The 72089-nt window shown below is 33.4% G+C and overlaps 4 protein-coding genes, 1 long non-coding RNA gene and 1 pseudogene across 7 annotated transcripts in view; 3 read left to right on the forward strand and 3 right to left on the reverse strand.

The window, feature by feature from the left end:
• Positions 1 to 3838: 3838 nt before the first annotated feature.
• On the forward strand, positions 3839 to 5135 carry LOC120144293 (annotated as a pseudogene).
• Positions 5136 to 5599: 464 nt separating this feature from the next.
• On the reverse strand, positions 5600 to 7738 carry LOC120144311 (transmembrane protein 245-like). Its single transcript, XM_039158408.1, has 2 exons — positions 5780 to 7738; positions 5600 to 5696 (listed from the first exon to the last, which is right to left on the reverse strand). Exons 1-2 carry the CDS (start codon positions 7736 to 7738, stop codon positions 5616 to 5618), a joined length of 2040 nt encoding a protein of 679 aa, XP_039014339.1. The 3' UTR covers positions 5600 to 5615.
• Positions 7739 to 11972: 4234 nt separating this feature from the next.
• On the forward strand, positions 11973 to 13105 carry LOC120144312. The gene is made up of 2 exons (XM_039158409.1): positions 11973 to 12230; positions 12563 to 13105. The coding sequence occupies exons 1-2, from the start codon at positions 11979 to 11981 to the stop codon at positions 13034 to 13036; spliced, it is 726 nt and encodes a 241-aa protein (XP_039014340.1). The 5' UTR covers positions 11973 to 11978; the 3' UTR covers positions 13037 to 13105.
• Positions 13106 to 13361: 256 nt separating this feature from the next.
• Positions 13362 to 15442, reverse strand: LOC120144313 (the record flags this gene model as incomplete). Its single annotated transcript, XM_039158410.1, has 4 exons — positions 13362 to 13644; positions 14471 to 14510; positions 15124 to 15223; positions 15352 to 15442. Coding segments are annotated over 4 exons (411 nt in total), but the record flags the coding sequence as incomplete, so codon positions are not given.
• Positions 15443 to 27451: 12009 nt separating this feature from the next.
• Positions 27452 to 54760, forward strand: LOC120144292 (F-box/LRR-repeat protein 3-like). 3 transcript variants are annotated; one of them, XM_039158394.1, is made up of 3 exons: positions 27452 to 27483; positions 44868 to 44880; positions 53089 to 54760. In XM_039158394.1, exon 3 carries the CDS (start codon positions 53131 to 53133, stop codon positions 54562 to 54564), a length of 1434 nt encoding a protein of 477 aa, XP_039014325.1. In that variant the 5' UTR covers positions 27452 to 27483; positions 44868 to 44880; positions 53089 to 53130; the 3' UTR covers positions 54565 to 54760. The 3 variants fall into 3 exon arrangements, with proteins under 3 accessions (XP_039014325.1, XP_039014327.1, XP_039014326.1); XM_039158395.1 differs by lacking the exon at positions 44868 to 44880 and adding an exon at positions 44154 to 44159 and having other exon boundaries at positions 27466 to 27484; XM_039158396.1 differs by lacking the exon at positions 44868 to 44880 and having other exon boundaries at positions 27455 to 27489; positions 53092 to 54760.
• Positions 54761 to 72014: 17254 nt separating this feature from the next.
• Positions 72015 to 72089, reverse strand: part of LOC120144295 — a 1649-nt gene continuing 1574 nt past the window's right edge. Inside the window, exon 5 of the long non-coding RNA XR_005518022.1 lies at positions 72015 to 72029. This is a non-coding gene — a long non-coding RNA (uncharacterized LOC120144295). The remainder of the gene's footprint in view (positions 72030 to 72089) is intronic.

The raw sequence follows: 72089 nt of genomic DNA on the forward strand, positions 1-72089 counted from the left end.
ATTAAAGTTCTAAATAATAAAACTTAAATAATAAATACTAAAATGAGCATTACAAATGTAAGTAAAGAAATTAAAGTGCTTAAGTTAAAAAAGCAGAAAATTGTACATTCACCTAAATTATAAATATTAAAAGATAAAACATATGCATCACATAAAATACATACTACATATTTACATGCAAAAGATAATGTACAATACATTACACCACAACTAGGGACTAAAATAGAACATTGTAATAATTAGAATACTGAAAAATACAAAGCTGAAAATGCATGACAATAAACAAAGAGGTGTTAAAATGTAAATAAATAAAGTAAAGATTCTGAAATACAAATACTAGAAATTCAAAAGGCTAAGAACAAAATACCAATGGGACTAAAACGAAAAAAACAAAACTAGAGTGCAATAATTAAAGGACTAGAATTAAATTCTGAAAAATAAGAGACCAAAATGTAAATAAAAAATTAGCCAAATCAGAAATAAAAATAATGACTAAAATGCATAAAATAAAAGAGCAGTAGCCAAATCAGAAATAAATAGTGACTGAAATGCAAAGACTGAAACTATAAAATCAGATTCATAAATAAGATAAAGGAGGAACTAATTAGTGACAAAAATGAAATAAAACAAAAATCAGTGACTAATTTCAAATAAATAGCATGGCAATATAATGACTAAATTAAAACAAAATCAAATCAAATGTCAGAATCAGAAAAATAAATTAAACAAGGCTCCTAGAGACTATAATGTAAAACACGCCTAAGGTTCAGGGAAAAACATAAAATTAAACCAAAAATATAACATGCATCAAATGGGTAAACTATAAAAACGGTCCATGCAGGTGACCATTTTACAAAACACACCAAACTTAGGGGATTTAAGGTGTAATTTCCCTCTTTCATTTCCTATAAATATCAATCTTTTCCCCTTTTTATTTTTATTTCATTTTAAATTATTTTTAGAGCCCTCTCTATAGAAAATCGGCTCCTCTATCTGTAGAAAACTGACCTGTCATCGGTGGTTACCTTCGTCGGTGGCCGATGGTCACCAAATTTTACCAGGAGGTTCGCCTTGATATCTTGTCACTGATCTGACCTCTGTTTCGCGAGACTCGGCACCGTTCGTCACAAAAAGGTCGAAAACAACTTGGTCTTCCCGAGCTCCGATCGCCACCGTCCGCGTCTATCGTCCTCAAAGTTGAGTATATTGTTCTACGACTCCCCTTCTCCACCTTGACCGTTCGGATCTTCGAACAGAGGTCCCAATCGCCGTGAAATGCCATCGTCCGAGTGGGTATTCCTTTCTCTTTTTTGTTTGTATTTTTTTTGTTTATTTGTGATTTGTTACGTAAGAAAGAAAAGAAAAGAAATTCTCAACTGTTTTTTATTGTTGATCAAATTCCTTTTTTGTTACATTATTTTCGGTTGGGTTATATAACCCATTTACATAAAAAAATTACTACTAATGGTTGATGCATTTAGTGATGAAATGATGTTGTTGTAGGGTATGGAACTGCTTCACGTGGGAGTCTACTTGAGTGTTTGGTGAGGTAGAGAAGCAGTATGGTATTGGTTGTTGGTGACAGAGAAGTATGGCACGAGTATGGCAACATCAGAATCGGGTTTGGACCGGGTCAGGTCCTAGGTGGATCCGGGTCGGGACTGCTGATTATATGGGCCTCGGGTTGCGTTGAATTACTTGTAATTTTAATATGAAAATTGGTGATTACAGTGATTCATACAAGTTACATCAAACGATATTCAATTTCTCAGTAGGATCTTGTCGTAAGATTCATGTACATGAATCGTGAATAAAACAAACACAATTAATAACATGAAAAATATTCAATTAAATAATCTGAATATAAAACCATAAATATATGAATAGAAATAAGCTGAGGCATGCAATTACGCAGTTTCTTAAGACATATTTTCGGCCACTCCTTGGTGTTTGAGATCTTTGGTAGTTTGTCTCTCGGTATACAACAACGAGATGATTAGCGCACAATAACACAACTGACGATATCACAAACTATTTCTTATCTTCACCTATCACAAAAAACTATAGAAAAGACTTACTTTGAATTGATTTTTGAGTTGTTTTTTTAAATGTATTTAATATAGTAGGTTAACACGATATTTATAGGGATTTCACATTGTGAACAATTGTAAATTTTTGACCTAATGAAGCATTAACGAGAATCGAACAATTAAGCAATTTCTAAAATTATTTTTTTGATTAAAGGGACCTTTTAATATTTATCCTTTTAATTCCAAAATAAATTTTGAAAAAATATTCTTTATTTGAGGAAATTATCTCACATTTGAGTTAAAATATCCGCAAGCCCACAAAAAGTTTGACCGGTTCGAACATTAACGTTACCCACACTGTGCACGTCTGCACATGTATGAACCAACAATTGGTTTCACATTTTCCTCAACAACGTTTGGATCAATTTCTCATTCAAAGCTCGAAAATTATCAAATTTTTCCAACAATAATATACAAACAAGATTTAAACTTGGGTTTACATAGTGACAGGCACATGCCTGAACCATTGAGCTAACCAATTTACTTGATTGAAAATCACAATATATTTTATATAACTTATTCTAGTTAATGACCAAAAAAAAAGTGAAAATGTACAATGGGAGGCTTAGATCGGGATTCAAAACAAGGATAAATTTACTTTAACCATTAATCCAATCATATATTTTAATATAATTTACAATATTTTATATATTTTAACTTTTTGTTAATGGAATAAATAATTTTTTATTAACTATAATTTATAACATTTTTGTATATTTTTATTTTTGTTAATGAAAGGAACAATTTCTATTTTTATTTATTAACTATACTTTATAAAATATTTTACCATATTTTTCATTTTTGTTAATGAAATAAATAGTTGTTAATTTTTATTTATCAATTATAATATATAATATTTTTATATATTTTATTTTTTAATGAAAGAAATAATTTGTAATTTTATTTATTAATTATAATTTAATAATTTTATATAATATTGAATTGTAGTCAATGAAAGAAATAGTTTTTAATATTATATATAATTATTAAATTATAATTAATTAATAAATTAAAAATTATTTCTTTCATTACAAACATTAAAAATATATAAAAATTCTTATAAATTACAGTTGATAAATAAAAATTAAAAAGTACTTCTTCCATTAACAAAATTTTAAAACATATAAAAAGGTTATAAATTATATTCAAATACGTTATTGAATTTAATGGTTAAAGTAATCTCATCCTTGTTTTGAATCTCGTCTTAGTCCAATTTACATTTCACTTTTTTTCCCTATCATTAACTGGAATAAAATATATAAAATATATTGTAAATTGAAACCAAATGAATTTGTTAACTTAGGGATCAAGCCATGTGCTTGTCGCTTTGTTGACCCAAGTTCAAATATTGCTAGGTGTATTATTTCACCCTTCATTTTGTAGCTCAATAAGGTGATGATACGTGTCATCATCTAATTAGAGATTAAATTTTATTTTAATCAAATTAATTTATGACTAAATTAATAGAATATATAAATATTGAAGATTAAATATGTAATTATACCAAATTTTTAACTGTGTCACCTCTTCCATTAAAAGTTAATTGACGGTGGTTTGATTGAAATATTTAAATAGTTTAGTGGTGTGGTTGATTAAATATAAACACTTATGGTCAAAATCAAATATAGCAATAGTTAGATGATCACCAATGTAGTTTACCCTAAAATTTAAGTGGATTGGGTGAAGCTTTCATATCCGATTGACTGATAAATTTCCAACAAACTTCCCCTCCCTCTTTAAGGCTTGTAGTTGCCAATTAAATGCGTTTCTTGTCTCCTCTTCCCATCCATGGTTTCTTTCTATATTAATAAACCCCTGGGTTCTCTCCAGAATTTCCAACCAACAATAACATCAACCAGCTTCACTGTTTTCGAGTTTCAGCAATGGCGACCTCTGCTGAGAATGCGATCGCCAAAGCTGCCGAACAAGTAACCGATGGGATGGAAACAAATGGAAGTGAGGCGACAAAGAAAGAAGAGGAAGTTGCAGTTGAAGTTGAACCGAAGACTGGGGTTTCATTCCCACTTAAATTGGATGATGGCAAACAACTCAACTGCGTTGGTGTCAGGAAGAAATCTATGCTTGGATTGGGCATCAAGATTTATGCCTTTGGTGAGACAAGAATTCGTCGGCCTTTTTTTATTTTTTTTGTCAACCATGTGTTTGATTAAAAGTCCCAACTGAGTATTGAACTGAATATTCAATGAATTGATCAATGATTTTACAGGGGTGTATACAGACAATGAGAAACTTAAAGATGTGTTGAAGTCGAAGATTGGGACAGCCCCGGAAAAGCCCGACAATGAGCTCTATCAGTTGGTCATCAACAGTGATGTAGAAATGGTGGTAAGATTGGTGATTGTCTTTTCCAGCCTTACCATTACCATGAGCATGGCAAGAAAGAAATTTGGTGATGGTCTTGGAGAATCCATCAAGAAACTAAACGGTGGAAAGAAGAACGACGAGCTAGCCCACAAGTAATAACCACCCTTCACTTTTCATTATGACCTTTGAGCACAACTCAGTTAAAATCCCTTGTTTTTGTTGATGACAGGCTCATGGGAGAAGCATCGGATAGCATCAAGCTAACAGGGGTCCGTTATCGAGGTTTCTCGGCTTCCGGGCTATGTTCTGGAAATGAAGGGTGAGTGTTTTTATGGTGAAATAGTATTAGCCTGATATGTAAAGTATTATAATGTATAACTATATGCAGAAATGTCACAAAGAAAAGTTGTGTTTTGCAGTGATGGGAGAAGTGATATCCAGGGTTGAGAGTGAACTTCTCTGCAGGGCTTATATCAATTTGTATTTGGGAGATGATCCACTTGACAAGGATGCCAAAGATAAGTTTGGGATGTCCTTGATTTCTCTGTTCTAGATATCCAGGTTCTTGGAATAAGGCTGCTGACAATGGAAATGCAGCTGGTTAAAAAATTATGTAGTTTTCATTGTAAATTTAAGCCTTCAAGTCGGCAGAACCTTTCTGCAGAACTTGATCACTGAACTTAAAGATCTAATACAAGGTTCCAATCCTAATTTATCGAATTTCGGAACTCATTTCTTTTAATTCTGATATATCTTACAGTGTGGTGTGAGACCTGTGTTTGACATGACAACATATAGACTCGGGCTGTTCATCTTGCTTGATGCAATCAAATGAGAGTAAAAGATTGGAAACTTGTAGATTTTCTTAGGAACCAAACAAGAAGTAATACACACAATCTGGCTTTATTTTAGTTCACAAATTGGCTAAAAATAGCCCGAATATCACAAACACAGATGCAGTTAAGACTTGATATGAATATAGATATAAAATCATTGGGATATCCAATTACATTGAAAAAGTGAAACAAATTAAACTCATTCTACTTAGATTCAAAGCTAGTTGATCTGATTGTTAACCGGCTCAGTTCATGTGAAAAAAAGTGCAATTTAGATGAAGAGTTTTCTAAAGAGTAACAGAGATTAAAATTTATAAAAGGAAAATGGTTTGCAAATTATACAAATCAATGACTGTTTTCAGCATCAAAAGGCGAGAACAAATTCCACATAAAGATTCTTCAAAGCAATGATCACTGTCATCACTAAAGGTCCCATAATTGCTCCCTGCAAGTTAAAACATCACCAAAATTATGATACTATAAAACACAATCCAAAACATTTAGTTATATAATCAAAAGGAATAGTACTTCTAAAATGGATGGGAAAAAAGCAATGCCGCCAAAGATGCTTAGGCCGGTCAAGTAAGCATTATGTCCCGGAATCTCATGTTGGATAGCTGTCGTTCCATAATCCAAAAATATCATATGAACCGTTGTAAGTAAGATAGCTTCGATATATCTCGACTCCATCGCCAATTGAGTCGTCGCCGGTATCGACGAGATCCAAGCCGGTGTTATTGGCAACAGAGCATTGAAAATAGCTAGAAATGTCGACATATATAGGAAATGGATCCTGTAAAATCTGCACAATAGATAAGTAAAACACCCTTGGAACAATGTGAGCTTCACAGTGGCTAATAATACACTGCTGACGGCGTGATCGAGAACTTGAGCACATCGGTTTCGGGTCGATTTCGAAACCGGTAACATTCCTAGAACGTGATCCATTACCCCTCCTGAATCCGAAGTTATCAGATAATACAAAAGCCACAGAAACACCATTAGTTCGAATATGAAGTTCACCAATCCAGCTGCGCCTGAAACGATGAGGATTAACACGAAGAACAAGAGATTTACACCGGTTGCCAACACCGTTGAACAGCTTGAAAGAATCTTCTTCGTTGAATCCAAGCTTCGGAGCAGAAACTCTTTGATTTTGGCTAACAAATCCTTATTAGCTATCAAAGACCTGAGTTTCGTATACACGCCATTGATGTCTCCATAAATGGATTTCCAGTCTCTTTTTTTCACTTTTGATTGAATGCTATGAAGGGTCTCGTATACAGGCCTTTTGCAGCAGACTTTTTCATTATTTATTGCTATAACTGTTGATGTCGACACGAAATACTGCTTGAAACCATCGACAATCTCTGTCACATTGTGTTGAACAGCTAAAGAATCAATGTTTTGTGAAAAAGTTTCATAAAACTTAGACATATAGCTATCGATTAACTCTGGGATTTGATTCTCATCAATCCATTTGTTAATCCCAATTATCTCACTGTAATTGTTCTCTTCCAAGTGAATCTTCAATGAAATGACCGCTTCTTTTCCTTCAATGGCAATCTTATAAGAAAAGATAAGAAACCCCAACAATGACCCTAGGATCAAAAACAAAATCAGTCCAATTCCCACTATTGTATTCAATCTATTGAACAAAATTGAAGTAATCTTTTGATCTAACTTGCCAAAGAATGAGACACTTCTATGATTCTGAATAGTATAATTTAATTTTCTCCTTTTTCGAGCCGATGAGATTCTTGAGAGAGTCGAAGCAAGGCCAGGCTTAATAATGACCGCAAAACCAGATATATAGGCTAAAAGGCAAGGAACTGTAATAGCAGGGATAGAGAAGAACCCTATTTTCTCATAAACAATAACGAAAAGGCCAAAAGTGACAAGCCATTGCATAAGCTTGGAGAAACCAATTACACGTGCTTTTTTACGACCGGATGCCGCCCGCCGCGGGGAGGAGGAGGAGCGGTAACTGATGAGGTGGAGGAATGCGGCATGCGAGTCGAGGATAGAGGCGGTGGTGGCGCTTAGAATGGCGATCGGGATGGCGATTAGGGTTTCGAAAAGGCCTAGGCAAAGAGGGTGTTCCCAAAATGCGACCATTAACGTTTGAAGCTCGCGTAAAGGCATGGAACAAAGGATCGCCCATTGGATCGGCCGCCAGTAGTTTTGAAGGAGCTTGGTGAGGCCGAAGAGGAGAATTAAGGTTAAAACGAGGCCTGCATGGGCCATGGCGACGTACATTGCCATACGTACCGAAGGATCGTCCGATGAAAACGGCGATTTTTTGCATTTTCGTCTTCTTCTTGGTTTTTTCTTTCGTCTTCTTGGGGTTGAATTAGAGAAGCTTTGATAATCTGATGACGTGGGATCTTGAAAAACATCTTCATCTGCTTCTGATGAACACTGGTGGTCATCATCGCCACATTTTGAAGGATTTTGGGGAGTGTTTTGATTAATTGCTTTTGACATAATTTTGTAATTTTTTCATGTTTTTTGATATAAAGATTAGGTCATGGTTGAAGACAGAGATAATTAATGGTTAAGATCCGATAATCAATGAAGAATTAATCTCCTCTTTTTTCTGAGGGTAAACTACACAAATGTTTGAGTAAGTTTTCGATTTTACTTTCAAACGTAACAAGTCGGTCACTAACATTAGTGATTTGTTACAAATTGATCACTAATATTATCAAATTATTACAAAACGGTCACCGAACATTAACAACCGTTAACATGCATGACGTCCGAAAAGCACAGCTGGAGCATTAACTGCTTACCAAAACTATTGTTAATCAATGTGGGGCCAACTTTATTAGTGTCAAATTCCAGAGTTACTTACAATGTGATTTGGAGAGAGTGAGAATAAGGTCCATGAAATTTTTGACAAGACACGACAGTTTGTACCTTGTACCCTTTTCTTCGATGAACTTGACTCGATTGCTACTCAGGTAACCTCACAGCCTTCAAATTCTATCTTTACAGATTAAGTAGTGTTGTAGCAATATGGGTTTCAATGCATGGATTGTTTCTATCAAGGAAAACAAGCTTGCCTTTGTATCCACTTGGGGTTATTTACCCTTGGCGCCCTTCCATCTTACGAATGTTTTGAGAATTTTTAAACAAAAGAGATAAAGATGAAAATAGGGTAAATTAGATTTAGGAACTGAGTTTTTATTTAAAGATGAAGAGGTGATCGTTGAAGACATTTGACTCTCCATCGTGGCAATTCAAGTAAGCAGTTAACGCTCCAGTTGTGCTTTCTGTCATTGCATGTTTGGTTGTTAACGTTGGGTGAACAATTTGCAACAAATCCATAATGTTAGTAACCAATTTGTAGCAAATCGATAATGCTAGTGACCGATTTGTTACTTTCGAAACTTCACTGAAAAAACAAAAACTTACTTAAACATTAATGACCATTTGTTTAATTTATCCTTTTTCTAATTACCAAAAAGAAACATATAAAGGAAATAAAAATAATCATATAAAGAAATATAATTTAAAATGAGACATGCTCTTTAGGGGCATTTCTCATGAAGTATTTTTAAAAGTGGTGTGAAAAAATAATTTTTGAAAGCATTTTTTAAATGTGTAGTTTAAAATTTAACTATTTGAAATTATTATTAAAATGATTTTAAAAAAATAAAATATCTATTTTGAACATTATTTTATAAATTAAAAATATAATATTTAAATTATATTAACACTTATTATTAATACTATGATATATAAAATATATCAACTTACATTGTAATAAAAATATAAAAAAGTATTTAAACATAAATCAATAATAATATTTTTATATGTGAAATATTTATTAAAAGAAATATATTATCAATACTTTTTTATTATTTGAATATTAAAATAATATTTAAATTATTATAATTTAACCACAAACATTCATTTAAAATTTAAAATAAAATAATTTAAATGATATATTTATCTTTTTAGCCATTCAAAAATAAAAATAAAAAGATATAAATCATAAATAAATTTAAAATAAATTATTATTATATATGAAATATATCAATTTCAATTATAATAATAATATACAAAATAAAAAATATAACTATAGTAAAAATATATTTGATAATAAATTACTATTAAAATTTTTATGTATGAATCATAAATTGTTTTACTTCTAAGTAATTAAAATAAATTTTTAAATAATAAATTATTTTTTAAAGATGTTAATATTAAATTATTGAAATAAAATATGAATACATAATTAATAAAGGAAATTGAATTTTAAAGTTCTTTTCCAAGGCAAATGAGTGGAGCTCATACGTTAATAAAGGTAAAAATATAAATTTGATTCTAAACGTAAAGTTGAAAATAAAAAAAATTAGAAATCTCAACTTTTATGGTTGGTTTGAAACCACTGTTTTCATAACATTTTTTTTCAATCTTTACCCGTTTAATATTGGTTTTGCCGTCAAAACGAACATTTAAACTAAAAGTATTTTTAGTTAATAATCATATATATGAACTCATTTAGTTAATATTTGTTTAATTTTTTAATTATTGATAGTGTAGATACATTTTATATTACACATGTAACTTTTAGAAGCCAATACATATATAAATAATAACATTTTCTTTAACCATCAATGTTATTTAGTAAGTTTGATTATAATTCTTAATTTAATGGGTAATTAAACGTTGTTTATGAACTCATCAAGTGATTTTAGTGGTAAAAATGATATTTTTTTTAATATTTTGGTTTCAGGTAACTGTGTTTACAGATTGTATACACATTATCAATAAATTAATAAAATTTTAAACAGACACTACCTTATAATCACTCTAAACTATTAAAAATGTTATTTTATCAAGCAATTAACTCTTTCATTTGTTTCGAAGGGGTTTAACTATATAAGCTTGTATTTTGTGCGTTAATATATAATACATTACGAGTTTAGGAAAATGAGGGAGGAAGAGCAATTATTATTTTGTAAATACAAAGTTTCGAAAGATGAACCATCATCAAATTTTGAGAAATATTTTCCGTAAAGGCAATGCCGCCGAACAGCGGCGACAGTAAAGCTAAAAATAACGCAATGGTCTCACATCCCATGCATTTCCCCATTTTTTTAAAAATATATTTTTATTTAATTATTATGAATAGTTTTAACCATTATTTTGAAAATTATGAACATTATCCTTTAGGGATACGAAAACTGAAGTTTCCAATAAGCCCTATAATCCTACTACTTTTTCTTGTTAACGTGGCATGGATTAATGATTTAATCAAGTGGATTATAATCATAAGTAGATAAATATAGAGAGAATTAAGTGGGATTAAATTAAAATAATAAAATTCAATAGTATCATAACATGGTTTTAATCATTATACATAACATAATACAAAGAGTACAGAAGTTAGGTGGCAAAAAGACCTCAGCATTGGGTCATAAAAACTATGGGTAGTTTGTTCTAGGAATTTCTCACCCAAATAATTAAAGGAAATCAAAGGAGTAATTAAAGTTGCATGCAATGCATAACACATGTTATTTTCATAATAAAAGTATATATTAGTCAATGATGAAATCACTCTTATAAAAGAGGACTCAATGGACCACCTAAAAAATTAGTAAATATCTTTATAAAATTTACATTAAAAAATATTAAAATAAAATTAATATCAACACTGAGTTTTAAAAAAAGTGATTATTAAAAAAAACCCGTAATTTATTTATATACTGTTAACAAATTTAAATTTTCTAAATCCGTCTTTAATATTAATTACTAATTAAAACGCGAATATAAAATCTTTAGAGATTTCCCAAAATGAATTCCCTAACCAACCATTAGGCACTCTTTGTTCATAAATTAAAGCCCCAAGAAATCTCTAACATATAATCACTACTACTTTTGACCTTGCTAAGCAATCCCCCATACACAATATACTTCTCCAACCATAAATGCCAAAGGGGAAAAAAAGATGTTTATTTGATTTTCAAATAATAAAATATTCAATTCGAAATCAGTAATATCATTTAGTGTATACAAGGAAGAATTATTTAATTTAAAAGCAATGGGTGTTTGCTTCTATACAAGGAATAAGATTCATGCTTGGGAATCATTTAATTGTGTATGACTGATTCGTATTATTTTCCAAAGGAATAGCAAGCTTGCTTCAAGTTGAAACAATGGATGCCCACAAAAGCCAAAGATCACTTGTTGAAGCAACCAGCACCTAATAACCTTTTGTATGCTCCCAAAATGAATACCCTAACCAACCATTAGGCACTCTTTGTTCATAAATTAAAGCCCCAAGAAATCTAACATATAATCACTACTTTTGACCTTGCTAAGCAATCCCCCATACACAATATACTTCTCCAACCATAAATGCCAAAGGGGAAAAAAAGATGTTTATTTGATTTTCAAATAATAAAATATTCAATTCGAAATCAGTAATATCATTTAGTGTATACAAGGAAGAAATTATTTAATTTAAAAGCAATGGGTGTTTGCTTCTATACAAGGAAAGTTAAAGATTCATGCTTGGGAATCATTTAATTGTGTATGACTGATTCGTATTATTTTCCAAAGGGAATAGCAAGCTTGCTTCAAGTTGAACAATGGATGCCCACAAAAGCCAAAGATCACTTGTTGAAGCAACCAGCACCTAATAACCTATTTGTATGCCCTCAGTATTTCCCCCCATTGGCACCGAAGTTTTTCTTTTTAATTTCTATTGTCAATGGAGGATTGGGTGGTGGAAAACCTCTGCAATGGCAACAGAGAATCGCAGATTGAAGCGGCGACTCAACTCAGTAAACTGAGTAGCAAACAAAGGCATAGATTGGCTGAAACCGGGATCATTCCACCCTTGATTTCAATGCTCCAATCCCAGGATTTTGAAGCCATCGAAGCTTCTTTGTTATCCCTTCTTGGCCTTGCATTTGGCAGTGAAAGGTCTGTCTGTCTGTCACTCCGACTCCATTTTTCTTTTGTTTGCAGAATCCAATGAAATTTATCAATAATTTGGTCAAGTTTTGTACAAGGTCCCTGTATTATGCATTTATATGTATTTAGTCCCTCAACTATAATCAGTTTGATCCTCTCTTATAACGAGAACTTTCTTTCTTTCTTTTAATGCTAATTCTATCTGTCTAATAAGACAAAAAAATCTATTTTTTCACATATACAGTAATATTAAAGTGTATATGCTACGTAATCACATGCTTTTACTTAGAGAACTAACGGGGAAAAGTTGGGCTCATGACTAAAAAATACACATTTCAAAGAGGGACTAAATCTGTAAAAAAAAAATACATAGAACAGGAATTTTATAAAGAAGAGAAATCCTCGGACTTGACGGAAAAGGCGATTTCATTACTCAAGAGCATCGTCTTTTCATCGGAGGACGCGGTTTCTGAGACAACCACGATTGCCGGTGCAATACGGATTATAGTCGAGGCGATGGAAGATGGTTCACCGCAGTGCAAAGAACATGCCGTTGGGATCCTTCTTCATATATGCCAAAGCTGTAGGGATAAATACAGAGGGTTGATATTAATGGAGGGTGTAATGCCTGGACTGCTTCAACTCAGTGTTGATGGAACTTGGGGAGCCAAGAACATGGCTAGGGATCTGTTGTTTCTTCTCCGGGATTGCACGGATTATGCTTCAACAAGTAAACAGTCGAGACACGAACTGATGGAGCAGATTATGCAGGCAATCGATGCCGATGGAGAGAAGGTTGATGGAACTACACTGAGATTGGTTCAAGAGATGATAAACAAGCTTAATATATAAATCTTTGTAGGCATTATTTATTTTGTTTTAGGATGCTTGCAGTTTAGCCTTTAGAATTATAGGATTACTCAGGGCAATTGAAATGAAATCTCTGTAAATAATATCGGAAGCTGTTTCCTTTTGCATTGCTTGATGATTATCTAACATTAACAAAAATGACAATGGCAAGAAATTGCATAATTTAGCACCAAAACTGAAAACAGAACCTTCAAGTGAATCTGGTGCTCGGCTCGGATGGGCTTGCGCAACTCATTTTAAGAGATGGCATCAATCGCAATATCCGCAACCCCTTTCGTTAATCTGGCTGAACATATTGATTTGATGCAAAGATAATGAGATAATGATTTCATACAGATGATAATCAAGCATTATCCAACCACAGGATTCATCTACGTTAGTTAAACATTAAAATGTAAGAAAACTACGCATCAAGACTGTTCTAGCAAGCTTTCAAGATATAAGTTTAAGATGTATCTCCCTGTCGACAGAACATCGAGTCGCTTTTCGCTTGGTTCGTACTTTCCTTTACGAAGCTGGTACCGGTGTGTTACAGCTGAGATCATATATGTTTGGCCTTCAATTGTCACGCTCTCCCCACACTGCAAATTCTGATGCACAGGAAACAATTAATCGTCAGAACTAACAGAGACGGAACATAAATATCCCAACAGCAATTTGATGATATGTAGGTTTTTTGAGTTTGAGTTTCACAACTGTATCGGACCTATCAGTCCCCGTTGAAACACATAACGAATGGCCATTGGCATTTACAAACTCATTAAACTCGAACATCAGTATAAGAGAGATCAATAGTCCGAGCCTTCATATTTTTCTACGGATGGAACGGGTCTGATGCAAGAAAAAACTCATTAAACTTATCTAAAAGCGATTACAAGTTCTTGATGTCTTGGTATCATCATGCCGTTGATATCATTATGGGCCTGAATTAGGGGAAGGGAGGAAAACAACGAACGAGAGATCATCAAAAGCTGAAAATCTGATGACCACTACTTCAATCCAATCTCATAAACTATCCAGCATTTCCATTTCTCATACAGTTTTCAGACAGCTTCCATTGCATAAACCCACTAACCATTAATCGATTTCACTTGCATAGACTAAAACACTTGGAAAAGATCGAATCTGTACTTTTCACTTTCGACTTCACTTTACCACATCCTCAACAACAAAGTTTTGACACCGAAGCCCAAAGTGCCATCCCTTACAGGTATATAACTATACCTTGCTTCACAGTTGGGTAAAACAAGTAAAATACTTTGCTTTCATGGGGGAAACATCATTTCCATCATGTATCTTCCATTAGATATCTTACTTTTAAACCCCATGACCCAGAGTTATCCGATCACCTTTCTCCAGGCAAGAGGCAAAACATAAAAAACAATTGCCATCACATTACATACATACATATACTACTTTAAGACCATAATCCGGAATTGTTCGATTGCCTTTCTCCCTGTAAGAGGCAAAATGTAATCAACTTTTTTCTATCACATATCTTCTTCCATCATATGTCTTACTTTAGAATTAGATCAGGAATCATTTGATTGTTTTTCTCTAAGAAATAGGCAAAACATATTCAACTTGACCTCAAGACAACTAATTCAAAATCTTACAGAGATTGTCTGATCACCTTTATCCGACGTAATATGAAACATAATCAACTTGAATTTGGGAAAGCTATTCAATATCTTAGCGTAAGAGGTAAGACTAAACTTGTTATCTCATGCTTGATTTTCATAAAAAAAATAATACTATGTAAAATAATCAAGAATGCCATCAAAATAAGCTACTACAAACACATTATTCAAAAACCAACATTATATTTTGCAAAGAAGCATGCCATAGGCAATTTTGTAGTCATAAATTTAACCTAAATTCAAATGCTTTACTACCATTTTTCCCATAAAAATATAGAGATACAGATCCAAATGACTAATTTCCCGACCAAATCAATAAATAAAGAAAAACAAAAGAAATTAAAACAACAAAATGACATTAAATTACAACTTTACAAGACAGAAACTGGGACTTGTGATTCCAAAGGAAAGAAAAAAAACGGGACTTACGGGAGGGAAGGAACGAACGCCAAGGGACTTGGGCGGGGGAGTAATTTCGACGACTTTGTAGGGGTAATTACTGTGATTTTCTCTTCCTTTTTCTTTCCTTCTGCAAATTACATGGAATCCATGACTCTGTCAACAAAGTAATTTAATCCCCGATTTAGTTTTTACTTTTTAAAAAAAATCAAAAACAAACAGGAAAATATATTAAGAAAAAAGGAAAAAAACATTCACCTTTTGGAATGAAACTAAATTGGATACAGTCACCATTGCCATTTTCTTTCTGGGTTTTCCTTTCTTTCTGCAAATTTCCTTTTTTTTTTTTGAAAAATTATGATTTTTAGTTTTTAATTTGAGTACAAATTTTGTCTGTCCTTCCTCACGTATACAGTGTTTTGAAGACAAATGTATGGTGTTGAAACATGGCAGTTGGTGGTGACTAATGTGATATTTTAGGAAATTGTCTGGTGTTAAAATTAAAGCATGTTTGAAATTTTATCACACTTGGCTTTTAAGTTCTTTTATTCAAATATATTCTTTTTAAAAATAATATTTTTATTTGATATTAATTTTAAATTATTTTATTGATTAATATTCTATTTTAGGAAATAGTTTTTATTTTTTATTAAACTACGGTGATTATAAAGTGATATCAGTTTTAACACTCTTAATCATTCTACAATGAACATTCAATCACTTTGTTGTAACCGTTGGTGCTCGAACTCATAATCTCTATAAATAACAACAATTACTTTAATCATTGAGATAAGTTGGCCCGCTAAGAAATTGTATTTGAAATTGTTGTTAATCGATATATCAATATCAAAATGATTAATGTTTGATATTATTAATTAAAAAATTAAATTGATTTTTATCATTTTAATGGTATATTGAGTGGAAAAAAATTCAGGATCATATGTTAACATTATATATGCGATGCATGAATTTGAGGAGTTAATAAATAACAATTTCTTAATTATTGAAATCATTTGATTCATACATAATTATCTGATACACTGTTAATAAATAAAATTTTTAACTACATGAATAATTATATGATCATTAATTATTTTCTTTTGATTATTGGATTATTAAAAATTATAAAATATCATTGGAGATATCAGATTTATTTTTTATCATCAATAACAAAAGGTTGATGCGAATTTTATAAAATTAATATAATAGTAAGTTTAGCCAATAACGTGACACTTTGTGTTGATTTAATTTTATTTCCTTAAAAAATAACTCTTATTATTTATATTTTATATCAATTGATCTTAATTTTATAAAATAAATGAAAAGTAAGTTTCAAATTATAGAAATAAATGAAAATGCCATTGGTTGTGGAGAATGAGGCTTTATGTTCTGGTTCGGCGATCTTTTAAATTTACACTCATAATTTCCTTTTTCGTAGAAGTCAATAATTTTATTAAAAATCTCGAATTACAATTATAATTATAAATTAAACATATAATTAAGATATTTCCTAAAATTATTGATTTGAAATTAACAATTTAAGATCATATAAGGACCATACAAGGAATGATTAAAAAATCTAATTAAAACTCGAACAATAATAAATACAAACATATCTGATCGTATCAACAAATGAACCACAAAAAGAAATCAATTTATTGAAAGGCCGTTAACAAAATCGTAAATCAGAGTCGAACAATGTGAAAAACTATCAATGAATGCACATCAAGTATCGACCCTTAAAAAAGATAAATAAAAATACAACGACCAAATGACAGAAAATATGTGTTGTAAAAACAGACTTATTAAAAATTTAAAATAAGGAAATCTAAATATACGATATAAAAATAATAAAATAATAAAAACTACCACAGTCACAACCAACATCACCGTTAGTATGGCCGCTCATCAATAAAAATAGAAAGGAGTGTGAATGATACACTGCAAATACATCCTAATTCTTAAATAGTTGTTAAAACATTCGAAATTAATTTTGACTATAATTGAGATTAGCCTCCCATTATCAACAACCTGTGATAAAGATAGAATTTGATAAGTGGAGTGATCATTTAATATTCTTAATAATCAAATGATTATTTGTATAATTTACTAAAAATTTGACAAACAATCATAAAAAAAGTTTTTAAATAAATTTATCTTCAATATACCTAACAAAATTTATAGGATAAACTACACAAATAGTCATTAATGTTTGAGTAAGTTTTTGTTTTTTGACTAAAGTTTCAAAAGTGACAAATTGATCACTAACATTACTGATTTATCACAAATCAATCACTCTTCGTTAACAACCGTTACTATAGTAACGAAATATTGACGTGGTGCGTCAAACCAGTTGACTCAACACGTTTGACCAAACTTTTTCTTCATCATCATCTTCTTCTTGTTTTCTTCTTCTTCTTCCACCACCCATCAACCCGAGCAAGCAAGTCTGAGGTGTAAAGATTAGCAAATGATATCTAAACTATGAGAGCAAGAACGATAAACAAAACTAAAGAGAGAAATCATTCTGAACTTTATTATCTTCAAGAGGTGAATTTTACAAGTCTTAAAGGAGTGTAATTATAGTGAGAACTATAGCTGTAACTAATGATGTAACTAACTTCAACAAACTAACTGCTTCAACTGATTTGCTGCAATGTATCAGATGTAGGCGCAACCATCATGCACAACAGTAGTATGTGTGCTCATGTCCCATGCACAACAACTTCATTCATTCATTTACACTAGCATTCCCCTTGTAACCTTCAACTTCAAACCTCCTTGAAAACTCAAGTTGATATGTTTTTATGTTGTACCACCAGCAGCCGTTGTCTGTGTTTGAAAAATAAAAGCGTTGATAAAGGCTTGGTCAGCACATCAGCAACTTGCTCGACTGCAGGCACTTCATGTACTTGTAGTTGCCCCATAGCCACCATTTCTCGAACGAAAAACAAGTCTAGCGCAACCATCATGCACAGCAGTAGTACGTGTGCTCATGTCCCATGCACAACAACTTCATTCATTCATTTACACTAACATGAGGAAGCTTAGTTAGAAACTTTGGCATCTCATCCGTATATGCAACACTCTGTTAACTGGTTGACCTTCAGCACGTAATTTGGCAATGTTCCATCCTGCAAAATTCCACCACCCATAAACCTGAACAAACGTCTAAGGAAGCTTAGTTAGAGGTTTTGACATATAATCTGCATATGTAACACTCTGTTAATCGGTTGGCCTTCAGCATATAATTTGGCAATGTTCCAACCTGCAAAACTTCACCACTCATAAACCTGAGCAAGCAAGTCCGAAAAAGCTTAGTTAGAAGCTTTGGCATCTCATCCGCATATGCATCACTCTGTCGACCAATTGACCTTCAACACATAATTTGGTAATGTTCCAACCTGAAAAATTAGGTACAACTCATTCATAGATCACAACAATATTTTATAACCTCAAGATGAAAGCAACATTCTTGGTTAACTCATCCTAAAGAAGGAGGAGGAGATTTACTCATCTTTAATGACCATTTGTGTAGTTTACCCTAATTTTTAAAGAAGTCCTTAAAAAATTTAATTCTAACTTACATAATTTGACTTTCCAGATAAATAAAAAAATAAGGGAGTTCTAGTCAAAATTGATGGAAAACACAACGTAATATATTTAGCAAAAAATAAGGGAAACAGCAGAAAATCTCAATTTTGCTTTTACTATTGGGATAAAAATATAAAATAAAATAAAATAAATGAGAAATTCATGTTCATCATAATAAATCTATGATGGTATTTTAGAAAATAAAGGATAAATTACATCAGATACTCCTGAACTTTAAGCGCTAACTCGTTTATACCCCATGAATTTTATAATTTAAGTCAATGAACTGAGTTTAGTTTAATTGGGTCGGTTCCAATTAGCCCAAAAGGGGGTTTTAATGTTGGAATTAAAGGACCAAAGGTGCAATTATTTTATTTTCAAAAGATGAGCTTCGAGATGTAGTCCTCAACTGCATCATGATGTCTACTTCAGTTTGTGTGTTGTATAGTAGTATAGGTAGGTTAGAGGGATGTGTGAGCTTCGAGATGTATCCCTCTTCATGATGCATACCTCAGCTTATGTGTTTATGTTTATGTGTTGCATAGTAGAGTCAGGGTCGTATTCAGATAATGCACATCAGAGTTAGTATTACTTTTAGATAATGCATAGTAGTCATAATTATTAGGGTTAGAGACTCTTTACAGGGGTACTCATGGAAAGGCCCCTAACAGAGGATTAAGGGAAGCATGAGACTCATAATTCAGTAATAGAACAGTTAACCCTCAAGTAGGTAGCACTTGATTAGGATCATGCATGTAACTGTCGCTTAATACCATATCTTTAGCGCACTTATGTTTATAAATTCTTATGTTTCTCTATATTAGCGATTATATTGCTGAGTGAACCAACCCCATCATTTTGAATATACTTCTCATACCTTGGACATTTGTGTAACACCCCTAACCTGTACCCGACCCAGATACGAATCCGAGGTATCAAATTGACTTTTCAAAACATTTACTCTTAAAAGTAGGGAAAAATTTAAGCTTTTATTTGTACTAAAATTGTGGAACCCTTCAATCAAAGTAAATAATAAAAACTCGCATTCATACTTAAATAAATCCTTAATAATTTACATAAATACAAAAAGTATAAGTTTACAAAATAGATCAGAGCATTTCAATTTAAACTTGTAGTACAAGCCAACAATTTACAAATTTACAAGAAACCTACATTTAAATTGTCTTGATCTAATCTTTACACGAGTATGTTATCCTTGGCTATCTTCAACCTTCTGTTTTCTTTAAACCTATGTGTGAAACAATCACATGCTAAGTTGTTAACTTAGCGAGGCAAATACGAGTCAAATACAACTTTATAAACAAAATTTCTTATTCATGTCATAAAACATTTCATAAGGGATTCAAATTACTTTTCATAACACGAATAGATTCTTTTATTCATTGATCGGTTCATATAACTTTGTTTTTAATGGACCAATGTATATTACTGAGAACTCTAGGTATTTGAGTACATTGAGGTTGTGCACTAATGTTGTCACCACAACTCACATAATTTGCACCGAAGTGCCACATATTTGTCCTGAAGGACCACATAATTTTGTCTCGAAGGACCACATAGAACCATCGAATCTTGGCATACCAACTATACCTCTAATCCTCATACATATACATTGGGCTTTTAAAAACATAATTATTTATCATTTCGTTATTCAAAGTATATCTTGTTAACATAGGCACTTTCACATCGAGTAATTTCATATACACATATTCACATGTCACATTTTCATAATCATGTACATATAAACATCAAAACATAGCTTAAGTATAATAACTTGAATAAAACATTGTAAAAATAAAACATAAAAGAAATATAAATTTTTTCGATCGAAAACTCTGAGGTTGGTTTATCACAAGCCACCCTCAAATCTAATATAAAACAAATGAGTTGCACTCACCTTTGCCTCACGTAAGTTCTAGCAAAATCCTTATCAATCTTGATCGATAACTTATAACGTCGAGTTGTTCGGAATTTGTCTTTGTTCAATGTCTACACAAGAACAATCGAAAATGAATATCGTAGTTCATTTTGCTTATAACCAATCATAACAACTTAAGTTGAAAGAACCCCTTAATTCATCATTTCTGGCGCATTAGTATCGGTACTTCTCCTACAGTACCGATACTTTCCTTCTATGGTATCGATACCCACTTCGGTACTGATACCATTTTGGCATTATGGAATTTCAACTTAATAATAGTATCGATACCTTACTCTTGGTATCGATACTCCCCTTTCAGTATCGGTACCTCCTTCAATCAGTACCTTCTTCAATCAGTACCGATACTGATCCTCGAACTCAAACTAATTTTGCCTTGAAGTTTCGGTATTGTTCTTCCAGTACCGATACCCTTGCCCAGAAATTACCATTTTTATTTAAAAAAATTAACCAAAACTTACCTAAATATCCTACTTTTATCTCCTTTTATCCCTTTACTCTCAACTTCATTCATCAAAACCAACTTATCTCAATTTAATACTCATAAATATCCAAAATCTCACTAGAACACTTGAATCTAAAAATCATACCATATTTTTCAAACATGTTCTTAATCATTCCTAATACTCATAACTCCTTAGTTAGCCCGTTGACAAGTCAAATTTATCAATAGAAATCCAAAAACTAAATCATATCAACAATTCCCTTAAAAACCCATTATACATATTCATCATTATTTCACTCCACTTTTAGTTTTAATCAACTATAACCTTTCCTTAAGCTTATATAACCCCAAAATATTCAAAACCAAACCAAAATTTGAACAAACAAACAACTTGAAATCACTTACCTTTGAAATGGAGCTCACAGGAACGAGGAAGAAGATAACAATGGTTTCTGACTTTTCTTTTTCGTTTCTCCAATTAATCCATGTGTTTATATCCCTTAAAAAGGGAAGATAAAATCCTTCTTTTGAAAAGACCATAATGCCCTTCCAATATTCTAACTTTGATATCAAGTCCTAAAAAATTTCCAAAATAAATCTGTGAACTTTTCAATTTATTTCAAATAAACCACTAAATTTTGAATTCTTACATTTTGGTCACTGACCCAATATTTGGGGTGTTACAGTTTGCCATAAAGGATTCTAATGGAGTTTCTTCCTTACTTACTTTACTTTATATCCTTATACATTCTATTGGTTTATACCTTTTTATTCATATCATATTATATGCTTAGAATATTATATCATTCATATCATACACATATATGCCATGATTGTATTTCATTTCTTAGGATATTAACCATTCATCATTTATGAATACCATATTCATCATAATTTGTTATACCATACATTCATTATATGTTTAGCTTAGTCATGATATGCTATAGTCCTTATACTAAGTCCATCATATACTTTTATTAACACAATGCATTCATATATATATTTATTTAGCTTATGATATGTTCATGCATCATTACCTAGCTCATTATATGCATAACATTCATTGCATTTATTAAGTGTGCTGATCATTAAAGCATGATTACATTTAAGTTTCTAGTTCATTTAGGGAAGTAGTTCATTTATCATTTAGATCATTTAGTAAGCTACTTCATTTATGAATCTAATTCATCCAATAAAGTTAGTTCATTCATATAACTAGTTCATTAATCTAACTAACCCTTTAATTTTTTCATGCATATTTCATTTAAAGTTTGAATAAAGTCTAATTGTGTGTCTAGATGGATGGGACGTGTGGATAGATTTAAGCCAAGTGAGAGACCTTTCATCTTCCACCAAGAGACAAGCCAATGAAGATCATCTTAACTAACTCATTCAAGACAATTCAAGGCTGATTTCTTTTCATTTTTCAAGGGCTATTCATACTCCACCAAAGGCAATGCATTTAAGTCTTCTTAATTTACCTATTCAAGGTCGAATTTATATCTTTGGAGGCCATTCACGTGTTGGTATGAGGACAAGCAATTACAAGCATTCAAAGCATGTATTTAAGGCCATTATTATCATATTTTGAAGGCTTTTCAAGTGCCCCAAGAAGACATTCAATGAAGGATAAATTATTTCACTTATTAGCACAATTAAGTGATATAAATCAACATGAATGAGAAGAGACTCTCCAAAGTGGATGACAAGAGCATTATAATCATTTAAAGCCTTTATTCAACTCATTTTATCTCATAATCACGCAAAGCAAGATAGTCCAAGAGTCACCTCTCATTTTGGAAGAAAATGAGGCTAAATACATTCATAATTCAACTCAAATTCATCTAATTTCAATTAATATGGTCGACCACTTCAAGAGGTAAAAAAGGACAAAGCATATAACACCCTAAACCCGATTGGGCCTAAAGTGCCACACTGGGCTACCGAGGCAACCCTTGATTTTCAAACATGTACATTTACTTTTCAAGCATGCTAAATAGTATCATAAATTAATCATAAATATTGTTATAAACTCATTTTACAAAATCGGAGCTCTGTGACACATAATTTAAAATCAAAATGATACAAACTCTGAGTTTAGTAAACTGAATACATAAGTAAAGTTGTATGAATACATATGCCCACTAAGCTATGGTGCAGTATTCTGATGGGGATGTTGGAAGCCCTACTGTGACGGTGCTCCACGAACTACTCATGCTAGTAACCTGCCAATGGAAAACATCTGAAGGCTGAGCTTACAAAACCCAACAGTATAATCGCTAATCTAGAGCAGCATAAGAATTCATAAACACTAGCATGCCAAAAAACTTGGTACTAAGCTAGAGGTACATACATGATGTGTTACTTGCTTAAGGCTTGACTGTTTTATCTATGATGTAGGGGTCTCTGATCTTAATGTTTGAATATGATACACATTATCTAAATACATTACTGGCTATACTGTGCATTATTTGAATGACATTAACTCTACTGTGCATTATTTGAATGACATTAACTCTACTGTGCATTATCTGAATGCAATATTAACTTTTTTGTGACTCATACACTAGCTGTGGTAGGCATCATGGTGCGACTGAGGGGCTATATATTGAGCTCACCCACCCCTCTATAATGTCGGAATACCCTCGGGTACTTGAGGTGAGATATGGAACTGCATTGAAAATGTACACATAGCCCCTCGGATATATTGGGTGAGATCTAGAGCTGCATCGAAAACATACACCCCGCCAACTTATTCCATCAAGTCTTAGGGCATCTATGCCCAGCTGGCAAGAGAAGTGCCTCGGCACTAATTGGTATATACTAGGATATACTGACAAACAAGAAAATCGCCCTACTAAAGTAACTTGGGTGTCCTGGCTATTTCTCGAGTGTCACACAAAGGCTAGTTCTATGACATCCTAGTTGTTGCTATTTTTAGTTGTTATTGCTATTGTTTTTAACTGTTACTATTATTGTTTATGTTTTTAATTGTTACTGTTATTGTTTATGTTTTTATATGTGTTGAGTTATTACTAATCTCGTTCACTATTTTTTTCCTAACTGTCTCTCTTATTCTCTCATCTAAAATGTTATGTGAGGGTTAATTAAGATATTACTATTGATAATTTATTATTTGTAACACCCCAACCCGTTTCCGACCCGGATCTGAGTCCTAGGTGTCACATTGACTTTTCAAAACATTTACTTGTATAAAATAGAGAGTAATTTAAATTTTTTATAACATATAACTTATTCAAAACATTTACAGAACTATTCAGAGCTTATACAATATATTATTTTGAATACATGCCAACTAGGACTTTATATATTAAAATACATATTATTCACCTTTCTTATGATCTGACCTTTGGTAAGGAGAACTGACATGTCTTGCTTCACATTGCTCTTTACTCTTCTCACTTCTGTAACCTACGTGTGAAACAATCACACGCTAAGTCTATGACTTAGTGAGGAATACAAAAACACATCTAATGAAATTCATGTCCACTAATCATGCATGACTGTTTTATGCTATCAAATCATACAACTCATATATTTTTCTACATATAACAATTACATACTTGTGCACATACATGCCATCATTTATATTTTGATCATACTCTTATACTATTATACTTCATATCTCTTATTTCTTGTTCATATGATCTCTTACATTCATATTCTATATCTTATAACAAATTCTTATATCATCATATAAACCATTTATACTCATTCTTCTATACATCAACATATATTCATGTATATCATGTAACAGATGCAATTACCCATATCATACATATATCATGTCATACAATTCATATCACACATCATATACATATATTACATACATTGTTTTCACAATTATCTCTTTATTAGCCCATGTACACATGTGAGAACTATAAATATGTGAGTCTATAGAGGTTGTGAACTAATGATGTCGCTACAGCTCGTATAAATGCACCAAAGTGCCACGTAGAATTGTACCGTATTGCAGCGTAGAATTGCACCAAAGTGCCATATAAAATGTCCCTAAGGACCACGTAGAAAATTCCTTAAGAATCATATACATATGCTAAGGACCAAATATGTGTCTCAAAAGACCTCATACATGTTCTAAAGAATACATATATGTCCCGAAAGACCACGTAGACCCTCAACTCTTGGCATTCCAACTATACCTCTAGCTCTCATGTCACATAACATGGGCATTAATATTTATGTTAGCATACATTCACATATACACATAGTCACATAGCTCTTTCACATAGCTCATTGTCATATAAATCACATATCACTTATACATATAAACACATGGTTCACTTACGCGTAGAACATTTTCATATGATTCACATATCATAGAGCTTATTACATATAATTGTATTCTTTTTCATATAATTACATAGTCATATAATATTTCATATGACATATACTTTCTCTTTCATATATCTCATGTCACGTATCATATCTTGTGATCATGTAATCATGTTACTTATAATCACATAACTTCTACTCATAAGGTTCAACATCATTAAACTTAGTTCACTTTCCATATTATCATACATTTATATAATCTTATATATCCTATCATTAACCTATAAATAATTAACCTATAAACTTACTCATATACTCATATATACTCTTTAATATAATTTGTATAGAAATGCTCTATAATTGTATCATATACTGAGTTTACTTAAGTCTTCCTTTATAAAGTTTATACTACAAGTTCAAATAGTTTTATTCTATCATAATAGTTTCTACTTATCTTATCTCATTTCCCCTTTCACTCATATAAATCATCTATATACTAGTTTTATTTATTTATTTAGTTCAATTTCCATGACTTTTATAATACTCTTTCATAAAGTTTTGTAATTCTTCACTTTATAACTCATAATTCGTAGTTTCCTTTAAATATATAAATCTTCCCTATATAACTTATGTATCATTACTTATGTTTATGCCCTCAAATTTATACTATCCTCATAGAGTCTCTTAACCTTTTCTCGTATAATCACTTATACCATATAATATGACTTATACTTGGTTATCTTATGTTCACACACACACACACACACACACACACACACACACACACACACACACACACACACACACACACACACACACACACACACACACACACACACACACACACACACACACACACACACACACACACACATATATATATCAATGATTCATTAACTTATAGCTTATGTCACATGTTCATTTCATTCTTTATGTCTTTATCATATAACTTATTTCATGTTATTCCATTATTACATAATAATGTTTTACACAAATCATATAGCATATACAAAGCATATCAATATTTTTAGTCATGCATACATACAATTAATGTAATACATATAATCACATATAGCACATATAATCATAACCAACATATAATCATATTCATGACTTCATGCATATTACTCTAGGAAATAGACTCATCGCAATTGTTATTTCCATTAAATACTACAGGTCACTAGTATGCACTCGCCTTGGCCTCACTACGTTCCAATCCACTTTTATGATTTCCTCTCTTTTGTTCGAATATTGACTTGATAATCGTTCTAGAACTTGTTCGTGCTCGATATCTATATAATCATACATTGATACATATCAGTATCCAATTGATGTATTCTAATCTATCATTTCTTAGACCAAAATAAAGGTATAATTCTATTTTCCCCTTGAAGTGCATCGATACATTCTACAGTGTATCGATGCATTCTTTAACATGTGCATCGATGCACTACTCATGCATCGATACACAAATCACCTTCGACGTTTTCATTTTAAGGGGGTGCATCGATGCACTCCTTATGGATCGATGCACTAATTGCATTCGATGTACATTTATTTGAGAGTGCATCGATACACATTGAAGATGCATCGATGCACACAACACAGAAATTCCATTTTGAGCCCGAAAATTCTTACTTTGTCCTCAAATTCTACTTATTAACTCCTCCTTATACCATAAAACTTATCTATACATATGTAAATCTTCTTATAACATTATAACACTTCACTATCCCTCATAATTCACCATAATTCTTGAATCAAAGAATTTCATCAAATTTTTCCATGTGTTCTTAATGCAATTCTATCACCTCTAACTTCTTAATTAACTCTTTCACAAGTCAAATTTAACCCCAACTTTAATTACTAACTCTTTTCCAAGATTTCAATTTGAAACCTCTTATTTTCAATCTCTCACAACTTGATAATCTTTGAGTTTTAATCCATCTTAAGATTTCCTTAATCTTTTCCATCACTCTAAGAATCAAAACCAACTTTAAAACAAAAGAATTAATCAACTTGGAACCAAATTACCTTTGCCATGGAGCTTACGAGAAGAGAAGAAGAAGAAGAAGAAAGTTGAATCAATGTCTCCAGACTTTTCTATTTTCTTTCCTCTATTTCCACGTGACATCTCCTATAAAAAGGAGAAATAAAAATCTTTCTTATGAAATTACTATTACACCCTTCAAAATTTCCACAATTACCATTTAATATAACACTAAAATTTTCTATTTAAGTCCTTGAACTTTTAACTTGTTTCAAAATTGAGCACAAGGTTTCCAAAAATTCCATTTTAGTCACTAACCCCAATTTTGGGATATTATAATATTGATCTGGTTATTCGATACTTAAGGGTATTTTAGTCATTCTCTAACTATGAGGGAAATCTCTACATGATTCGAGACTTCATGGTGATTGTTGCATTTACTGTTTACTGGTTGTGGTTTTGATTGACTCAATATCTGACACGGACTCATTCTTGGGTAGCGATACTCTACTCACTATTAATGTGTTTCCTTTTGATTCACCCTCAAATTAAAGGAATATACATGCGTTCAACACTCTTGATCGTTCTTGTGGTACACAACATTATTGTTTCGTAATCTGATTCTTTGGTAATACCTCTCGATGGTACCACCTGTACACTTGATCTCACATCCTTGATTATTTGTTATGTATTCATTGATGATACTTGGATGCATTATGTCTACTATGGTTACTCTGGTTATAACCCACTCCTACGAGTGTTTCTGGGCCCTTTTGGCCATTTTTGTCCCTCACAGGCTAAGCATTATCCTTACGAACTATCCCAAGCTTTTACGAATCTTAATCAGGTCAAAACTAATCAGCTGAGGTAGGTAGTATCGATATTATAGCTGTAGTATTGATACCCTAGGGTCAAGTATAGATACCCCTATGAGTATCAATACCAAAAATATATTTTACTACTGAAATTGGGGCCCAGCCTTGAGACCAGTACTTCTAGTCGTGAGATTGAAGGGGAAATATCGATACTCCCTTGGAAGTATCGATACTCTTTGCCCAAAAACCCTAATTTTTACCCTGATTCATACGGTATCAATATTATTCATCCAAGTATCGATACTTGAACCCATAAACTGATATTTTAGGCTCAGAAAAACACCCAAAATTATTCTAAGTGATTTGGTTTAGTTCCTAAACTGATTATGAAGTTCTAGTAAGTTATTTAGGATCCTTAGGTGTCTTAAAAACACATTCTTAACACCTAAAACGTGATTAAATCTTGAAATCAAGTTAAACCCTAATATGTTCATCTACTCAAATCTTAGCAAATACTTGAAATTTATGGAATCTTAATCTCCAAAGGATTAGAAATATACTACCTTGCTGATTGAATCCCAAAATTAAGCTTCTTTAACAAGAAATCATCCCCTACCTTGACTGAATAGTAAAACTCCTCTTTTTCTTACAAGAATAAAACCCAACTTAAGTCCTTAAAGCCATGCCATTGGGGGTTTAGTTAGGATGAATTTGAGATATAAAAAGGCTAAAAAATTTACCTTTGCTATGTCTGGGAGAGGAAAAAGATAGAAGAGATAAAGATGAGAAAATGAAGAGAAATAGGATATGAAGTGATAATAAAGCCTCAATCTTTTAAAAATGAGTTAATTACCCTAATGGTCCCTCTTCATCTTTCTATTATGCAAAAATCCCCTCTTTTTGACTAATTGGGCCCAAGATCATCCCAATTAATCCCAACATCTTGAATTATAATTTCTGCAATGTCCACTTACCTTTTGGGTAGACCCAAAACTACTAGCCCAAAATTTGGGGTGTTACTGTAACATTCCATATACCAGGTTAGTGACCAAACTATAAAATCTCAGTATTTAGTGACGAAAGTAGATAAATTAAAAAGTTCAGGTACTTATATGAAAAATTTTGTGTAGGACTAAATAGCAAAGAAGGATGCATGGAAGGGAAAAATGGTCATTTGATCAATTAATGAATTAAAAATGTGAAATGGTAGGGATATATACATGTGAAGATATGTAGAAGAGGAAAAGAAAGATTTTCCTGAGTTATCTTCATCCTTCTTCATTCTTTCAGTCGTGAACCCTAAATTTTCCAAGATGAGTTTCTTGGTAGTTGGTTATTCATTGAATTTAAGTTAGGTTTATGTTCTTTGGGTAATACTTAAGCTTAAGGAAAACTTAAGTTGTTTTAAAACTATAAGATGAAGGAGTTAGGAATGATTAAATATAAGAGGTCTTTAAATGAAATCTTGGGAGAGGGTTAGTAAGTAGAGTTTGAGACTAGAATTGACTTGTTATCAGATAAATTAAGAAGCATGAAGTGTTAGAATTGAATTTAGAGTATGTTGGAAAATTTGTAGAATTCTTGGTTTCAAGATTTAGGATGAAATATTGAGGATGAGGATGTGTTGTATGAATATATGATAGGTTAAGTAAGTTGAGTTAAGTTTAGCAGTATGAAAGGAGTTCAAATTAGAAGGTATATGTAAGTATGGGTGAATTTTCGAGTTAAAATATGAATTCTGGGCATGGGGTATAGGTACTGTTCATCAAGAACCGATACTTCCAAGAGAAAAAGAGTTAAGAGATGAGAGATTATATCGATAATATATGAATAAGTATTGATACCATAAGTCAAAATTGGACAAATTATACAATGGGTATCGATACTTAAAGGGTAGTATCGATACTAAGGGTACCGATACCATAAGGCAAGTATCGATACCATATTGAAATAAGGATTCCAGAATCGAAAATGGGTATCGATACCCAAGATCGGTATCGATACCACAGCTAGGGAAGTATCAGTACCATACCTTGGGTACCTATACTACTCAAAGTGGAAAATTGAATTAAGCCTTTCTTTTAGCTTAAGTTGTTAAGAATCGAATTATAATACCTAGGATTCTGATATGCATATTAAATGTATGATTATGTAGATATCGAGCATTATCAAGTTCTGGAACAATCGAAGAGTTTGAAACGGTCAGGAGAGAGATAAAGTCATAAATCGATTTGAATCAAGTGAGGCTAAGGTGAGTGCATACCCTAGTAGTATAGATGTTGTTTTATGGAAATAAGACTTGTGATAAGTCTATTTCCTATATTTGATTTCATGATTCCATAATCATATACATGCATATGTTATGATTATAATGAGTACATGCATAACTTATACATGATTTATTATGATATGATATGTGATACATATAAACATAAGCGAACAAATCCAAGATATATGTTATAAGATAAGTGATCATATGTGTACATGTGAAATATGAGATGTGGTTATATGAGAAATGATAGAAGAGATATGAAAATATGGAACATATCAATATTTAAACCCATGTTATATGATATGAGAGTTGTAGGTATAATTGGCATACCAATAGTTGAGGGATTTAAGTGGTCATTAGAGATATATATGTAATCCTTTGGAACATATATGCGGTTCTTCGGGGAACATATTTGGTCCTTTGGAATATATATGTGATCCTTAAGGAGTGGTCCTTTGGGATATATATGTGGTACTTCGGGACATCTATGTATATATGTGGTCCTTCGGGACAAATTCTATGTGCCCCTATTGGGAATTTATGAGTTGTGGTGACATCATATGTGCACAACCTCAATGTACTCACGTACCTCAGGTTCTCAGTAATGTACATGGGCATACAAAAGATAAACCGAATTAAACACCTCATAAGATGATATGTATATTTGTGTATTCCATGATTATGTATGTTATGATTGAGTAAATATATGCAAATTGTAATTTCATGTTGGAATTATAGGATTGCATGATTCATGAATTCATTATTACATGTTTATATTATGCCTCACTAAGTCTGTGACTTAGCGTGTGAGTGTTTCACACGTAGGTACCAAAAAGCAGGAGGGTCAGAATTAGGAGTTGCAGAGACAACATACTTATACCAGCATATCAGATCTGAAGTAATTCGCAAAGTATGTATTTTGTTTTATTAAATGTGTTGGCATGTAAACAAAGTTATGAATTATGTATACTCTGATCTATTTTGTAATGTTTTGAACATACTTATGAAAATTAGTTAACTTTAGTTTAATGAAAGTTTAAATTTTCATGATTTGTATAAGTGTAAGGATTTTTTTTGAAAAGTCAATGTGACACCTAGGATTCGTATTTGGGTCGGGTATGGATTGGGGGTGTTACAGTTACAAAACATTCAAGTGCATTTAGATAATTATTTTATTGCTTTTGTAAACCTTTTCATATGCTACCTATTCTCATTATAAATAGGCACCCTAGGATAATTTGTAATCATACAATTTGATTAATAAAAATACTTTGAGAGTTTTCTTTCATTTTAGTTCTTTTGATAGAACTCTATCAGCTTCATGTCAATCTTGTAGTTTTTATCCATTCCACTTGCAAATAGCATTGATTCCTAGTTCCTTTAACTAGTGGGTCACGTTCCATACCCTACTGTTTTGATTCCATCTTTTTATATTCTTGGCTATTAGCTCCAAATAGATAACGGGTCATAATCCGATTTAACCTTACAACATTTACCACGACAACTCCACTTGCTGCGACAACACCACTTGCCATGGAAATGACATTCATATTTCACCATCTACTTTCATTATCATTAAACCACAACAACCATCACTCTTCTATCACCTTCAAACAACTTCCTCATTCTTTTCATTCCATCATTTCATTTATTATTTAATATCATTTCCTTCTTATGCTTATATTTATGCAATTTTAGAGTGCTAACTGTCACTATAGGGGTTTCTTACTAGAATCACGATCGGACAACTACATATGACTTGGAACATCAAACCAAGATTATATCATTTAGTATCAAACCGAATCGATTTAGTAAAAGTGTGATTTTATCTCTCCCGTGTTAGTTCAAAAAATAAAAAAATAGAAAAAAAAAATAAAAGTTTAAAGAGGGAGGGATCAAATTCTTCCATCTTTAAAAAAAATTCAAGAAGGTTACCTTTACATCATTCTACTTATCTTATAGTTTATAATTTTATTATTTGTCATTCTCACCATCTTCCTTTTATTTTGAAGCCATTTCTTTCTCTACTCACTTTTCTCCTACCAACACACTTTGTTTCAGCCAAAAGACCACAAGAATCCTTGTAAGCCTCAAGGGAGTTCCATAAGAACTTTGAAGGAAAACAAAAATAGAAAAAGGCAAGAGTGAACGCTAAGGGTAAAAGCCATTCCGAGTGAATCACGAGTGAGAATGACTTTTCTTAGAGTGTTTTGGTGAGGATTTTGCTTTAGTGAGTTTTTTTTTTTGCTTTTGTTCACTAACTATGTCTCGCCACTCTAAAGATAATTTTCATATTTGAGGAAAAGGTTATGGCAAACACTATGGTGTTGCACCTAATTTACAAACGCAAGCAATGCTTCGTGAATTGTCAAGATTGTGGAGGGAAGCATTGAGAACCATTTCAAGAGAAAAGAATATTGCGAAGCACTATTAGGGCTCAATTTCTAACTCGAGTCAAAGACCAAGAAAAGATGACATTGTTCCTCAATAAAGAGAGTACATGCCAAAAAAGAAGATTGCTCTAATAAAAGCAACGTAAATCCAGATTTTAGATATCATTGCTTGAAAATAGGACATACACCTAGACAATGTCCTAATCGGAGTGCTACAAAGTCTAAAGTTGTCGCCAACCGTAAACCAAAAGAAGAAATCAATATAGAGGCAATTGAACAAGTTAACTCGAGACAAGATGAGAGCAAAGTTGCAACCGACGTAGATCTATGAAACGAGATCTTGTTGGAGACTTGTAAGTTCGAACTTCTTTTACTTTGCACCACTGAGGTTGAAACTATTCCTAGTGCATGCAAAGGTGGAAATGATTTAACAATCAAGAAATAACCTAAAGGTAATGCCCCGACAATTTATAAAGCCATTATCGAAATTAGCAAAGGCAATGCCCCGACAATCCCAAACTATTTCAAGACAATTTTATTATTTCAGGAAAAGGTGACGGCAAACATTATGGTGTTGCACCTAATTTACAAATGCAAACAATGCTCTTTGAATTATCAAGATTGTGGAGGGAAGAATTAAGAACCATTTCAAGAGAAAAAATGTTGCAAAACACTATTCAGGTTCAATTTCTAACTCGAGGCAAAGACCAAGAAAAAATGATGTAGTTCCTCAATAAAGAGAGTATATGCCAAAAAAGAAGACTGCTCTAATAAAAGCAACGTAAATCCATATTTTAGATATCATTGCTTGGAAACATGACACACACCTAGCCAATGTCCTAATCGGGGTACTACAAAGTCTGAAGTTGTCTCCAACCATAAACCAAAAGAAAAAATCAATGTAGAGGCAATTAAACAAGTTAACTTGAGACAAGATGAGAGCAAAGTTACAATCAACATAGATCTATGAAATGAGATCTTTTTTTAGACTTGTAAGTTTGAACTTCTTTTACTTTACACCACTAAGGTTTAAACAATTCCTAGTGCATACAAAGGTGGAAACAATTTTACACTCAAGGAAAAACCCAAAGGCAATGCCCCGATAATTTGTAAAGCCATTATCAAAACCAGCAAAGGGAATGCCCCGACAATTCGTAAAGTCATTGTCGAAACCAGTAAAGGAAATGCTCCAACAATCCCAAACCATTCCCTGACATCCAATGTTTCAAGTGTTTAGGTCAAGGACATGTTGCAAGCCAATGTCCAAACTGCAATGCCATGTTTTTTTAGATGATGGAGAAGTTGAGATATATCAAGAAGAAAATGAGTGGAAAAATGAGCGTGAGAAAAAAAATCAGAAAGCGAAAAGAAAAGAGGGAACATAAGTGAAAATGACATTGAAGAAATTATTATAGAGAGTTTCAAAAAAAGGTAAAGAGGAGGAAAAGAAAAATCAACATCTTTGTGAGGAAAAAAGATATTCAAAAAGAGGATTAGAGTGAGAAGAAAAAATGTGGAGGAGAAAACGAGAAAGAAATTTCATCTTTCATTAACCTTTCTTTTCTTCCTATTCTTGATTTTTTCATCAATACAGGATGTTGAAAAGGCTTCAATGGACGTTCCAAAATAAAAAATATGTTCAGTGGTATTTAAGGCTCTCAAACTTTTTGGGAAAAAATTATTGTAGCCCTTGAACTTTTATTGCACTCAATATAACCCTTAAAACTGAGAAAAAAGAATATAACTATTTGACTAGCAAAATCGAACATCGACCGTCATAACGCGTACATGACAATTCACAAAGCTTGTATGACAATCTACAATACTTATGGGATAACTCACGATATTGTTATGATAGTACATGATAGACAATGATGTGATAGATGAACTTAATTAATTTTTGGCTAAGTTCAAGGGCCTAATTGATTCTTTTAGAAAGTTTAAAGATATAATTAATTTTTAAAAAAATTAAGAAAATATTTAAATTTAAAATATAAAACCTAAACACTTATTAAGATATTTAATACACTAAATATAAAAGTACAAAAAAAATAAATTATTAAAAAAATTTAGTTTAAAGAACAAATTGAGTGTAAAAAAGGTTGAGGGGCCATATTGATATTTTTTGCAAACGTTTAACAGTTTCAAATACCATTAAATAAAAAAAATATTGTTAAAAATATTTAAATTCATATAAATTAAGTTAAAAAATCTAGATTTCATGTTTTTCTATTTTTCAAATTTCTAAAATAATTTTATTGAAAATATTGAAATCATTTTTTATGTTTTTATATTTTCACTTATTTTTGTTTTTATTTTCTAGAAATCATTTTTAATTTTACAACGAAACACATTTTCTTTAACTTTTTCTATTTTCTAAAAAAATAAAAATAAAAATAACATATATTTTCTAAAACAAAACTGACTTTATTTTGTTAAGTCCATATTTTTGATTTCTCTCAATTAACTGTTAACACATAGCATTATCTAATTAATTTAAATAAAATTATTTAAAAATTGCACATCGATGTTTATTAGAATAGAGATAAAATAATATAAAATATAAAAAAAATCACTTAAGTATCATCGTTAAATATTTTAACAATGAAAAATTAAAATAAAAAAATTTATAATATTTTCATGAAAAAGTTAATTTAAAAGACTAAATTAAAAATAATAAATTGGTTATAATTAATTTAATTTATCTTAAAAATATAGTTATAAAACTTTAAAGAAAGCATTAAATAGGCTGATAACAATAGTCCATGAGTTCTCGAGTAATAAAAATATTGTTATAGTCGGATCAATGTATTAAACCCCATTTTCTTAATTTACCTTTTGGTAGATTAACTATCCGTTCTAAGCAGATAATGGAAGACACAACACGGACTAAAAATCCCACATTGAAGAGGAAAGATTAATGCGAAGGGTATTTAACTTTGAATCAGGAGATTCAATGGACGTTCCAAAATCATTATCAATCATGAGGATAGACAACCGACACCCATATTTTTCTATGATTCAAAGATGGATCCAATGAAGTTCAGGCAGCAACCACCAATTAGGATTGTCAAACATCCTCCATGTTTTGCTATTCCCATACACTTTGATATAAGTTTCTTATTTTCTAACTTCGATTTATTTTGCAACAAATTGACTGGTGTACATGGTGTTATTTTATCAAACTATGATGGCAAATTCCTTTGTGTTGGATGTAGGTGCGTTGTGCACCAAGGTTGGCTGGTTGTTAATAAGCAGTTGAGGAACTATTTCAGTTGTTGTAGAGTTGTTATCACAACGGTTAAGTGGTTACAGCAGTTAATGCTGGGTGTATGTAAACTGTGTGAGCTAAGTAGAGTGTATATAAAGCAAAGATTTGTAAGAAATCAATTCAATAAACGTTAAGAAATCAATTCAATAAACGTTCTGCAGTTTCAGTTCATAGTAGTATTTCTACATGGTATCTTTTGCTGAAGATCCTGGCTTTTAAACTCCGGCTGCGGTGATGGCCCTTGACAGCCCAAATATCTCCTTTACCTCTAGGGGGGGGCTCGTTGATGCGCTCTGTAGTGTTCACTAACAAGAAAGTGAACGTTGTGTTGGATGAAATGAACTTCTTATTGTGGAAACTACAAGTGTTACTTACAATTCGAAGTCATCGCTTGGAAAGATTACTGACTGGTTCGATGCCAGTACCACCAGAAACGGTTGTTGATCAGAATGGCGAGGTCGTTGCAAACGAAGCCTTTGAGGACTTCATGGACCAAGACAATGCTCTTGCGCCTTGGCTACTCTCCACCATCAGTCCACAGCTGCTACCACAATTCGTTGGTACCGAGACAGCAGCTGCTGTATGGAATAAGGTGACTCAGTTTTTTACTAATCGCTCTACCACAGTAGTGATGAACTTGCTGTACAAATTGCAATCCCTCAAGAAAGGAGATGACAACATGAGAGCTTACCTTACCTGTGTTAAAGAAGTATGTGATCTGCTTGAATCGTGTGGGAGCCCTGTTGCCCCAGTCGAGCAGATTATAAGTATTCTCAAAGGATTGCCCTGTGAATATCATCATTCATGACGGTCATAACCACCATGCGCGAGAAGCCCACGCTAGACATTGTGAACATCATACTGATTGATGTTGAAACTCAGCTTACTGGCTTTGAGTTTTCAGCAGATAACCTTTCAATAAGTGCCAATGTAGCACAGGATGTGAGTCGTGCTGCCTCTGACTCTAGATCCAATCAAGATTTAAATCGGAAATCATATGCTGGTGGTCGCTCAGGAGGTCGCGATCGAGGTCTTCCTCGTGTACAGTGTCAAATATGTGGTAAGGTTGGTCACTTGGTTCAGCAATGTTGGTACCAGTTCGATCGAGACTTTCTTGGTGATGGCAGTGACACACATCAGCGTAAAACTAGTTCTGGTGACATCAACTTTGTGGAAAACACACAATATGATTACTATAGTGAAGGAAAAACTACTGAACCTCCTCAAGCCAATGCTATCTCTTCTTCACGCGACCACTGGGTAGTGGATTCTGATGCCACGCACCATGTAACACCAGATGCTACCAAGATTGCACAACCCTCTGATTATAGGGGATCATGTAATATTTTTGTTGGCAATGGTGCATCCATTCCTGTAGAATCTGTTGGTAATACTTTAATATCCTCTCAATCTCAAGCACTACTGCTAACTAACATCCTACATGTGCCTAAGATAACTAAAAACCTGCTTTCGGTGTCCAAGCTTGCTAGAGACAACCGTGTCTTCCTTGAATTTCATGCCAATGATTGATGTGTTCGGGATGAAGTTACTGGTAATGTACTTCTTCGAGGGAAGCAGAATGACAGTCTTTACTCGTTTGAGTTGGCTAGTGATAGGAGCCAATTTGAAGGTCAGGCCAGTGCTAATGTTGTTGCAACCTCAGAAGCGTATGATCTATGGCACAGACGCCTGGAGCATCCATCTTTTTAGACTTTGAAATCTGTTTGTAACCAATTATATGTAAACATTTCAAATAATGCCAATAAAATTTTATCGGCTTGTTGTATTGGGAAAAGTCACAAACTACCTTTTGAACACTCAAAGACTGAGTATTCTGAACCGTTTCAACTTGTTTTTTCTGACCTATGGGGTCCTGCACCTACACCCTCGAATGGGTTCAGGTACTATGTTGCATTTTTGGATGCTTGCACTCGACACTCTTGGTTGTATCTACTCAAGGACAAGTCCCAGCTCATAACTGCATTTCAGATATTTAAAACATGGTTGCCACATAGTTTAATCTGCCTATTAAAGCTATTCAAAGTGACTGGGGTGGTGAGTATAGACCACTAAATAGTCTGTTGGATAAAGGAGGAATTATCATCATGTGACTTGTCCACATACCTCTGAGCAGAACGGCGTTGTGGAGCGAAAACATAGACACCTGATCGAGCTGACCCTTTTTCTTCTAGCTCAGGCCTTTTTGCCCTTGAAATTCTGGTCATATGTTGTTGTCACAGCTGTTTATCTTATTAATCATCTTCCTACGCGTGTGTTACAAGGTGTTGCACCTTTTGAAAAACTATTCCATAGGCAACCTGACTACAATTTCATGAAAGTATTTGGATGCAGGTGTTATCCCCACTTGTGTGCTTTTCAAACGCAAAAACTCATGTTTCGGTCCTAGGAGTGTGTCTTCCTAGGGTATAGCCCGCAGCACAAGGGCTACCAATGCCTTGCAGTAGATGGACGAGTCTACATATCTCGCCATGTAATCAGTGTTTCCTTATACAGACTTACAATGCACGCGCGGTCCAGCTCGAAAGCAGTCACCTCTATTGGATATAGTGGTGCAACTACAACACTTACGTATGCATATACCTAGAGACCCTACGTGTGTGCATGCTCTCCCCATGGGTACATCAACCTCTACTCATTCTCAGAACTCCCCTATGCACGTTGTCTCGAATATGCTGACTACCGAGGATCAATGTACTTCACCATCCTAAGCATATGTGCCTACTCCCACAGGTTCTGTCTCTAATGAAGTAGCGAGCCATGAATCTCAGGTGCCTGAACACTCGGCAGCTGAGCCAACCGCACTGTTGCGATCGAATACAACAATTAATGCTCATTCGATGTGCACATGCAGTAAGACTGGTGTCTTCAAGCCTAAAACCTTCATCAGCAGCTATGATGAAGTAATTCCAACAACTATGCATGAAACTTTTCAATCAGAAAAATGGACTGCGGCTATTCATGATGAACTCAATGCTCTATAACTAAATGGAACCTGGACTCTGGTTTAACTCCCAGAAGGGAGGTCTGTTGTGGGATGCAATTAGCTTTTTAAAATTAAGAGGAATGATGATGGTTCTGTGCAGAGACACAAGGCGCGCCTGGTTGCTAAGGGGTACTCCCAGGTACCAGGGAAATACTTTCAGGAAACCTTCAGCCCTGTTGTTCACTTCTCCATAATCAATATCATCTTGTCCTTGGTAGTATCAAGGAAATGGCCGCTTCGGCATATTGATGTCAACAATGCGTTCCTCAACGGTGGACTGGCTGAAGATGTGTTTATGAAGTAACCACCCGGTTTTGAGGTGTGTGATTCTCATGGCAAGCCTTTCGTGTGCAAGTTATAGAAGACACTTTATGGTTTACGACAAGCACCATGCAACTGGAACAACAAGCTTCGTGCCAGCTTAATTACACTAGGATTTCGAGAATCCAAAGCTGACAATTCTTTGTTTGTTAACAATCAAGCAGGCTCTCATACGTTCATCCTCGTTTATGTTGATGATATTTTACTAACAGGTGAATCGTTTAGTTACATTCGATGTGTCATATGGGAACTAAACAAATAATTCTCACTCAAGGACCTTGGTGACATTTCTTACTTCCTGGGTATTGAGGTTCAGCGGTGTGTGATTATATTATTTTAAGTCAAAGGAAGTTTGTGCTCGAGCTATTGGCGAAAGCACAGTTGACTCGAGCCAACCCCATCACCTCACCTATGATTGTAGCCAACAAACTGTCTAAGGATGAAGGCAATTCATTGGTTGATGCTTTTGAATTTCGAAGTATAGTTGGCTCCCTACTATACGTATGCCATACTTGCCCTGATGTTGCTCTAAGCGTGAGCAAGGTTGCACAATATATGCAAGCTCATCGTGAATTGCATTTTATGGTGGTTAAAAGGATCCTACAATACTTGGCATGCATAGTGGACTATGGTTTAGTGTTTTCTCCTGCTGGGTCTGACTCTTCCATCACTGTATTTACAGATGCGGATTGGGAAGGTGATGTGGATGACAGACGATCAATGTTTGGACAATGTGTGTTCGTTGGTAATTGCTTGGTGTCCTGGCTGTCAAGAAAACAAAAAACGGTCTCTCGATCAACCATGGAGGCAGAGTATAAAAGCATTGCTGATGCGGCTGCAGAAGTCACCTGGGTGAATGTTGTGCTTGCTGATTTAGGTAAAGTCTCGGGTACAACACCAACGGTCTAGTGCGATAACTCGGGTGCTATAGTAATGAGTGCTAACCTAGTTTATCATGCGCAATCAAAGCATGTCGATCTCGATGCACACTTTGTACGTGAAAAGGTGGATGCCAAACAACTGCAAGTTCAATACGTGATAGCCTCTCATCAGGTTGCTAATGGGTTTACCATACCACTAGCCCGAGGTGCTTTTGAGTACTTTCGAGATCAAGTTAGGGTTTATTCATTTGAAAAACAAAGGAAAAAATAGGGGGAATATTGGATGTAGGTGTGTTGTGCACCAAGGTTGACTAGTTGTTAATAAGCAATTGAGCAACTGTTTTAGCTGTTGTAGAGTTATTATCATAACGGTTAAGTGGTTACAACAATTAATGCTGAGTGCATGCAAACTGTGTGAGATAAGTAGAGTGTATATAAAGCAAAGCTTTGTAAACGTTAAGAAATCAATTCAATAAATGTTATGCAGTTTCAGTTCATAGTAGTATTTCTACACTTTGTCATTTTGGAGTTGATCGGTGCATCAGACTCAACCAATACAAAAGTATGAAGAAAACATTAACCATCTACTAAAGGGTTATCATTTGGAAGGAAAAAAGGCATAAGGTAGTCGATGATATCTACATACTTGAAAGAGTTCAAAGGACGCCATTTTTTGTCAGCCAACGTGACGATTCAAAGAGTGAAAATAGAGGTATCTTTCTTAAGCATTGTGTTGATACAATGGAGAAAAGTGAAATGACAAGTATTTTCATCTATGATCATGATGTTTCAAGCAAAAGAGGAGTCCAAAGGATGAGTCCTTTAACTGAAATACATGATGAACCAATGGAGTCTTCCAAGAAGAACATCTAGCAATAACCACCATCAATGAATGTTGTTGGGTTTGTTTTCTTTATCTTCTTAGGTCTGGTTTTCTTTTCTACTAATCTAATTGTGATTTTAGGAAACAAAAGGAGAAACCAGTTTGAGAAGGAACTCTACTGGAAGATGCGAGGAAACACAAAAGATGTCTTATTATAAGAAACCATAAAAAATGATCAAAATCTTTCACGTTGTTTTGTACATAGCGTATTATTGGAAAACTTTATTGAAATAACTCAGTTCAAGGTTGTTTTATTTATTTCATAGTCCACAAATGATTTTTCAACTTAAGGACATGAAGCGAGGACTATCCACTTACTCGAATGACATTATTCAAAAGGGTACAAGAGAAAAAGGACATGTTGATCCACATTATGTTATGTTTGTGAAAGGTTTCAAATATTGTGAGAACGACATCTAAAAATGCTACAAGAGAAACAACTTTAATTTAAGAGATCAACATGGAAGCAAAGTTCAAAATCGAGAAGACCTTGACCTTGGAGATTGGTTTTGGTGCAATATGAGAGTGAAGGATTTCCCTGCCCAAAAGAAATCAAAATTGTTCATGTTCATAGAAAACATCGATTTGGGGGTAAATAACATTAAAAAGGGAGGAAATCATGTGATCCTAACCAGCCCCATCATTTTGAATATACTTCTCATACCTTGGACGTTTGCCATGAAGGATTCTAAGGGAGTTTTTCCCTTTTTTCCTTTACTTTATATCATTTATGCATAATATTGGTTCATACCTTTGCATTCATATCATATTATATACTTAGAATATCATGTCATCCATATTACACACATATATGCGATGATTTCATTTCATTTATTAGGATATTAACCATTCATCATTTATGAATACCATATTCATCATACTTTGTTATACCATACATTCATTCTATGTTAAGCTTAGTCGTGATATGCTATAGTCCTTATACTAAGTCCATCATATACTTTGCTTAGCATAATGCATTCATACAAATCTTTATTTAGCTTACGATATGTTCATTCATCATTACCTAGCTCATTATATGCATAAAATTCATTGCATGTAATAAGTGTGTTGATCATGAAAGCATGCATTGCATTTAAGTTTCTAGTTTATTTAGGGAAGTAGTTCATTTATGCATTTAGATCATTTAATAAGCTACGTCATTCATATAACTAGTTCATTAATCTAACTAACCCTTTAATTATTTTCATGCATATTTCATTTAAATTTTGAATAAAGTCTATTTGTGTATCTAGGTGCATGAGACGTGTGGATATATTCAAGCCAAGTGAGAGTCCTTTCATCTTCCACCAAGAGACAAGCCATTGAAGATCATCTTAACTAACCCATTCAATACAATTCAAGGTTGATTTCTCTTCATTTTTCAAGGGCTATTCGTATAGGCAATGCATTCAAGTCTTCATAATTCACCTATTCAAGGCTGAATTTATAACCATAGAATGAGAAGAGACCCTCTAAAGTGGATGGCAAGAGCATTATAACCATTTAAATCATTCATTTAAGTCATTTTATCTCCTAATCAAGCAAAGTAAGGTAGTCAAAGAAACACCTCTCCTTTTGGATGAAAATGAGGCTAGATATATTCATAATTCAACTCAAATTCATCCAATTTCAATCAATATGGTCAGCCACATCAAGAGAAAAAAAAGGACAAAGCATTCAAGTGAATTCAAGTGCATTTATAAAAATACTTTGAGAGTTTACTTTCATTCTAGTTCTTTTGATAGAACTCTATCGGCTTCAAGGCAATCTTGTAGTCTTCATCCATTCCTTTTGCAAATAGTGTTGGTTTCTATTTCCTTTAACTAGTGGGTCACGTTCCATACCCTACCATTTCTATTCTATCTTTTTATATTGTTGGTTTTAGCTCCAAATAGCTAACGGGTCATAATCCATTTTAACCTTACAACATTTACCATGACAACGTCATTCATACTTCACCATCTACTTTCATTATCATTAAACCACAACAACCATCACTCTTTCATCACCTTCAAACAATTTCCTCATTATTTTTATTCCATCATTTCAATTATTATTTCATATCATTTCCTTCTTATGCTTATAATTATACAATTTCAGAGTTTAAGCTATTATTACGGGGTTTCTTACTAGAATCATGATCGGGAAACTACGTATATGAATCGAAACATCAAAATAAGATCATATCACTGGGTTTTGTAAGCTCAACCTTTGGATATTTTTCCTTGGAAGGGCAGTAGCTTGGGCAGTTCATGGAAAACCGTCGCAGTAGGACTTCCAGCATCTTCTTAAGAGTATTGTACTGTAGCTTTAGTGGGCATGTGTATTAAGAGAACCTTACTCGTGTATTTATTTTATCAAACATTAAAATGTATTATTTTGGTTTTTAATTTGTCATGGAGCTCCGGTTTATAAAATGTTTTAATAACTATTTTATATGATCTATGATACCATTAAGTATATTTTAAAAGAAAATGAACCGAATTAGAAAATTAGGGGTTGTCTCGGTAGCTTAACATTGCACTTTATGCCCAATCGTGTTTAGGGTATTATAGGGACGTTGATGTAACATCCTAAACTATGGGTTAGTGACTAAATCATAAAGTTTCAGAATTTGGTGACTAAAGTAAAAGAATGGAATATTTCAATGATTATTTGGAAATATTACTTGAAAGATGTTAGTAATTATTAGATGAATTAAAGGGCAAAATGGTCATTTGCAGGGAAAATAATTAAATATGGTTATATATTAAACACGTGGAAGAGAAAAGGAAATAAAGTGGTTTCTAGAGTTCTCTTCATCTTTCTTCTTCCTTCACACGTGAAAACCAAGAGCTAAATATGAGTTTTCTGATTTTTGAGTTTCTGGTTAAATTTAAGGTTGAGTTTTGATTATTAAGTGATAATTAAGCTTAAGAAGAGCTTAAATTATTTTGAAACAATAAGATAAAGATAATAGAGGGAATTAAAGAAAAGAGAGGAATAAGTGAAATTTTGAAAGAGGGTTCTTTATTGAGGTTTAAGAGTTGATTTGACTTGTCATCAATCTAATTAACATGTATGAAGTGTTATAATTGGATTTGTAACATGTAAAAAATTGGGTATGATTCTTGAATTTCATAAGGATGAGAGGATATGGACGTTAAATAAGTGATTATTGAGTAGCAATGAGTGCAAGTATATGTATGAAAGTTAGGAATATTAAAGGAGGTGAAAGATGAAGATTTGAGCTGAAAAGAGAGTGAATTTCATGCTCAAGATATAATTTCTAGATAGTGTGCATCGATGCATCTTCAATGTGTATCGATGCACTCTCAAATAAATGAACATCAAATGCAATTAGTGCATCGATGCATAAGGAGTGCATCGATTCACCCCATTAAAATACAAACATCGAATGTAAATTGTGTACCGATGCAGGGGTAGTGCATCGATACACATGTAAAGGGGTGCATCGATACACTGTAGAATGTACCGATGCACTTCAATGGAAATGGAATAAATCTTTATTTAAGTCTAAGAAATGATAGATTATAGTATATTAATTGGATACTGATGGTATCAATACATGATTGTGTAGACATCGATTGAAAGCAAAGTTCGAATAGGTCAGCAAAGTAAGATACGCAAGGAAGAACAAGAGCTCATGAGTGTTCATTGAGACCAGGTGAGTACATGATATTAAGTGTACGTTATGTATAGGGAATTAAGACTTGTTATGAGTCTAATTTCAAAATTATGTGATTAGGGGTACTGAAGCATAAACATGTAGTGATATGGTGTTAAATGTATTGTATATGAGTAAATGCATATGTTTAATTGATTGAATTTATCCTTATATGTGGCCTATGTAAATGTATGTATGTATGACAATAGGTTATGTGATCCCATGAGATGAAATATATATGTGAAAGTGATATGACTTATATGTGTTTCTACTAGAATGTTACATGATATGCTATGTATGCTAAATGAGTGATGTGAATACATGATAGTGTAATAAGCTAAGTTAAATGTTATAATTGAATGAAGGGATTATATGAGAGCATGTATATGCAAACATGTGTTATGTGAAAAAGAATACAAGTAAAAGTGAGAAGCTATGTGATAAGTGAATGTGAATTATATAGAACTATGCTACGTGAAAGTAAACTATGTGTCTACATGAATATGTGAAAAGATATAAAAGGTAACACCCATGTAATGTGTTATGAGAGCTATAGGTATAGTTGGCATGCCAAGAGTTGAGGGTTCTACGTGGTCTTATGGGACATATATGTTCTACGTGGTCCTACAGGACAAATTCTACGCGCCCCTAGTGGGAATTATACGAGCTGTGGTGACAACATAGTGCACAACCTCTATGTACTCACATACCTTAAGTTCTCAAAAGAGTGCATGGGCTTTAAAGAGAATCAATAATTGTTATGAGAATATGTGTGTTCATTTGTGAATTGATATCTGTGTTATGTTACATGTATAATGATAATTTTGGAATCATATAATAATTGGAATGAGGATAATAATAATGAGAGTATATGTGTTTTTGTAATATAAAGTGATATATGGGCTATGATATGATGTTGGCGGATAAGAGTAGCAAATAATAAGGACTAACGTACAGATTGGTAATAATGGAAATGATTGTACATAATATGCATAATTTGATATGATGTTACGTGTACTCTTTGTGATATCATTTATGTATATGTGTGTATTGGTTATATGAAATGATATATACTTTTGTATCCGATAAAAATACTAATTGTTTTTTTTGCATGAATATGTGAATAGTTTCATTATATGTTTTATATGTCTCACTAAGTCATCGACTTAGCGTGTGAATGCTTCATACGTAGGTTTGAGAAGCGAGAATGGATGTAGTGTGGAGCAAGACAGGTTAGTATCTTCCTTACGATGATCAGATCAGAAACATATTGAACATATGTATTTTGTTTATAGAGTTTAGTGGCATGTAGTCACAAGATTTAAATTGAATACGCTCTGATTGGTTTCGAAGAAACAATTTGATTGTAATTATTATATGAAGTACCCATTTTCTTGAATGATAATTTAACATTTTACAGAATTTGTAAAGAACAGAGTTTTGAAAAGCTAATGTGACACCTCGACTCGAATCCGGGTCAGATAATGGTATCAGAGCTACGGTTTAGCCGATTTTAGGCTTAAATCAAAGTCAAAAGTGTTTTGAATAGTATACATGCCAACACAAAATGAAAAAATTATGATCTGATAGTGTAAGGAGTTTGTTGTCTTGTTGATAGAGTTAAATTGCAATGTTAAATGTTTTAATATGAGAGCTTCCAGTGTGAAGAAGGAGGCGATAAACCTAATGGTGATAGCAATTCACTTGCCCTGGCCAGGCAGGATGAAGAGCGGATACCTCAGGAAGTGCCTCATAAAATCAAAGATTGATTTTACAAAGTTGAAATCATATAAGAGCAGTGATAGAAGGTCTTCACTGTTTGGAATCAGAACAGTGATATGAAGTAGTTTTATTATTACGTGGATAAGATAGAATATGGTGAACAAGTGTCACCATAAGAACATTAAAGAGTCTTCACTATTTAGAAGTGGAGAAGTTGATTGAAGTAATGTAATTCATATGCGGTTGAGTTAAAGTATAGTGAACAGATGTTATCATGAAAATGATAGAAGATACAATGATAGGGTTATTAGTTTTGAAGAGTTTGATAATAATCATCTTGGTGATAAGTGTATAAGATAAATGAAATCAGAGCCATGAATTTGAAAAAAAGGGATTGTAATGTGTATAAACAAGAATGTAGATATGATTTGCATTCTAGATGGAAAAAGTTAGTGACGGCTAACAAAGTTATGTGATGGAAATGTATAGGAGTTATAAGATTTTAAGATGTTGTCAGATTATGATAACCAAATATGAAGTGAATCTGAATACAGTTGTATATTTGGATTATAGCAATGTGATATACTGAAGGAAGTGAGGATTTATATGTTTGAGTAAAGATAAGAATTGATAAGAAGAGTTTAAGAATAGATACATCAGTAATCAGTTTAGAAGACAAAGGAAATTATAATGTTAAGTTTGAACAATGGAAATCACATAGTGTATGAAATTGAATGTGGATTTGATGAATTAAGTAAACTATGGTGGAGATAATTACGACTGGAAAGATGTATATGAATGATTCGATGAAGGTTTATGCTTTAGATTGAAAGAGCATGTGCTGACTAACAGAGTTATATGATAGTAAGTGTATTGAAGTTAAAGGTTTAGAAGATGAGGTCAGGGTAAGCTAACTAAGTATGGTGTGGATTAAGATAAGATTATGTATTTTGATTATGGAAATGTAATATAGTAAAGATGATATAGTTGTAAGATTTGAAGGAAAATACAAGTACAAGAAATGGTAAAGAATGAGGTTTTGTATAAGTGAAGTTGATTATAAAAAGTTATGAAAGGTGATAAAGATTGGTAATCAGAGTTGTGTATTGAGTAATAAAAGAGGATTTTATATAAGGATTGATTCATCTGGTTATAAAGTGAAAATTCGAGGACATATTTTCTTAAAAGGAGGGGAGATTTGTAACATCCTAAACTATAGGTTAGTGACTAAATCGTAAATTTTTAGAATTTGGTGACTAAAGTAGAAGAATGAAATAGTTCAATGATTATTTGGAAATATTACTTGAAATATGTTAGTAATTATTAGATGAATTGAAGGGCAAAAGGGTTTTTTGCAGGGAAAATAATTAAAGATGGTTATATATTAAACACGTAAAAGAGAAGAGGAAACAAAGTGGTTTCTAGAGTTCTCTTCATCTTTCTTCTTCCTTCACGCGTGAAAACCAAGAGCTAAAAGTGAGTTTTCTGATTTTTGAGTTTCTGGTTAAATTTAAGGTTGATTTTTTTATTATTAAGTGATAATTAAGCTTAAGTAGAGCTTAAATTGTTTTGAAACAATAAGATGAAGATAATAGAGGGAATTAAAGAAAAGAGATGAATAAGTGAAATCTTGAAATAGGGTTCTTTAATGAGGCTTAAGAGTGAATTTTACTTGTCATCAATCTAATTAACATGTATGAAGTATTAGAATTGGATTTGTAACATATTAAAATTTGGGTATGATTCTTGAATTTCATAAGGAGGAGAGGATATGGAGGTTAAAGAAGTGATTATTGAGTAGAAATGAGTTCAAGTATGTGTATGAAAGTTAGGAATATTAAAGGGAGCGAAAGATGAAGATTTGAGCTGAAAATATAGTGAATTTCGTGCTCAAGATGTAATTTTTGGGTAGTGTGCATCGATGCATCTTCAATGTGTATCGATGCACTCTCAAATAAATGAACATCGAATGCAATTAGTGCATCGATGCACCCCATTAAAATACAAACATCGAATGTAAATTGTGTACCGATGCAGGGGTAGTGCATCGATGCACATGTAAAGGGATGTATCGATACATTGTAGAATGTACCGATGCACTTCAATAGAAATGGAATAAATCTTTATTTAAGTCTAAGAAATGATATATTATAGGATATTAATTGGATATTGATGGTATCAATACATAATTGTGTAGACATCGATCGAAAGCAAAGTTCGGATAGGTCGGCAAAGTAAGATACGCAAGGAAGAACAAGAGCTCATGAGTGTTCATTGAGACCAGGTGAGTATATGATATTAAGTGTACGTTATGTATAGGGAATTAAGACTTGCTATGAGTCTAATTCCAAAATTATGTGATTAGGGGTACTGAAACATAAACATGTAGGGATAACTAAAGCATAAACATGTAGTGATATGGTGCTAAATGTATTGTATATGAGTAAATGCATATGTTTAATTGATTGAATTTATCTTTATATGTGACCTATGTAAATGTATGTAAGTATGACAATAGGTTATGTGTTCCCATGAGATGAAATATATATGTGAAAGTGATATGACTTATATGTGTTTCTACTAGAATGTTACATGGTATGTTATGTATGCTAAATGAGTGATGTGAATACATGATAGTGTAATAAGCTAGGTTAAATGTTATAACTGAATGAAGGGATTATATGAGAGCATGTATATGCAAACATGTGTTATGTGAAAAAGAATACAAGTAAAAGTGAGAAGCTATGTGATAAGTGAATGTGAATTACATGGAACTATGCTACGTGAAAGTAAACTATGTGTCTACGTGAATATGTGAAAATATATAAAAGGTAACGCCCATGTAATATGTTATGAGAGCTATAGGTATAGTTGGCATGCCAAGAGTCGAGAGTTCTACGTGGTCCTACGAGACATATGTGTTCTACGTGGTCCTACGGGACATAGTGGTCCTACGGGACATATGTGTTCTACGTGGTCCTAAGGAACATAGTGGTCCCACGGGACAAATTCTACGTGCCCCTAGTGGGAATTATACGATCTGTGGTGACAGCATAGTGCACAGCCTCTATGTACTCACATACCTTAAGTTATCAAAAGAGTGCATGGGCTTTAAAGACAATCAATAATTGTTATGAGAATATGTGTGTTCATTTGTGAATTGATATTTGTGTTATGTGACATGTATAATGATAATTTTGGAATCATATGATAATGGGAATGAGGATAATAATAATGAGAGTATATGTGTTTTTGTAATATAAAGTGATATATGGGCTATGATATGATGTTGGCGGATAAGAGTAGCAAATAATAAGGACTAACGTACAGATTGGTAATAATGGAAATGATTGTACATAATATGTATAATTTGATATGATGTTACGTGTACTCTTTGTGAAATCATATATGTATATGTGTGTATTGGTTATATGAAAGGATATATGCTTTTGTATGCGATAAAAATACTAATTGTTTTTTTTTTTGCATGAATATGTGAATAGTTTCATTATATGTTTTATATGTCTCACTAAGTCATCGACTTAGCGTGTGAATGCTTCACACGTAGGTTTGAGAAGAGAGAATGTATGTAGCGTGGAGCAAGACAGGTTAGTATCTTCCTTACGATGATCAGATTAGAAACATATTGAACATATGTATTTTGTTTATAGAGTTTAGTGGCATGTAGTCACAAGATTTAAATTGAATACGCTCTGATCGGTTTTGAAGAAACAATTTGATTGTAATTATTATATGAAGTACCCATTTTCTTAAATGATAATTTAAGATTTTACAAAATTTGTAAAGAACAAAGTTTTGAAAAGCCAATGTGACACATCGGACTCAGATCCGGTCGGATACAGGTTGGATACGGGTTGGGGGTGTTACAGTTGACATGGCAGTTGAATGCCAGTGTGTTGCTGACGTGGCTCTCTTACCAAAATGAAGACGTTTTGACGCAATTGTTTTGATGCTCAAAATCTCAAAACAACGTAGTTTTGTTAGTCATACAATGACAAATTACTTTCTATAAGATTCGAACCAAAGATTTTCATGAACTAACGCTAAAAAAACCAACCACCAAGTTAACTTAAGAACGTGTTATATTCACTAATATATATGTTAAATAGTAGTTGTATACTTTCATCTTCCTCGTCAATCTAAATCCATTTTCATCTAAACTACTTTTATCACCTTGACTCACCTTTTGTGTTTTGTAGCTTTTCAACTTTCCTTTTTTTGAAGCTTTTTATTCCAACAGTTGGGACCATCTTCAATGAGTTGCCCTTTACCGTTTTAGAACCTACAACTGTCGCGCCTCCACAGTTGGTGGGCAGCTAGAGGTTCTAGAAATGGAGTTATTCATATTAAAACCCAGTCCATTACCTAACTCACATGGGCAACCCCCATAGAAGCCATGTCAACCTTCCCCAACTCCGGCTAGACGGTCTCCAAACCATGTTCGGGCTTCAGTTGTCGAGTCATCACCATGTCGTATAACACTGAGTCACCACCAGCGACGACGTTGTCACCGCTGCTCATTAAACCACCCACCCTACTGAAAGCCTTGTATGTGGTCGGTTTGAGTCGAAAATACCTTAAGTAACTCACTAAAATAACTTTGGTGCTGAAATTGTTCCGCTTTTCCATTTCAAGCAAGCGCTTGGTCTCTCGAGCACCTTCATGGTAGAACATTGTAATATCTCCGGCAATGTTATATTCATGTCTAGAACACCAAAACAAAAAAATAAAAACAAACAAGAAAAGCTTGTTGTAGTAAATGAAAAGTTCAAGCAGGTTTGCTATAAGACTTCATGCAGAACACGAGTTTTTAAGTGGATGAAAATAGATTTGGATTAATGAGGAAGATGAAAGTATAATATTTAACATATATATTTGTTTTGTTAATAATATAACTAGTTCTTAAGTTAACTTGGTGATTTGAGTGCTTAGCATTTGTTCATGAAGATCTTTGGTTCAAATCCCATGGAAAGTAATTTTTCATTAAACGAATATAACAAAAATGACCTCGTTTCAGGTTTTTTTAGCATCAAAACAGTTACGTCAAAATGATATCATTTTGGTGAGGGAGCCACGTCACAATGTCCAACTACCATGTCATCGTCCCGTTAAGTCATTAACGACGGAATGGTATAATTGCACTTAAAAATAAATGTTAGTGCTAAAATTAGCAAAATTAAAAGTTTAGTGGTATAAATGAGTCATAGCTTAAAGTTTAATGGTATCTGATATAGTTTACCTAAAAAGAAAATAAGTGGCTGTGACGTGGAGGTCGAAACCAACTTCCAACGCGCTTTCTAAAGCAAGTGAAATTGACCCCTCCGAAAACAATAGAAAAATAAAATAATTGTAGTATTATATAAGCGAGGTTTGTTTCTTTTTCTATTAAATAAAATCAAAGTTTACAATTAAAAAAAGTGGTGCCCTACAAACGAATATTGGTTCAATTGATAAGCATCTTGATATCTCTTAAGTAAAGTTTCAGGTTTGAATATTTGTATATGTTGAAAATTTCCATTAAGAGACTAACTCACTAAAATCATGTATGCGACCCAATCGGTTCAAATTATTCAATGCGAAACCTTAGAAATGAAACCAACAAAAAAAAAAAGTGGTGCCCTACACTTAAAGAGAGAAAAAAAATAGTAGTTCCATTAGGACACAAGGTGATCAAAATTCTTCTTGCAGGTAAACTTTTAAATTTTGATGTTAGGTTTACGTAGGTAAAATGTGATTCAAATACAATTTTTTATTATGATTTTAGGTGTTGGTGGGTTGGTGTTCAATTTTTTAGTTTGAGTGACTTGGTTTAAAAGTTGATTTCGCTTAATTAAAAAAATAATTTATTATTTAAATAATATTAAAATGTGTAAATTATAAATGGTCATTAAAGTTTGAATAAATTTATCTTTTCCCATTGAAGTTTTAAAAATAATGCTTTGTTCATTAATATTATCAATTTATGATAAATCGGTCACTCAACCGTTAATTGATGTTAGAGGTTTAAGGCTTGGATGACCAAAACGTTGATGTCCTAAAAGTAGAGTGAATAAATTGGAAAAATTTTGTTTATTGAATAAAATATTAGCAACCTAAAAGTTGAGTGACCTTTAGATAGTTTAACCGAAATTAAATGATAAACCAAAGATAATATATGGAGGAACAGAGTTCTGTTTCTATGGAGAAACAATGGAGAATTTTTTTTTTCTACTTGAACAATGAAGTTGGAAAAAACGAAAGTTCAAATCACGCGCTGGAATCTGCGGCTATCCAAATTCCCAAATCAATTTAAAATCGAAGCCAATTTTCGCCTCACCTAATCATCAAAATTTAACCTTTTAGATCATAGCCAGAAAACCAGTTATCAAAACACCAGAAATAAAATCAAACCACGAAACTCGATTGAAGTTTCGGTGTGGGTGTTTCAAGAAGGAACCAAAAATCAGGGAAAGCTTTGAATTTTGAAGAATTTGCAGAAGAGATTATGGATAATATGTTATGTGATGAACTATTACAAGAAATATTCAAAAGACTGCCATCGACGCCATCATCTTCTTTATCAGTTTCCTTGGTATCCAAGCGTTGGCTTACCCTTTATAGAAGCTCAAAAGCTTCACTTTCTCTCAAGTTTTCCCCCCACAATTCAGTTGTTGTTTCTCTGTCTTCTCTTCTTTCTTATTACCCTTCAGTTTCTTCTCTCTCACTTCTTGTTCTGTCTGATTCAATCACCAAGGAACCCAATTCAAGCACTGCCTTCTCTGATCACCTGCTTTTCATAGTTTCTTCTTGTTGTTCTAATCTTCATCATCTTAGGTTCTTGCCCTGTCCAATTTCTGTTTCTTCTTTATCTTCACTATCCAAATCTTGCTCTCAACTTACTTGTATTACTGTTTCTTTGTCTAAGCCTCTTCTTTTATGCTGGGTCGCTTCATTTCCTTGCTTGAAGGAGTTGTGTTTGTATATATTCCCCAATGAAAGAGTTGACGATAAAGTTAAGCGATTCAGGTCGTTTTTAAATGAGGAAGTGGATGCAGAATTCGGTTTAGAAACTCTTTGTTTCTCTGGGATTCAAGCAGATGATAAGGGTGTTGGTTGGCTATGGAGAAACTGCAAAAGGCTCAAGAAATTACAGCTAAAGAGATGTGAAAGTGTTGGTGATGGAGAATCATTCTCATCGTTTATCTTGTCTGTTAAAGGTCTTCAACAAGTTGAATTAAGGAAATGTAGGAGTATCGTTGATGGGGTTTTGTTGAAGTTGGCAGAGAATTGTGTTTCATTGAATTCTCTGTTGGTTTATGATGGAGGAAGCAAAGATGGTTTGCTGGAATTCATAAACACTTGCCGGTCGAATCTGCAGAAACTCGACCTTAGATTGCCATTAGACCTCAACAACAATCATCTTTTGGCCGTTGCAATGAATTTAAGACATATCTCAACACTTAGGCTTCAAAGTTGCTGTCTTGTTACAGGTGAAGGTCTAAGCACCCTTGGGTCTGCCTTACAGAACAGTCTTGAAGAACTGGCATTAATAAACTGTGATGTCGTTGAAAGAGAGATAGGGTTGTTAGCCACCTTGGGGCAAAATTTAAGGATGTTGAGGAAATTGAACTTGTCCTATAATGAGCTATTGGTCGATAAAGAGCTAGTTTCGATGCTCATTTCATGCAGTAACCTGACGGATTTGAAGTTAAGAGGATGCAGGAAGATAACTGGTGTGGCCTTGGTTTCTATATTTAAGAACAGCAAATGTTTGCTAAGTGTTGATATAATGAATTGTCCCGGGATAGAAGCCGAGGCTGTCGAGTTCTTTGTTTTGAACTGCTCACATATGAGACAAATGGTGGTCGAGGAGAGCAAGGTTTCTGATATTGCAAGAGCATGGGCATTGCATAACTTTATAGAGGTAACTTCTGTTTGATCAACTGATTGATTGAAGTACATAACATAAATATATATTTATGTATACACTAAAACTATTGCTTGTTTGCAGTAAATATTTCATTTCATCATGTTCTGGCATTGAAAGAGCTGCAATAAGCATGCTTAAAACTGTTTGTTATTGTAATAAGATACCTGCAATCTAATAGAACAATGGATTGCAGATTTTATAATTCGAACTTTGAATGTATCATATGCTTAAACCATTTCTCATATTCATAGTACTTGCAAGTTTATGAGTGCATTGAGTATCAATGTTCACAATCTTTTTGCAAATAGTGAATCAAGTTTTTAGTTTTAGGAATCAGCAATTACCAAATGGAGTATATTTTTGCACATGGATACAAAGATATGAAGCTCGTTTTAAAAGAGTTCAACAAGTCCGTGTGGGACATGAACTCATATACAATTACCAAATGGAGTATATTTTTGCACATGGATACAAAGATATGAAGCTCGTTTTAAAAGAGTTCAACAAGTCCGTGTGGGATATGAACTCATATACGACATTCAAACCCGAGTCCGAGTAAAATAGCGATTAGATTAAATAAAATGTTGTCTTAGTAGTAGGTTGAAAGCAGTCAATTAGGCTCCCCAGTTCTCAGGTTGTTCACCCACAGAGCTTGATGTGGTTATCTTATCTGTAGACAAAGGAGCTGCATTTGTAATAATAAAATTAGTCAATTTTGTTGGAATATGTGAATTAGTTTCCTGGAATGATTTGCTGTCTTCTTCATGGAGGGGTATGAGGTTAAATCCAGGCATTGAAACGTTTACATCGAGAGATTTTCATATTATACAAATGTAATGAAGGCAAATATCTTCATCAGTGCAAAAGTTTGGGCATTCCTTACCAACTTTGATGTTCAGTCTGCCCCAGACGTCATCCAGCATCATCTTTACTCAAGTCAACCTTAAAAACCCAAGAGCAGTGTAGACATCAATTTTTTCATTTAAATTTATTATTATTATTAAAATTATTATTATTATTAGTATTATTATTATTATAATTATAATTATTATTATTATTTATTATTATTATTAATATTATATATTATTATTATTTAATAAATAATTACAAAACTGGAAGCCCATTTACAAGCCCAAAATCCCAGGCCCAACCAGAACCGACCCATACCCAAATGGAAACCCTAAACTGATTTAGGGTTTCAGCTAGGGTTTTCAAACCCTAGCTCCCAACCGCTGCTTCCAGTGATCCCCAGCCGCCGTTGCTTCCAGACGTTCCAGCTACCGCCGCCCTCGCCAGAAGTCTCCAGAAGGCCAGCTGCTCCCCACATGTCACGGCTATGGGGTGAGTCACCACATAGCTCGGTGACTCACCGAACTTCCCCCTCTAGACCGGTCCGAGCATGGCTCGGTGGTGGCTATAAAAGCCACCAGATCCTGCAAAACAAAAAAAAGAGGACGACGACAGAAAAAAAAGAAAAAGAGAAGGGAGACAAAAAAAAAAAAAAAGAGGAAGCAACTAACGAAGAAAAACAGATAACAAAACACAACAACAGCAAACTACCAACGATCTCAGTCAACAACAAATCAAGGGAAGAAGAAAAGGTAGAAGAAACTTACCACAGAGGAGAGTAAACGTCGCCTGAAACCACCAAAACCCGAAGGTATTCTTGTAGATCTGCTCCGATTAGGAGCTTTTTAAAGAAAAGTAAGGTTGGATTCGGTATTGGGGGTGTTTAGCGCTCCCTTTTGGTATGAGATTGTATAGTTCCGGCCACCGCTCACGGTGGCCGCGGCGACGTCTGACGCCAAGGTATGGTGGCCGGCAGCGGCCGGAGTTCCCTCTGTTGAGGGAAGCAAGAGAGAAACGAGAGAGAATTTCTTCTCTCTGTTTTAGAGAGAAATTGAGAAAGAAAGAAATGAGAAAGCTTGGCCCTTCGGGCTAGGCGTTTAGGGTTTATAAACCCTCCCCCGAACGACGTCGTTTTGGGGGGAGGGGTGTGCGTGTAATTTCCATCATGGGTAAACCATTTCTGCAGTCACTATAGTTTGTAATCCTTACGATTTAGTCACTAAAATTAATTTCTGAACATTTTAATTTAGTGTTTAAATTTTATTTTATTATATTTTAGCCATTAACCGTATTAATGATATATTTAGGATAAATGTCATATTTAGTCCTTTAATTTTAATAATTAATATTTTAATCTGAATAGTATGTTTTAATTTATTTTAATCTGATATTCGAATTTTATATAATTTTATTTTAGTCACTAAATTAATAAATAAGAAAATAGCATGTTTAATCCCTATAATTTTGATTAATTATGAATTAGGTATTTAATTTTAATTTTACTATAATTTAATCACTAATATTTTTATTTATTTTACTGCTTTTAAATATATAGTTCTAATTGTATTTTTATTGTTTTAATTTTACTTGTTTATATATTTAAACATTTTTATTATTATTATGTAGTCATAAATATATATATATAATAAATAATAATTTATTTTTTCAATAAAATAATTTTAATATTTATTTTTCAATATCGAAGAAAAGGGCAGTCTTAATACAACTGGATGTCCTATTCTCGTATTTTAAAAATAAATGCTATAAAAAATTATTATTTAATTTTATTTAAATTAATATTTATTAATATCAAATAAAAGAACTGTCTTAAGGTACCTAGAAGTCATTTTCTGATATTTTTAAATAAATAAATATTTTTTATATAATTTTGAAATAATAGGATTATAAATTAAATATATTCTGAATTTTTAAATTTTTAATGATAGAGACAATTTATAATAAAAAAAGTATCAATTTTGGGCGTTGTAGGGGTGCTAATCCTTCCCTAAACGTAACCGACACGAATCCCTTTTTATTATTAAAAAGAACGAATTTTTGGTTATAAACGCAGATCAGATCATTTTTTAATTGATGTTTTCTTAAAACTCTTTTAAAAAATAATTTTTAGGTATTCGACCTACCTGACCCAAAAGGCCGATGGCGACTCTCAAATTATTTTCAAAACCATTTATTCACATCAATTTTCCCGCCAAATAAATATTTCGTGCCCGGGCGAAAACCGGTTACGACAGCTTGGCGACTCTGCTGGGGACTTGTCAAACTTTAAAATCAATTATAAATTGTCTCTAGTAATTAAAAATTCATATATTTAATTTATAATTCTTTCTTTTCAAATTTTTTATATACTTATTATTTTATAGTATTTATATATTTTCTTATTAATATTTCATTTTATTTGCAAGTATTTTATTTCATTATTTATTTTTCTGTCAGAGGTTTGAACATTTCTCCTCACACTCAACACTTGCATTGCATAACATAAAGCTCTATAATTGAGTTTGTCCCTTTTAAGTGGGAGTGAAAGCGACGTCTTCGTGAGAATTTATTCTCCGTGTCAGACCTAGCAAGTAACTTTCGGGGTTCATATACTCTATGTCTTCGTGAGAATTTATTCTCCGTGTCAGGCATAGAGAAATGTGTCCCCTCGAATTGAACTCAATCCACTTTAGTCTGTAGTGGACTAGGATTGAGGGTTGGCAGCCTAAGGGGGCACTAACAAGGACAAATTCGAGTACCTTTACTCCTAGAACTAAAACCCTGCATGTAATAAACCTTAGAACTTCTCCTGATCTAAGACAATACTGAACCTCTGTCCTTAGGTGTACACAAAGGAGAAATAAGCTTTAGCTTTTAATTTTTTAATTTATTATTTTTTCTGTATAAATGTCTGCAAACTAAAAATCATGCGGTTAGGTTAATTTTTCCAAACAAAGCATGGAACTAGAAAGCATGAGGTTAAGATTTATACCTTGATAGATAGATTTTTTTCATTAGTTGGTACTAACTATTTTATTTTTTTCTTATTTTTTTTATGCATGTTACATTGCTCTAATCTGTTCATATTGATTTCTTTTGTTTACATTGCATGATCATGGCATAACCAAAAGGTATTTACTTGAAAGACTGTTCATCATATTGGAAAGAACTCGTAAATGGACAAAAAGTTTTATGATCAAACAAAATATGATGTGACCAAGAAAAGACATCCCGAGGGAACTCCAAGGATAGAAGAGAGCTATGCACCTAGAGATCATGTGTCCATTAAGGAGCAAGAGGAGATACGAGAAATAAGAGAGCAGATGACCAAGATGATGGATAGAATATCTGTTTTGGCCAAAGGAAAAGAGATTCCAGCACAGAAAGAGAGAGAGCTCAATGAACCTAACTCTGCAGTTTCAGATACGCAAGGGATTTCGATTCTTAACCAATTTGAGAAATTACAGACAGTCATCATTCGTATTCACAAATCGTATGGAGATACCAAAGAAATGGTGACGACTGTACAAGCTCCCAGACAAGAGAAGAAATCATGTAATCAGAAATCATCAAAATTTGGTCTGCTCCCGATGTCTAAAACTCAGGTTCAATCCAAGACAAAATGTGGCTCTCATTTTGATACTATCCCCATATCATATAAAGAGTTGTATGAGAAGCTACTTGAAGCACGAGAAGTGGATCCATATTATATAAAACCGTTCCAACCTCCGTATCCAAATTGGTATGACATCAACGTTCATTGTGAATATCATGCCGGAGCTCAAGGACATATCATCGAGAATTGTCTTGCCTTCAAACGCCGAGTCCAAAGTTTTTTGGATCATGGAACCTTACAATTTATGGTAAATGATTGACCTAGTTTGGTAACCGAGGGTCCTGATAGATTAATACCAAAAGTCTTCAAAGGTAAGAATATCAGTAGGGGCGCCCAGAGAGAAGAAGATTTGCTGAGGTTTAAAGCTCAAATACGTCATTTGAAGATTGAAAACGATAAATTAAGCACTAAAATGGAAACCATACATGAAGACTTCCAGAAGGTCAGTCAAGTCTTTCAAAATGCTGGTATAGGAAACACCCCAGAAGAGTGGATAGCAGGGGTCACCAAAATGAAAAAGAGTTGCAACATACATGAAGATCTTGTCCAAAAACTTTTTGAACACAAATGTTCTCTCACAAGGGAAAATGAGCAACTCCGAGAATTGACATAGGAGATGAAATAACACCAGAATGTCATGGAAGAAGCTGCAGTCCAGACAAGTAATATGGCCCATAAGCTGATAAACTAACTTGGTTTTAGGGAAGAAAATGGGAAAGTTATTCCCTATATGTAAAGTTTTGTTGAAGTTAGGACTGAAAGTTGTCCCCTACATGTAAAAGTTTTGTTTGATGTACTAAAGCTTTTGTGTTCAATGAAATCTGTTCTAAGATGATCACTCTTAAGTAACACCTTTTCATACATGCATTTACATTTGTATCTGTGCATTTTCATTTTGTATTTTTACTTTTTATATCTTTGAATTGCACATTTTGCATTCTTATTTTTCCATTTATGCATTTTTCACATTTTTATTTAAGTACTGTCATGTACTTTAATTATAAAAACATGTTAATAATTAATGAAAGGTTTTGTAACAGTAAAACCAAGGTCATTCATTCATATTACTTTACTGTCATCATGAAAACAATGGAGCAATCTTATAAGGGACTACAAGACCAGTGGCCAGAACAATTGACAGGGTTACCTCCGGATATAAGGAAAGAAACATCAGATTCAGTACCAGATGGATCAAATCAAATTATTCAGAATGTGACATCAGATAAAGAAGAGATAATTGATAAAGAGCAACCATGATGTCAGATTGAAGAGTTGAAAATGGTAAAACCCTCTGGGGCATCCCAATTGAACCCAAAGAATAGCCTTGTTCATTATTCGCAATATGAGGAAAGATTCAAGAAGATGGATGAAGCAATCAAAAATATGAAATGTGTTGATACTTCCCACAAAGAATTAGAAGCAAGAAAGCTCAGCTTGGTTCCAGATTTGATTATTCCTCATGAATTCAAAATGCCTGATTTTGAGAAATATGATGGCACCAGTTGTCCCTTAATCCATTTGAGAATGTTTTACAGAAAAATGGAAGGATATTTGAGTTCTGATGATCTGTTAATTCATTCTTTCCATGATAGTCTTGTTGGCCCAGTAGTAGTTTGGTACAATCAGTTGACCCAAGAACAGATCAATAGATGGGTAGATCTAGCTGATGCATTTTTTGGACAATATCGGTATGTTAAAGGCTTAGCTCCAACACGTATGGATCTTCGAAGAATAAAGAAGAAAGCCAATGAAAGATTTCAAGAATATGCCCTAAGATAGAGAGGAATGGCAGCACAAGTTCAACCTCCCATGTTAGAAGAAGAAATATCACGTATGTTTCGTGATTCCCTTCCATCGCCTTTCTTCGAATTGATGCAGGCAAATCCGACAAAGGAATTCGAGAATCTTGTGACAAGTGGAGATTTAATTGAGAATGTAATCAGTGAAGAAAATTCAAAAGTCACATCCAGGAGCCTGACGGATCAAAAAGCAAAAGCTGATCATGTGAATGAATGTTGCATCCAGAGTCCTCGCAATTGCAAAAGAAAAAGAGCAAGTAACTGTTCGGATCGACTAAAGAAAGTCATGCGATCAAGACAAACTTTGGAAGTATTCCAAACTTCCATTTCAGACTTGTATCCTCATTTGGTTAAAGGTCAGTACATCACACCAAGACCAATGAAAATGTCACCAAACCCTTCTGCTCATAGCTATGATCAAAGTAGTGTTTGTGATTTTCACTTGGGAGTATTTGGGCATTCCACGGGCAATTGTAGGCAACTGTTAAAAGAAATAGAGATGCTTGTTGACAAAAGAGTCTTGACACAAAAAATGATCAAGAAATGGGGGGCAAATAAAGACAATGACTCTGATCTTATTACACAACCGACATTAAAGGAGGGATGCATGAACAAGTGGAAGTGTTATCTACCACTGTAGTACCTTTCTATTTTCAGCATCTTGTTTGAACTTGTTTTTTGTTCCTTTCTCCGCTTTTTGTGCAATAAATAAATGTGTGTTGCTTATTAAGGTTATGAGCAAGGAATCAAGTTTTAATCTTGAGATTATTGAGTATCAAGTAGATTAAATATTATTTTAATTTATCAAGAGTTATAGATCTATTGGCAAGTGATAAAATTATACCTTCCATCCAATGCCAATTACTTGATCCTTACTAATACCAAATTTTGACCGTACATTTATCTGAGATTCTAAAGAAATGTGTTTACTTGTTTTTGAGACATCAACTCTAGATGTTTACCTTCTCGGATAGAGTTGGTTGGTTTATGATATTATCCCTTCCACCATATACATGACTTTAAAAGTCACACATTTGTCCTTCCAAACACAAAACCATCATAAACCAAAAGACCTCAAAAGAACCAAACTTTCAATTATTCGTGAATTTTACTGCAAGAAGAGACGAGATGAGGCATCATGGACCAACTCATTGATGATAATTTTGAGTGATTAGGGCATACTCAAAGAAGAAAGGGAAAGTGATTGATTGAAATAAATATATCATGCATTAATTACATTTTTTCATGTAAATAAAGTTAATCTTGAATATTCATCCCTCTGTGGATACCTCTTTTTACAAAGGTTTCTGTGTATGAGATGATGAACGGCATTGTTTCATTTATCCTTTAATATATATATATATATATATCATTTGTTGTCCCCAATTGAGCCTGAATGATTTTTCTTCTGATTCAACCCTAACCAAGGATCACCCTCTACATTGGGGGGCAAGGTAAAGGATATTGGCTCACAAGAATAAAGATTGTCAATACATTTTTTACGAAGACAAGTTTCCATGAAGTCATGAAAGTTTTGAACTACAAAGTATTATACTCATCCAGCAAAGAAAGAAGAAAAAAAACCAAAAACAAAAAAACATAAGAAAAAAAAAGAAAAAGAAAAAATTGAATCAAGATGGGTGAATTATTGAGCCTCAAGTTACAAGGTTGATCAAGTACAAACAACAAAAGCAAGAAATGCTGAAGATATGAGAAAATGGAAATGAATCCAAAATTTGGCAGTCTAGAGGGATCCAGATGATGGAAAAATCCTCAACAAGGCAGATCGAAGTCAAGCAAAGCAAGATTGAAGGCATCTAAAGAGAATATCTTTAGAATTCATTCCGCCTCTCAAGATTGATTTTTATTTGCAAAAATTGGTTTTTAAAATCTTTAATGCATGATATGAAAAATGATAAAAGGGGGTTCAATATGTAAATTTTTAAATAACATCTTGAAACCAAAGGAGGATTCGAGTTGAAAACCTAAAAAAGGCGGCTCAAATATTGAATGGTGCAACAAACGACATAAGAGATGATCTTAAATGAAGCACCGCACATCCCAAAAGACGTTCCCGAGATTTTGGAATCAAGAAGTATCTCTACAAGATGAGCATAATAACCATTTCTTCAAGTTAGTGGAACCCCGAAGCGACATACTGAACCAACTTGAAAGAACCTTACTTTACCAAAATCCACCTACACCTTAAATCAGTCAATAATTTTAACACTTGCCATAGGACTATGATTTTTGAATGATTTAAAAATGTAGTTGATTTATTGGATATTCATTAAACTTATTGTTTATGATTTGATTATATTGTGAACCTGAAAGGGATAATACTTTGCAAAATTCTTTCAGAAAGAAAAAAGAAAAAACATTTTCAAACAGTACAGTCTCAAATGAGGAAGGTCCTTAAAGCAATTGTTGCTTATTCTACCTCTGTTGTAGAAAAAGAATGAACGAAGCCAGAAGAATGAAGCGCTTCACATTTTTGAAGGCAAGTGGTCCAAGAAGCCAGAAAGTCTGGAGAATTGAACTTGTGACACTCTCCTATGACATTATTAGTAGCTCATCAAGAAATATTATCGTTTATCTCATGCTGAGGGCGATAAGTATCACCAGACAGATTATTTTCCCCAACCATCAATTCATGTTCTCTAGAAGATTACATCATAGAACCATGAACAAGTCACTACCTGCACTCTGGTGTTAGCTCAAGTCTTGATACATCATTGCTACTTCTTCTACGCCGATCACTTTCTTTGTCAAAATGATATCCATTATGTCCTTCAGAAGATTGCTGAATTTGAATTTAAGGACTTATGGCACAGAATAAGACATTGGAACAAATTCTACATTTGTATGCCGTACAGGATTCCAAAAGTTGAGATAACCAGTTTTACCATCAACTAAACCTGTCCATGGTTAGGGAAGAGTATGATATGGCAGTGTGTATTTTGGAGCAGCAGAAGAGATAGTTGTCGTAGCAGTCATTGCAAGAAAATGCACCAATAAAAATCTTCTATTTAATCCTGATGATGTTTATTTCTTCCAGTAAGGTTGTTACACTGGATGCAATCGACAACAAGGTCGAATTCGACAAATCTACTCATCAATTGCTCCAACCGATCATCATTCAGTTCTTGCACATCTGTTTTCAAAAGTATGCCAAGACAATAAAAGGCAACTTCTGTATTATTGATCCCAGAGAAAAAGAGATAGGACATTGATACCACCATGGAACATGTCTCTATACAGATCATTGTGTATGGTTTTGAGGGAAACCTAGAAGCATTTCCACCTCATCAGATTCAAGTGGAACAATTTTATTCTTTTCAACCCATACCAGATTCCATTTTCAGCACTCATCAAGAACATACTTCTGGACACTCGAAGGAAAGCCATCATCTCTTTGTCAATGGAAAAGCATCAGCACATGGAGGAAGCAGAATAAGAGAAAATATGTTCTCAATTGGCAGAATTATGAATATAGCCCTTTTCAGTGTAACAGCATGAAAATGCTTCGAATCTACAAATTCTGGCTCTACATCGAATAAGTATTGTGATATTCCAGTCCAAACATTAACTGGAGCAAGTGTCATGTGCTCATAGTAGAAATAAGAAGACTCAATAGCATCTTCTGAAAGTGTTCTTTGAGTTATCTGATCTGGTTTGGTATGAACCCCAAAACCAATCATTGGATTTGAAAGATGAATTTGCTCATAGTAGAAATAAGGAGACCCAATAGCATCTTCTGGAAGTGTTCTTTGAGTTATCTGATCTGGTTTGGTATGAACCCCAGAACCAATCATTGGAATTGAAAGGTGAACTGCATGATCATCTTCATTAAGAAGCTTCTTTTCAAGCTTCTTCTGCTTCTTCCTTTTCCACAAATCATGGCCCAAGTTTCACCTTTGCTTGTAATTGGGATCATTGCATAATGGCTTCCTATCTTCTACCATAAGAAGTGCATCAGTAACCTTAGCCATTTGATCAGCACATATAAAATCTGTCAATTCTGTAATTGATGAATCAGAACCACATCTCTCCATGGTTATTGAAAACTCAGCCTCTGAGAATCCCATTTTTGTCAAGTATAACAGTTACTCTCCTCATCAGAATCAGAATTCATGATTTCCTCGATATCAGAAAAACTATCAATATCTGTGAAATCATTCTGAAAGATCGTTTCATAATCAGATGAGTTGTTATCAGAATCAACATGTTGCATGGGTGCGGATTTTTGATGAGCTTGTACCATTGTATATGTAGTCTTGCCATTGCATCAGATTACTGTTTGCATAAATTGGTTTCTCTCCCACATAAAAGTATATTTCAGAGATGACCTTCACTGAAAGATGATAAGCCACTGTGCCAGCCTGGAACGGATTACCAAGTTATTTTTACTGCTCTGTCCGACTAAATCCCTCCAGATACAGAAAATGGTCACCTCATTCAGAAGATACATATCTCAGACGTTTCTGTTAGAATGATTGAGTACTTCTTAAGTTTATGACAACATAAAGAGAATTTTTCCAGTTACTTGACAACATTGCTGTTCAGTAACATCAGAATGAGAGTATTCAAGATAAACAGATTTGGGGCATGAATAAAGCCACAAGTACAACAGTGTATTGTCAAAATTAGACCTTGTGGGGATCATGATATTCAAGTCAAACAGACATTGAGAGTCAACCAGAAGCAGAATATTGGGGCATCTCGAAAGCCCATTTCAGACAGAAATGTTTCATGTGGGACATCTTGAGGACCCATTTCAACCAGAAATAGAATATTGGGGCATTTTGAAGGCTCACAACAATATGAATATTTGGGCATTCTTGGAGGCTCATCTCAACAAGAAGTAATGTTGAGCACACTTTTAACATCTGTATCAGCAATTGTTGGGGCATTTTAAAGGTTCCTTCAGACAGATCCATGTGGGGCATTTTGAAGGCTCAGATTAACAAGAAGCAAATGTTGGGGCATGCTGAAAACCCTTTTCAATCAGAATCAGAAATGTTGAAATATTCTGAATATTTATCAGCAAAATGCTGGGGCATACTGAAAACCCATTTCAATCAGAATCAGAACTGTTGATGCATTTTGAACACTTGTATTAGCCAATGTTGGGGCATGCTGAAGGCCCACAATATCCTGTGTCAAGATCATTGACTTAAACAAATATTTCTAATGAGACAGAAAGATATGAAGATTGAAAATAAAAAGTGACAGTAGATCAGACTATACATAATTGCTTCGTTCATCAGGCAGTTGCATTAGAATCTTGTTGTTGAACAAATATCTATTCAGCAAGTATGGTTTCAAATACCCAATCTTATTAAACCATGTGTCACATGACAATGTGTTCTTTGATAAACTACAAAGATGGTCCCTTTGTAGACCATTCGATCCAAGGATCAGTTCATCGAGACCTCCAACTCTGAATTTGGCCTTTTATGTGTCGGTGATAATTAAAAATATTTCTTTGAGGTTCCTGGCAGTTAGTTTCAACCATACTATTGAGGTTATGAAGCTGTTTTTCACATTAGTTTTTGTTTACTTGATGACATTGAAGAGAGAAGCTCGACTTACACATATTACCCATTCCCACTGTTACTAGGGTTATCATTTTCAAGCTAGGCTGAACTGAATTTTTATCTATTTTGGGGTTTTATCATGTGCGTTTCATCCCCAGCATCAAGAATTCTACGGATATCTTTCCATACATGGCTCTTATAGTGAGTCTGTTTCTAATTCCTACAACGCTCATTACAGAAGAAAATGTGATCAATATCACACTTACCCTTGCCTGAGACAATATCAAGATCAATTAGTATTTCCTATTCAATTCAACACCAGCACATTTTGTGAATTTGACCAACTTTTTGGTCATACCAACATATCACTTGTATCCCCATTGAGTTTTGTTCTCAAATGGTCTTGTGACATCATACAAAAGCTTTGAACACTAGGAAAAGAGCTTCAATGATTAAGAAATCTTGGCAGAAGCCACAGAAAATGATGAATGTGTTGTCAAATGCTTCCTTGACCAATAATCCGAGCAGAAACCACAGGAAAAGATGAATGTATTGTTAAATGTTTTACGAACCAGTGATTATGGTGCTGAACCAATGTTGCAATCATATGGTTTTCATTTATTGATCCAAGATGAAGTTTGTCTTCTTTAACCCCAAGATTAGAAGTGAGATATAATGAAGATTTCTTTCCAAGGAAAGTTGAAATTTTAAACAAGAAACTAATGGGGTCAACTAAGGTTGAACTACAGGTTGTTGTTAAGCATCTCGACATGATATTGGTCCAAGTTGCCTTATTCGAGATCTGATTATATGTGGAGACATGAAAGGAATTGGAATAAATCTTCCTTGTGATGTTTCAAGAGTTAAATTAGAACAGACTCTACTCTCCTAATTAATCCCTGCTGAGTCAGATGATTGATTGTCTTTTCAAAGATGAAAGCTTTATGGGATTTCTACACAAGTCCAAGCAAAGAAAGTTGGTTTTATCCAAGACAAGATGGGGCATCAAAGTCATAGTTCTGACTACAGCAATAGTTCCACAAATGAAACATTTCTTCTGAGACTTTCATGAAGCAAAGAAGACGCAAAGATACAAGTTGATCATATGGTTCTGCAGAAATGCAAGCTTGATAGCATAAGTTTTTATACTGATATCCAGAGGTAACCCTGACAATAAATGATGAACTAGAGGAAGACCAAGTTCACCACTTTGAAGACAAATAAAGATTGCATCAACATTCATGCATTCATAAAAACATCATTTACACAATAAACAATGCATTACATTGATACATTTGAGTGCATTCAAACATGAAGTTTTACAGATCTTCGGAATAACAAGAAGATTCATGGTAAGAAATACCTTACAAGAAGAAGGTATTCAAAACCGCAAATACAGGAATCATGCAAACATCTGAAGAAGTGATGGATGCAATCCACAAGAATGAAAATTATCTTGAGATTGGGGCATGTTACCCAATCAACATATTATTTCAAAAAATAATGAGAAAACGATTTCCATAGTTTCTCATTCAATCTTTTCTGAAAATGAAATTGTTGAATAGTAAGAAAACGATTTCCATAGTTTCTTACTTAGTAAACTATTTCCCACGTCTGTAAGTCCTACAGTGCATGATGTTTCCAAAAAGCCTTCGGGAGCTTTTTGATGTTTTCAAAGCCTCAGGGTCATCTGTAAGTCCTGCAGTGCATGATGTTTCCAAAAAGCCTTTGGGAGCTTTTTGATGTTTTCAAACCTTCGGGTCATCTGTAAGCCCTTCAGTGCATGATGTTTTCAAAGCCTTCGGGTCATCCGTAAGCCCTTCAGTGCATGATGTTTTCAAAGCCTTCGGGTCATCCGTAAGCCCTGCAGTGCAGGATGTTTTCAAAAAGCCTTCAAGAGCTTTTTGATATTTTCAAAGCCTCAGGGTCGTTTGTAAGTCCTACAGTGCATGATGTTTCCAAAAAGCCTTCGGGAGCTTTTTGATGTTTTCAAAGCCTCAGGGTCGTCTGTAAGTCCTACAGTGCATGATGTTTCCAAAAAGCCTTCGGGAGCTTTTTGATGTTCTCAAAGCCTCAGGGTCGTCTGTAAGTCCTACAGTGCATGATGTTTCCAAAAAGCCTTCGGGAGCTTTTTGATGTTTTCAAAGCCTCAGGGTCATCTGTAAGTCCTGCAGAGCATGATGTTTCCAAAAAGCCTTTGGGAGCTTTTTGATGTTTTTAAAGCCTTAGGGTCATCTGTAAGTCCTACAGTGCATGATGTTTCCAAAAAGCCTTCAGGAGCTTTTTGATGTTTTCAAACCTTAGGTCATCTGTAAGCCCTTCAGTGCATGATGTTTTCAACATTTCCATCCTGCTAAAAAAAAAAAGCCAAATGAAAAAATTATTGTCTTTTTCGTCTTTGCTCTATTCTTGTTAACACAAGGATGAGCAAAGAGGGGCAGCTGTAGACATCAATTTTTTCATTTAAATTTATTATTATTATTAAAATTATTATTATTATTATTAGTATTATTATTATTATAATAATAATATTATTATTATTATTATTATTATTATTATTATATTATTATTATTTAATAAATAATTACAAAACTAGAAGCCCATTTACAAGCCCAAATCCCAGGCCCAACCAGAACCGACCCATACCCAAATGGAAACCCTAAACTGATTTAGGGTTTCAGCTAGAGTTTTCAAACCCTAGCTCACAGCCGCTGCTTCCAGTGATCCCCAGCCGCCGTTGCTTCCAGACGTTCCAACTGCCGCCGCCCTCGCCAGAAGTCTCCAGAAGGCCAGCTGCTCCCCACATGTCACGGCTATGGGGTGAGTCACCACATAGCTTGGTGACTCACCGAACTTCCCCCTCTAGACCGGTCCGAGCATGGCTCGGTGGTGGCTATAAAAGCCACCGGATCTTGCAAAACAAAAAAAAGAGGACGACGACAGAAAAAAAAAGAAAAGAGAAGGGAGACAGAAAAAACAAAAAAAGAGGAAGCAACTAACGAAGAAAAACAGATAACAAAACACAACAACAGCAAACTACCAACGATCTCAGTCAACAACAAATCAAGGGAAGAAGAAAAGGTAGAAGAAACTTACCACAGAGGAGAGTAAACGTCGCCTGAAACCACCAAAACCCGAAGGTATTCTTGTTGATCTGCTCCGATTAGGAGCTTTTTAAAGAAAAGTAAGGTTGGATTCGGTATTGGGGTGTTTAGCGCTCCCTTTTGGTATGAGATTGTATAGTTCCGGCCACCGCTCACGGTGGCCGGCGGCGACGTCTGACGCCAAGGTATGGTGGCCGGCAACGGCCGGAGTTCCCTCTGTTGAGGGAAGCAAGAGAGAAACGAGAGAGAATTTCTTCTCAATGTTTTAGAGAGAAATTGAGAAAGAAAGAAATGAGAAAGCTTGGCCCTTCGGGCCAGGCGTTTAGGGTTTATAAACCCTCCCCCGAACGACGTCGTTTTGGGGGAGGGGTGTGCGTGTAATTTCCATCATGGGTAAACCATTTCTGCAGTCACTATAGTTTGTAATCCTTACGATTTAGTCACTGAAATTAATTTCTGAACATTTTAATTTAGTGTTTAAATTTTATTTTATTATATTTTAGCCATTAACCGTATTAATGATATATTTAGGATAAATGTCATATTTAGTCCTTTAATTTTAATAATTAATATTTTAATCTGAATAATATGTTTTAATTTATTTTAATCTGATATTCGAATTTTATATAATTTTATTTTAGTCAATAAATTAATAAATAAGAAAATAGCATGTTTAATCCCTATAATTTTGATTAATTATGAATTAGGTATTTAATTTTAATTTTACTATAATTTAATCACTAATATTTTTATTTATTTTACTGCTTTTAAATATATAGTTCTAATTGTATTTTTATTGTTTTAATTTTACTTGTTTATATATTTAAATATTTTTATTATTATTATGTATTCATAAATATATATATAATAAATAATAATTTATTTTTTCAATAAAATAATTTTAATATTTATTTTTCAATATCGAAGAAAAGGGCAGTCTTAATACAACTGGATGTCCTATTCTGGTATTTTAAAAATAAATGCTATAAAAAATTATTATTTAATTTTATTTAAATTAATATTTATTAATATCAAAGAAAAGAACTGTCTTAAGGCACCTAGAAGTCCTTTTCTGATATTTTTAAATAAATAAATATTTTTATATAATTTTGAAATAATAGGATTATAAATTAAATATATTCTGAATTTTTAAATTTTTAATGATAGAGACAATTTATAATAAAAAAAGTACCAATTTTGGGCGTTGTAGGGGTGCTAATCCTTCCCTAAACGTAACCGACACGAATCCCTTTTTATTATTAAAAAGAACGAATTTTTGGTTATAAACGCAGATCAGATCATTTTTTAATTGATGTTTTCTTAAAACTCTTTTAAAAAATAATTTTTAGGTATTCGACCTACCTGACCCAAAAGGCCGATGGCGACTCTCAAATTATTTTCAAAATCATTTATTCACATCAATTTTCCCGCCAAATAAATATTTCGTGCCCGGACGAAAACCGGTTACGACAAGCAGAAACACAAGTAATGGACTTTAGCCTTGGCCTCCAAATCGATGGATGCTGGAATACGTAGTAAATTTCAGTTAGTGAGCTTTATTTAAGCCTGATATCATTCACAACGCACAAGCTTTGCATGCATTAAGATTTAAGAATCCACCCCGCAACATTAATCTCAACCTAAAAATTAACCCGAGTAATTACGGTGTTCGAAAATACTCGACCAGTGATACATGACTTGTTGACATGTTAACCCGGTTAAAAATTATTAGATATATTAAAGAAAAGTATTTGAATTCCAAGAATAATGAATACCCGACTCGTTATTTTTCACATATTTTAAGGTCGGATCTGGGTTACAAATTTTCACATAAAGGGGTACCTGATTTTCTTTTTATTTTATTCCAATAAAACACCACAACCTGGCAAGCCCCTATTGGAAAAAAGATGCAGAAGTTGTTGAACCCAATTTTAACAAAATGGAAAGGGGGGGGGGGGACAACAACAACAACAAATGCCCCCAGATAACACATAATAACACTATTATGTCAGGAATATAAACAAGAATTGCTGTGGGTGCAAGTTACTGGGTTCGCAGTCAGTTTGAAAATCAAACGTCAAGTATGCATGAATGTTTGGTCCCATCCTAGTCTCGGTGTGTATTATGTTTAAATTTTGTGATTTAGACCCAGCACTTTTGTCTGTCATAATCTGAATTTGTCTAATAATAATATAAAATAAGAACCGGTATCCGATTATCTGAACTAACGGGTGATCGGATTTTGCGGGCCCGAGTTTTTTCTTTTTTCCACATAAATCGTCCAACACTTTTTTCCGTCGGCTCAAGCTCTCTTGTACATGGAAATCAAAGAATTGGAAACAGCTATGCCATTGATGGCATCCTTTGTTTCCCAGCAAACATGGATTGGTTTAAAAATATAGCATTTATATTCCAAGGCATGATCCATTCCAGAGCTTTTAAAACAGCATGAAGCCACGCCCATCAAGGTGAAATCTCCCTATTCTCTGGCCCTCCTTAGTCCTTTCTCCTCGAGGTTCAAACATGGCCTCTTCACCTATAGGATCACGTCCACCACATCTTCATACTTCTGAAAATAAAAGAAATTTAGAATACTAAATTCAAAGGGAAAACAAGAACAAGAAAATTG

The sequence above is a fragment of the Hibiscus syriacus genome, unplaced genomic scaffold, assembly GCF_006381635.1.
Source record: "Hibiscus syriacus cultivar Baekdansim isolate YM2019G1 unplaced genomic scaffold, ASM638163v2 tig00110888_pilon, whole genome shotgun sequence".
NCBI lineage: Eukaryota > Viridiplantae > Streptophyta > Magnoliopsida > Malvales > Malvaceae > Hibiscus > Hibiscus syriacus.

What these genes read in the sequence shown, in the direction of transcription:
- LOC120144312 (XM_039158409.1), top strand. Translation starts at nt 11,979, where the DNA reads ATGGAGGATTGGGTGGTGGAAAACCTCTGCAATGGCAACAGAGAATCG. An exon ending in TCCGACTCCATTTTTCTTTT is followed by an intron (nt 12,231 to 12,562) that starts GTTTGCAGAATC and finishes TACATAGAACAG; the next exon opens with GAATTTTATAAAGAAGAGAA.
- LOC120144311 (XM_039158408.1), bottom strand. Translation starts at nt 7,738, where the DNA reads ATGTCAAAAGCAATTAATCAAAACACTCCCCAAAATCCTTCAAAATGT. An exon ending in TTTTCCCATCCATTTTAGAA is followed by an intron (nt 5,697 to 5,779) that starts GTACTATTCCTT and finishes TTTAACTTGCAG; the next exon opens with GGAGCAATTATGGGACCTTT.
- LOC120144292 (XM_039158394.1), top strand. Translation starts at nt 53,131, where the DNA reads ATGGATAATATGTTATGTGATGAACTATTACAAGAAATATTCAAAAGA.